This window comes from Vicia villosa, linkage group LG4 (genome assembly GCF_029867415.1).
Source record: "Vicia villosa cultivar HV-30 ecotype Madison, WI linkage group LG4, Vvil1.0, whole genome shotgun sequence".
Classification (NCBI taxonomy): domain Eukaryota; kingdom Viridiplantae; phylum Streptophyta; class Magnoliopsida; order Fabales; family Fabaceae; genus Vicia; species Vicia villosa.
Genome location: NC_081183.1, coordinates 154,785,444 through 154,857,532, shown reverse-complemented (window position 1 = coordinate 154,857,532; position 72,089 = coordinate 154,785,444). Strand labels below are relative to the sequence as shown.

The 72,089-nt window shown below is 35.7% G+C and overlaps 3 protein-coding genes and 1 pseudogene across 3 annotated transcripts in view; 2 read left to right on the top strand and 2 right to left on the bottom strand.

Moving 5' to 3' along the window:
* Positions 1 to 38,563: 38,563 nt before the first annotated feature.
* On the top strand, positions 38,564 to 39,547 carry LOC131600011 (glutathione S-transferase T3-like; annotated as a pseudogene).
* Positions 39,548 to 43,072: 3,525 nt separating this feature from the next.
* On the bottom strand, positions 43,073 to 47,971 carry LOC131595597 (transcription initiation factor IIB). The gene is made up of 7 exons (XM_058867989.1): positions 47,510 to 47,971; positions 47,097 to 47,121; positions 44,905 to 45,034; positions 44,682 to 44,812; positions 44,461 to 44,549; positions 43,554 to 43,630; positions 43,073 to 43,313 (listed from the first exon to the last, which is right to left on the bottom strand). Exons 1-7 carry the CDS (start codon positions 47,860 to 47,862, stop codon positions 43,180 to 43,182), a joined length of 939 nt encoding a protein of 312 aa, XP_058723972.1. The 5' UTR covers positions 47,863 to 47,971; the 3' UTR covers positions 43,073 to 43,179.
* Positions 47,972 to 64,578: 16,607 nt separating this feature from the next.
* LOC131598127 (MADS-box transcription factor 23-like) lies at positions 64,579 to 66,175 on the bottom strand. The gene is made up of 6 exons (XM_058870758.1): positions 66,172 to 66,175; positions 65,422 to 65,644; positions 65,179 to 65,269; positions 65,034 to 65,072; positions 64,831 to 64,923; positions 64,579 to 64,701 (listed from the first exon to the last, which is right to left on the bottom strand). The coding sequence occupies exons 1-6, from the start codon at positions 66,173 to 66,175 to the stop codon at positions 64,579 to 64,581; spliced, it is 573 nt and encodes a 190-aa protein (XP_058726741.1).
* Positions 66,176 to 71,514: 5,339 nt separating this feature from the next.
* LOC131600010 (agamous-like MADS-box protein AGL18) overlaps positions 71,515 to 72,089 on the top strand; it is a 1,653-nt gene continuing 1,078 nt past the window's right edge. Inside the window, exons 1-2 of the mRNA XM_058872245.1 lie at positions 71,515 to 71,700; positions 71,953 to 72,055. Of these exons, the coding sequence (XP_058728228.1) occupies positions 71,519 to 71,700; positions 71,953 to 72,055 (285 nt within the window). The 5' untranslated portion in view covers positions 71,515 to 71,518. The remainder of the gene's footprint in view (positions 71,701 to 71,952; positions 72,056 to 72,089) is intronic.

Genomic DNA, 72,089 nt, shown 5'->3' with positions numbered 1-72,089 from the left:
AAATACCTCATTCCAAGTCTTTCTTCAAAGACAATCCAGAAGCAACCAAAGAATTTCTTACCTCTCCAGGTAGTCTTGTCCAAGACAATTATCCTAATCTTTCCAAGCAGTCTTGTTTAAGACATATCCTAACCTTTCTAGGTAGTTTTGTTTAGAATATTACATAGCCTTTATAGGAACCTTTCTAGGTAGTTTTGTTTAAAATGCTCCGTATCCTCTATAGGAATCTTTCTAGATAGTTTTGTTTAAAACGTATCGTATCCTTTATAGGGACCTTTCTAGGTAGTTTTGTTTAAAACGTATTGTATCCTTTATAGGAACCTTTCTAGGTAGTTTTGTTTAAAACATGTCGCTTCCTTTATAGGAACCTTTCTAGGTAGTTTTGTTTAAAACATGTCGCGTCCTTTATAGGAACCTCTATAGGTAGTTTTGTTTAAAACACGCCATATCCTTTATAGGAACCTTTATAGGTAGTTTTGTTTAAAACGTATCATTCCCGTTATAGGAACCTCTATAGGTAGTTTTGTTTAAAACGTTTCATATCCTTTATAGGAACCTTTCTAGGCAGTTTTGTTTAAAATATCTCACATCCTCTATAGGAACCTTTCTAGGTAGTTTTGTTTAAAACGCTTTCAAATCCTTTATAGAAACCTTTTTAGATAGTTTTGTTTAAAACATACTAGGTCCTTTCTAGGAACCTTCCTAGGCAATCTTGTTTAAGACGTATCATAATCTTTCTAGGCAATCTTGTTTAAGACGTGTTATAACCTGTATAGGTAATCTTGTTCGAAACGTTTTCATATCCTCTCTAAAAAACCCTCCTCAGGTAGTCTTCTTCAAGACATTCCTTTTTCTAAAGCCCCTTTTCAGGTAGCCTTCTTCGAGACATTCTTGTTTTAAGTACCTTTTGAGGTAGTCTTCTTCGAGACATTCCTGTTCTAAGTACCTTTTCAGGTAATTTTTTTTAAAAACAATTTGGCATCCTTCTCAGTCTTCTTTAAGACATTTTACGAACCTTTCTGGGTGGTCTTCTCTAAGACATTCATTATCCTCTCCAAGAACCTCTTTAGGTAGTCTTTGTAAAACATTTTCAGCCTCTTCAGGTAGTCTTCTTCAAGAATAATTCTCATATCCATTCCAGAAACCTCTTCAGGTAGTCTTATGTAAGACATTACTTCTTCTCTCCTCAAATACAATCAAATGATCAAGGTCAGAAAAGCATATGCTTTAGACAAGTATCCTGCCAGACAAATGGGTGGCATCCATAAGCCCATCTCCCACAGAGCTCTTTCCCTACGCAAGCAAATTTCAGGGCATTTCAGTGTCCAATCATCTTCTACCTCTTCAGGTTTAAGAAGATTGAACAGGGGCAGCTGTCATACCCCAAAATTTGCCTTCCATATTCCATTTACAATGATTCAAAGTTCAAGATTCAATCCCAAAGGTTACCTGCTCAAACAATCCCAAGATCCACAGTCAACTGATTCAAATCCAAAGTCAAGGCATGGTCCAAACTTCTAACCATTGATCACACAACAAGTATGGGGATGTATGTCCATCATTTGATCAAAGCTTGATCATGATTTCATTAATAGAAACTCAGAGATGAACAAATACAAAAAGGTTCAAATTAGGGTTTCTTAGGAGAAAGTCAACCCAACTTTGACTGGGCATAGCTTTCATATGGAGCACCAAAAATTCCCCACTCAAAGCCTAGTTTGAAGGAAATTGGATTCTCTACAACTTTGTCTCTCACAAGCCAGGGCTAGAAATGATTCATTTGAGAGATACAGTGCAAAAGATTACAGGTCATTTTCAGGCACCCTTCAAAAGCAGTTTTTTGTCAGAGAAGATATGATCAAGATAAAAGCTCCAAAATTTAAAATATGTTCCAAAGTGGCTTGTAGAGGACACTTTGAGGTTTCCAAAAAGTCTTAGAACTCCCTCATAGCTTAAAAATTGAGTGAGATATGATTGATCAAAGTTGGGTGATTTTGGAGGACTAAATGTGAAAAGAGAAGGTTCAAATTGAGAAATTTTGCAAATGGGCCTATGGTTTTATGATACAAACTTGATCCACAAGCTATCCAAACAACATGCCACGAATTTCACCCTTTATTTAATTTATATATAATTTTATTTCATTTTTTAAATGATTTAAAATAGTTTAATTAAAGAGAAAATCAAATTTTCTATTAAAGAGGTGCATATGGATTGATTTTAATCAGCATTTATGGGAAAATACAATTCAATTTCGTGCATATTGATTAGAGAAAAAAATCAACACAAAATAGGGCCAAAATAGAAGGTTTATATTTGAAAACAAAATCAATTTTCACAAGAATGGCAAGATTGGATGCAAAGGCTTTGGGCTCTTTTTGTTGACCTAATTTTGTTCCCTATAAGTAGTAAACACAAGCCAATGGAATAGGGGACGAAGTTCTGGACAGAGGAAGATATACAAGAACACAAAAAAAAGTCATCAAGAACTTGAATACGATTTTGGAGATTCAGGAAGATTCAAAGGAGTCCAAGGCTTGCTACGTGTTCCTGGGAAGATTCTAAAGCTATCTGGATCATCAAGCTGCATCAATAACCCCAGAACGACCTCCAATCGGCCAAGGTACGCGCTTCCGAAATTTGGTTCGATTGGGTTGATTCATGCATCTCCATAGGTTTTTTATTGTATAATATGATTGCCCTTGGTGCTGTGAATGTTTGTGATGCGTTAATCTAATTCCTGGTTGTGTTTGATGCTATTCACCATTGATGGCCGAGTTAGTTTTTTAGGGTTTTAATTGGGGCTTTTTGTTAAGATCAAAATTAGATCAAATCGATTACAAGGATGAGTTCGTATGATTCAAACAAGTAGGGTGAAGGTATCGCGAAACATTTATACGCATCAGGGTGCTATTCGTTATTATTCAAGTTAATTTGCTACGAATAAAACTGTAGCAATTTCGTAGCAAGTGTTGCAGGGTCCATTGGAGAAGATGAATGCGTGGCAACGTGATATTGGGCCATTTGAATCTCCGCGCGCATTTTAATGTGTGGTCTTTCTGTTTGTTTTTTGTTATCATGAGTGCATCCTCTTAACGCGTTCAGTGTTTGGTTGGGATGGTAAGCGAAGGTGCTGTTAAGGGAGAGGGCGTGGGTTCAACACCCAACTCCCACATATTTTTTTCTGAAATTCTTTTCCCTGATCCCATGTTGCGCCTGCCACATAAGACCACCATATACTTCAAAAAAACCAACCATTAGATCATCACTCAGCCAAATCCAAAGGCCTTAGAATGAATCCCTATAATATGCACCCTCAAAGCTGCCACACTGAATCTAAATCCTAATTAGCCTAAATAATTTTAATTATTTATTTTGTTTTAATTAAAATATCTTTTAATATATATTAATTGTATAATAATTATTTTTTATAAATAAATTATTATATGATATTTATATTAAAATGCCAATTTATTGTTCGTGCCGATTAAATCGATTAATTGCTATGGGCAATAATAATTTTAATTAAAATGTTATTTAATTAAAATGCAATTAATTTCTATTCGGTTAAATGGTTTCGACTATCTTATTAGTCGCGATGATTAACCTTTCTATTTTCCACACTTCAATTCATTACTCTTTTTAATCGAATCAATCGATTGCGAGGGGTAATGATACAAATTAATTATTTAAAATTTATAAAAAATATCCTAATTCGTTATCAGTAATAATCAAATCAATTGATTAAAATTGGTAACGGTGCAATTTCAAATCTGTTAACTATGGCGATCGAATCTATTGATCGTTGCGGTTAATAGTGCTAAATCAAACCAGGGTTGTACGCCCAAATCCTAAAACACTCAAAATACACTAAACCACGATACTACGGTGTTTCAACACTGCAATGTTCACAACTACGATAAGGTAACTCAAAATACCTTCGAACATTCGCATTTCAAAACAACTTCAAAACAAATTCAAATACATTCAATTCAACTCTAAGGCGTACAACCCTTCCCCGAACTACGTGGACTCTGATCCTCCATAAGGAGGTACGTAGGCACTTGGCAACAAGGCGAGTCCCCCTCTTCCAAACTCTAATCATGTTCAATATAATTAGCCTTTTAACTCTATTTACTGTCTGTCATCTTTCTTTATCTTTTGCCACAAACCCTGATCATTAAAATGCAAACCATAGGAAAGGGTTGAGGGTGCCTAACACCTTCCCTCGACCTGAATATAGTATCTTACCCTGATCTCTATACTGCGTAGGGTTTCCTATTCGCCCTTCAGAATAGGTGGCGACTCTAAGTTATAATTTTTAGGCAGGTTGCTACAGCAGAATTTTGTCCAAATTTTTGTTTTTCACTTAGTGGGCCCCAATCATTTTAAAATCCCACCTCTTAAATCACCCAATTAACCATCATATTTTACTCTCTTTCTCCACTATTATTCACTTTCTCTCTCACTCTTCCTTCTTCTTCTTCATCTCCAACCCTAGTCTCCATTAAAACCCACATACAAAACCTCCAAGTTCACCCTCAAATCTTCATCTTTTTGCAATCCGTCTTCACGAAAGTTCATCCTCTCATCATCCCAATCATTAATCTCTAATTTATTTTTGCTTTCACCGTCGGTTTGTGTTGTTGAATTTTTGTAGGTTGCAAGGATGCCTCCAAGGAAAGTTGTGCCAAGAAGAGACACTGCTGGGACATCTAGACCCGCACAAAGAGCCCGAAGAGAGGGGAACCATCATGGAATAACTTTCCGAAAGGACACTCAAAGAGAGAAGTATAATGCTCTTCTTCGTAGGAAGATTTTGCCGACAAGGTATGTTTGCGACACCACTACTGAAAGTTTAGGCATAAGAACTGAGATCCATCGTATGTTCCATGCTTTGGGTTTATTAAGATTGATTCAGTTTGAGGCTCCTACTTTTGAACGATTAACATATGAATTTCTGAGCACTCTTGAATTTGAGATGAAATTGAGAACGAACAGGTTAGAACCCGAGCATTACGGGACGCTAAAATTTCGTATGTTTGACATTGATCACGAATTAAGCATGGAGGATTTTGGGCAGGCATTAAGAGTACCAAGTTCAGGTGCGGGGCGAGCACCGAACTCTTTTAACCCCGAAACATTTTGGATAGCTATAACAGGTAGAGAGTCTTATTGTCCTAAAGGGCCAAAAGCAACAAGCATCCAAAACCCGTGTTTCCACTATGCCTAGAAGGCTCTGGCATGCACGCTCTTTGGTAGAGGAGATAGCCCGGGTGTAGCTTCCATTCGGGAGTTATATTTCTTATACTGTATGGATGAACAAACTCCGCCAAATGCGGCCGCCTTCATAGCAGATCATTTGAAAAAGGTAAGTAGGGCTAAAACAGGTGTTATTTCTGTTGGTGGCATTATTACCGCTTTAGCGGACGGCTTGGGTTATGGTGCTGAGCTGCAGAATCTTCCAGAGGTAAATCCGCGAACTTTAAAAATTTATACGGCTGCTTTAATTAAGCAAGGTATGATCTCTGTGCAGCCCCAGACTTACTCTTTAATGATTCATGGGGCTCACATTTTAGAATTGCCTAATCCTAGCCGTGTATCCATTTATGATCGAACTAACTGGTTGTATACTATCACCACCCCTATGGGGGAAGGTGACATGGATTTGGAATTTTTGGATGCATGTGATGAAGAGGATGACCCGCAGTACCATGAGGAAGCTGAACAAACAGATCCACCCCCTAGCGGATTTAATGAGAGAACATCTCAAATGCCACAGGACAATTGGGGATGGATGCATTCTGAAATAGAGTACCTGAGGGCGGAACAAACCCGCCAGGGCGAGGAACTATTAAGGCAAGGCCTAGAGCAAACTCGCCAAGGAGAGGAGCAGACACGACAAGGGGCTGCCATTTATAACATTCAGGAAATGATGCAACGCATGATGTTGTAATTTCCATATCCTCCACCGCCGCCTCAGTGAGCTCTGTAAGTTTCCCTCATGCTTGTGTATCCATTGAGGACAATGTCAAATCCAAGTGTGGGGGGAAGTTCTTTTATGTTATTTCTATTCTATTTTCTTGTTTTATGTGTGTTTTGAGTTTTTGTTAACCAGGATGAGTGTAATTCCAAAGAAAAGAATTGTGAGAATATAGGTGAAAAAGGAGGAAGATGCGCCTTATATTGGCTTTCGGGACACCTATGAAAGTTGGCACAACTGGAAAAAAAAGTGCGAGACACAACTTGATGGTGCCGAGTGAAGGAGTCTAGAGCAAACTGAACCGGACACGAAGTTGTACAAGATGGAGACCATTTTTGAACCTATATGCAATGCCAAACCTGCGAGGATATATAAAGCCAAACACTTCAATTCATCATGAGAGAACATCGGGTATGGCATCATCACTCTAATTTTGCATTTGTTCTTCATATAGTACACACATCGATCACACACACCGAGGCATTTATATTTTTTTTTCTTTAACCCTGAGCCTTTCGCACCCAACCTTGTTGTTTATCATCCTTTGTAACCATCTTAAACCATCATCCATGTTTTTATTTTTCTTATTCATAATCCCTTTTGTTTCCTTTATTTTCGGTGTTAACTATAAGTCCAGTCCGATAGTAAAAGTTAAGTTTGGGGTAACCAAGTCCGGTGACAAAAGAATGAGGCAAGTGTGAAAAAGAAAAGAAAAAAAAAAGAGAACACATGAAAAGAAATGTGTTGTGAAAAAAAAAAAGAGTAAAAAGAAAAAAAAGAGAAAAAAAATGATTTTGATACACACTTGCTATCATGTAAAGAAGTTAAGAGTCCGAAAAGCGGAAATATCGCTAAACACCCCAAACACGATGTAATGTGCAAAAGATATCGGACTAATGAGTTAATACCGAACCATAAACCATAGTACCCTCTTTCTTTGTTTATCCTACCTACCCTAAGCCCCGTTACAACCCTTAAGTCCTCTAAACGTGTGTGTTGTTGATATTGTGGAATTATGTTAGAATGTTTACAAAACAAAGAGTAGATATGTATGCTTTGCTGAGCGAGTGAAACACTTAACCCCGAGAGAAGTTGTGAGAGTGTGATTGAGCTTGCAGGTAAAAGAATGAGTCAAAATTGAAGTACAACGGAAAAGTTCGGGGAGGGGGATCGAACACTTTGACACGAAGTAATTATCAAGTGTGGAAGCATCAGTTGTGTTGTGGAGAATAAGAAAGATTCATAGGTGCCCGCTTGTTTTTCTCGTCCATCACTTGAGGACAAGTAATGAGCTAAGTTTGGGGTTGTGATCGGCCACCAATTTCACCTTGTTTCTATGTTCTGGTCAATGGAAAAACACTTCATCCGGTGGTAATTTAAGTTATTTTAGTCTGGTTATTGTTAGTTTTGCTTAGTTTTATGTTTGAGTTGGTTGTGTTATCTTTTCTAGTTTTTGTTGTTTTTCCTCTTGCTTTTGATCTTGTACTGGTAGTGTTTAAGTATTGCAGGAATAGGGCACGATTCAAGTCAAGGAAAGGCGGTTTTTGGCAAGCCAGAGGTCTGACACGGCCACCCGTGTCATGTGACACGGCCGTGTCACACTGGCTGAACGGAGGCATTGGAAAATCTTGGAAGCATCAAGTCAGAGATCTGACACGGCCACCCGTGTCCCATGACACGGCCGTGTCAGACATGCTGAAGAGAAAAAGTTGAGAAATCTTGGAACCAAGAAGTCAGGGGTCTGACACGGCCACCCGTGTCCCATGACACGGCCGTGTCAGACATGTGCGCAGAAAAATTCTGATTTTTAACTTATGAAATCTGTCACTTAAGTAATGGTATGATGGACTTTTCGTATGAGAATATTTGCTGTGAGGTATTTAGTCACTGTTTGGAAAGAAGAAAATCACTTTTTGACGGTCGGAGAACGTGAAAATAGAGATTGAGAGCACTAGGGCTTGGAGCGAAGAAATCTTCAAGAGCATCCGCGATTGAAGATCAATTCCGATTCAAACAATTGTAATGTCTTCATCTTTAATCATTGTTATCTTGATAATTGCCATGAGTAGCTAAGCTCTTTACTTGTTAGGATTGATGTCCCTGGATCATGTGATGTAATGAATATTATTTACCGTTAATTTTCGGATTATCTTTATGAAATTCATTTTATGATTAAAAGTTCTTATTGCTTCAATATATTGGAAAATATATGTGTTGATTTACGGTTGGGGTTTTGTCGGAAAACTACCTCAAGGCATTTTTAATCATAACGCTATAATTAAGAATCACTTAGGAATAAGGGTTTGATGCGTAGCGATCAAATTATCCGGATTATGTCTTTTAGAATCTTGAGATATAATTATCTTGTTAAGGAATTAAGAGAGGGTTTTTGTATCAAGAGGTTTTCAATAAGGAATTAGGGAAATCAATGTTCGGTGTCGATAGTTGAGAATTTCTAAAGTAAATCTGTTAATCGGTAGTTATTTCATTACAGAGCAATTCATACATCCATCCTAACTAGTTTCATACTCTTTCATTAGTCAAAACATTTAAGCACTTTATTCTATTTAAGCTGTTGTTTCAATTAAATAACCAAATTCAAACACCCCGATGACTTTTTATTCCATTGCACTATTCTTAAACGTATAATTCCTACGCAGTCCGCGAGTTCGATACTTGGGAAAATTAATCCACTTATTACTACATCGGTAAAAATAGTACACTTGCTATTTTACCGGTCAGCAACCTTCAATTTACAACTGCTCACTTAATCCCTACCCAATGCAACTTATACCTAAGAACTTTCTAGATAAGAGAAACCCATCTCACTTCTAATCACCACAGTGATGTCTCACAATAACTACCTTAGTCACTAATATTGACGATCCTTTACCATAATCTTCAATTACAAATAATACATAATTAAGACTCCCTTAATCAACAAATACTTGATCTTGCTTAAAAGCTTTGATAAAGAACAATAGCTTGAAATACAAGCAACACATACTTAGATAACTGTATCAATGATACATAAGGGACATACATACATTCAATACTTAACAGGTTATGAATGTATGACACGACTTACAACTCCATAAACAATCATACTCTTCTATCTACATGTTATTAGAGAGGCTCACAATAAAAGGACAAACCCTAACCTAATCCCGGAAGTTCTGCTCTAGACTTAGGCTTCAAACCCCAGTAGGGAGACTACTAGAAATCTGCAAAATATTCTCCGAGAAAATAGGTCTCCAAACATTAGTTTCCTAAATATTCTCCATATTTTGAAACCAATCAAATCTCTTGAACACAGATAAAATCTTTTATCCTTAGATTCAGTGTTATATTGGATTGCATAATATTCTTCAAATATTCTGCATCTATAATAATTAAGACAGAATCCAAAAGCCCAACTTAACACTTAGTCACGATGTTGAATGATTCAGCATAGGACATATTGTTCGACATGTTACACCAGATGCAGTAAATAGAACATCTTGTTCAACATATTGATCATCATATATTTTCTGCAATATTAAAATATTCTATCTAACATGTTGTTGTCTAATTTGTTTTACTAAAATTAATGCAATCATAAAATTAGAGAATTAACAATCTCCCCCTTTGGCAAATTTTGGCTAAAACAAATTTACATGTTAGAATCAGATCTCAGCAACAACAAAAAATTTAAATGTCCAATCAGTGTTCCAGAGTCCTCATGCACTCCTTAAGTATACCTTCTCAACTTGAGACTTTTAGTAGAAGATCTACATGCCAAAGAGTTAGTCTTCTTTTTATTCATATGAAGGTTGTCAGAGTTTCATGTTTGATAACTTTGCACAACACTTTGAATAATCTCCATGTACCCACACACCACAGACCAACAACATCGGGAAAGGAGTAGAAAGTCCATAAGTCATTTGGTGTACATGATGAAGAAGATAACCGACACTCCCCCTCAATGTGGAAACCAACTCTTGCCACTAATGAAAGTATCCAATTTTCCCTACTGATGGATAACACTTCTAGAGGGCATAAGCGACCCATTAAGTGGCATAAGAGACCCCTTAAGAAGCATAAGAGGAAACTTAAGAAGCATGCACCAATCAACCTGTGTAACTCAGAACACAGGACACAATTGTGTTCATAACTCATATTACAAGAAAAAAAACCAACAAGACGCATGATGAAACATCTTAATTGACATCTTTGTAACTTTATAAATTCAGACACAAGACGGAAAGCATTCCTAAAACCAAACATCTGACCATATTTTCTCTCCCCCTTTTTAGCCAAAAACTGGCAAAGAATGTCGTCACATATCCATACCCAGACAATACCCATACCCGAACAAACACCATAATCCTATTTAGAAAGCGAATGATACAAAATGATTAGAGATAGGGAGTGACCTGTTTAAATAGTTGGGCAATTACATAGGAAATAACGATCCTTGATAGTAACTATGGTCTTAGTCAAATAGAACGTTAATTATTTGAGGAAGATAACATCATGCAAATAACTATACACCGTCCAAGTCAGTTTTGAATGCTTTATTGACTCTGGACCTGTTTTCATGAAATGTTGGTTCCAAAAATGTGCATGCACACACACGTTTTACACACTTCTGACGTATTTTTTGATTGCACCGTCCATAATATTCCTTTGCTGGCATTGAGAGAAACAAGTCATTAACAATGTCCTGGCATCTTTTCAGACATTGTCTCTTTTCTCAAGCCATATTCAGTCAAGTAGTAAGTGGTTTACAAAGCCATTAGATGACCTGGAGTAAAATATAGTGCCTTATATTGATCACTATTCTATACTCAGTCAGAATCTGTGACATAGCCCAAAGGAATAAGATATCGTGTGTGAGTTTTCTCATGCTACAAGCTGACCTTTACTTATTCATGCCTCAAGTAGGAGATAAAAATAAACTCTCTTCTGCATAATGTTGTCCCTCAAAGTGTTCCACAGAGACAGGTGCACTTATGATTCAATCAACCAGCTTCTTATGACTAGAATCATACATGTCCTTCTAAGATCACAACAATAACAAGTACACAAACCTTGGTAGTCCTGATGTCAAGACATGTAGTCTGACATTATAATCTTACATGAGATACATCATGTCCACAAGCTTGACCAGCACACAAGACTTCAAGGACAAAAATATTGAGGCAATAATCCATGTACAGGACTTAACTCCCCATGTCTTGGATAAACAAAGCTCCTACTGACGATGAACTCTAGAATACAAGTAGAAATCACATGAAGTAGACTTTACACACTTCTCAGACAAATACTCAGATCCCGTCAAATTATTTACAATCAGTCATATGCATATCTTCATCAGAGGAATATTTTCTCAAGTTCCTATCTTCACAGCTTCTTTGAGAGATACAGTCAGCTAATAATACTACCTCCTCACACTAGATGGAGCGTTAGGTCTGACAATCTTCTTCTGCATATTACTTAGCACAATTGGATTCTTCATCATTCCAAATAGTCATGATAGTCAATCATACTACGGATCATGCCATATTAGGATAGTGACTAGATTTCATACTCCACCATGATCTTCAGAACAACCTCCTTTTCTAAAGAAACAAACTCTTGATATGATGTTCCACCATTAGCTCAGACATTAATCTCGAACATATATATTTTATCATTCATTATGGCTTTGAAGATAATACCCATAGTAATCCAGACACATCTCTTGAAGGGAATGCAAGAGACCTATACACCAACAGCTGATCAACCTTCCGGACCAGATCATAAATACCTGCAGCAGCATGCATATTATGCACCTCAATAAACCTCAAATCAAAAGCACCGTGTTTATATCTTCTATCTGACTTTGAGATGTTGAACGCCATCCTTATGCACATGAAGGGGAGATTCCCTCTAACAGGTATCTGGAACAGACTACAACAACCAGAGTATTGAGTGATCATCATACCATAAACAGACTGTCCAAGATAACTTTGATTTTCCTAAAATCTTCAAGACCCAAGGATGTTCTTCGATCCTTTTTTAAGAACCATAATCCTTTGGTCCCTAATAGGATTATCAACTCCTTCTTGCTCCAAAATAACTTCTAAAATGCTCATCCTATGTGATTTGGATGAAACTTCAGCAAAATACCGATCAACCACTTAGGTTGATATATCTCCATAGCACACAACCTCTTTGATTGTCTCTTTCACTACACCAGAACAAGAGTTCCATGTTCTCTTATATTTGAGAATAGTACCAAGTTTGATTAAACAACCTCCATCTTGTTATGAGACACAGTACCAGATATATTGAAAAAATAAATTCTCAACACCACCTAAAATTAAACACTTTGCAAGATGTACTCTAAAGCCTATGGAGTTTGAAAAAACCATAAACGCATTAATCATGACCTAAACTTATTCGAGATCACTCCTTAAAAACAACAATAGATCATCCGTGAAGCACAAATTCGTGATGTTCTGTTTTTCAAAATTTGAATGAAAGTTAAAGTTTAGATTATCTTTCAAACGCTTGAGGCATCTATTTAAATATTCCATCATTATGACTAGATATGACACAGACCCCGTTTAGCCTCCATAACAGTGGTATAATTTCCAATAATGTTGAACCGATATGACACAGAGGTCACAACCAACATGACTAGAGTTGTCAATATGGGCTACCCGACCCTAAACGGGTCGGCCCTAGAGGGCCCTGGGCTTTTCAGGGTTGGGACAAAAAGGCCCTGTATAATATGGGCTCGAGATTTACTACCCGAGCCCGGCCCTAGATGAGCTTCGGGCTACTCGGCCCTAAATGGGCTTTTTTATTTTAAAAAATTAAAATAAAAACTCCATAATATTTATTATAAATAAAATTAAAAATTATGTTATTTTAAACATAATACATTTTAAGTACTATATTATCTCTTATAAATACTATAATGTGTTTCTAAATACAATATATGTCTAAATTGTATAAAATAATACTTGAATATTTATTATAAGAGAAAAACTAATATAATATGATGAAAAAATGTTGATTATATTAATGTATAATATTTAAAAGAGAAAGATTGAATAAAATAAAGATAAAATTTAGTGAAGTGAGAAAAATCAATATGCTATTTTGGAGTAAGATAATATAAATATTAATATATATTTTTAAAATTTATAATTATGCGGGCCTGATGGGCTACCCACAGCCCTAATGGGTAGCGGGCTTTTCAGGGCTGGGCTAAAAAGGCCCTGAAAAATACGGGCTCTAATTTTAAGACCCAAGCCCTATGATTTTTCGGGCCTGGCGGGCCGACCCATATGGACTAGCCCATTTTGACAGCTCTAAACATGACCCAGCTAACAAAATTTTGAGGGAAACCGATCTCCATGAGGACTTTCTCCATGGCCATCCAATCGATAGTATCACACGTTTTTTGAATATCCATTTGAACCATGCATCTTGGAGTTCCCCCACGCTAACTATACCCCTTTATTAGCTCATAAGTGAGGAGAATGTGGTTGTGTATACTCTACACAGGAACGAAAGCGGCTTGATTCCTATCTACTATGCAATTCAACACTTGTCCCGTCCTTTTTGTGATAATTGTTTATATGACTTTTTATATGATGTTGCAGCACGAGATGGGTCGGTAGTCTTTGATCATTTATCCTTCTTTGCTTTTAGGAATCAAGATAACCAGGGTACAGTTGGATGCTTTAAAAAGATTTCCATTCACACAGAAATCTTCAACTGCCTTTAGAGCATCTCCTTTAAAAATATTCCAAGATTTTTTGAAAAAATATGATCTGTAGCCATCTACCCTAGGGGATTTTGTGTCATCTATATTGTTCAAGGCAGCAACAACCTCTTTTTCAGTGACAGTGGAAATTAAGGTGTCTTTTTGCTCACTGTTGAGTTTAGGCCCTTTCCTCATTACTGAAATATCTACATCATCCATGTTATTACCTGCAGTGACCATCAATTTCTGAAAGAAACCAATAACCTCTGCCTCAATATCAACTTGATTCCTTATTACAGTCCCATCCTCCTTCTGAAGTGCATGTATGTCATTCGAACTTTGTCTAGCTTTAATTGAAGCATGGAAATACTTGTTGTTTCCATCGCCCAACCTAAGCCAGTTTAGAATAGATCTTTGCCTCAAGTTTTTCTTCTGACTTTGATAATTGTAACTGGGTTCATCCTATCTTGCTAAAGAGTCGCATGGGCACGACTAAGTTCCTCTCTAGTTTGTGAAATTGTATTGTGAATATCTGATAGGGGTTGTGTCATCTTCCTAATAACAAGACGCGTCGTGCTTAATTTCTTCCAAATAACAGCCATCGATTTACCATAATAGGGGTCCCTACAGCTTTTGTTCACCTTTTACACAAAATCATCCTTGTCTATTCGAGATGTTAGAAGGTGCAAAATCAATAGGTGCCGGAGCTGCTACAATTACTTTAGCGGGAGCTGCTGTAGGTATTGGAAACGTATTCAGTTCATTAATTCATTATGTGGCAAGAAATCCATCATTAGCAAAACAGTTATTCGGATATGCAATCCTGGGCTTTGCTCTAACCGATGCTGGTAAGAAACTTGAAATTCTTCCTCCTTATACTTCTATCATAAAAATTTTGTTTTAAACAAAGGAGGGCATGGTCAGAAACACTTGGTTGCATTACAGTGAGTGTACAGGCCATGTGTTGCTAAAGCCAATCTATGTTCTCAATCAACCTGTCTATTCTAAAATAGATTGCACTTTCACTCTGATGGTTTGACCAAGTGAAGTGTTCACCCATACTATCCATCTCATGTAAGCCTGCTTCATCCATCAAATTATTAAGATATTTGTATTCATTTCTGTAACATTCTTGCCTCCTATTATGCCAGTACACCTCAACACATTGTTGAAATCACCCATCAAAAACCATGATCCTTATTGCTGCCTGTGAATATCTGCCAACTGTTTCCATAATCTCCTCCTGTTATCAAGTTGGTTTTGCGCCTAAATCGCTGTCATCCAATATAGCCAAGTTCCATTAAAATCACAGACACTACAATGCCCCATATGATCTGTACATTTAATCATCTGCACCTTAACCACATTTGGGTTCCAAAAAATCCAAAGCATTCCATTTGCATGTTTTTCGTAGTTGTCAATGTAGTTACCACACAATTTAAGTTTGTTTATGATTTTTCCATCTTTGCTCACTTTCACCCCAATTTCAATTAGGATGACAATAAATGTGTTTAGGTCTAAGAGACGTGAGCTTATCTATCTTACCTTCCCCATTTTGTTAAGCCCCTTCACATTTCAAACTAGAATCATGGGATATTCTCCTGAAACACTATGGCTCTTAATGTATTATTGAACATCCTCATAAAAAAATACTATGCAATTGACAACTAAAAATAAACACAAATCAAAAAATAATTACGAATTCATCTGCCTTTATTTTCATATATTATATTTTAAAATAAGGAAATGCTAACCAATGGTTAAGACTTTAAAATAGTAAATTTATCTCGGTAATCTGCGTATTTAATGTCTTGAAAATTAACATATTAAATTTTCTATAAAATATTTTCTTTTTTCGGAATGCTTAACCATTACTCTGAAAGCACTGGTTAGCAAGACCCTTTAAAATAATATGGATTGGCTTGTGCCCTAACATAAGTGTTAACAAATTTTAAAAAAAAAATGTGAAAAATCTTTTTCAAATAAAAAATATGTGGATTTAAAAACAAAGTCTAAGCTTTTGTTAATAAAATCAATTAAGGTATAATCTTCAAAACAAAATTTCTATATTAAATTCTTTGTATATTTACGACCCAAATTAGCATTGTCCCTGGTATATTATAGTCCAAATTTTGGTGTTAAATGTGTCTATTGTCTATCCACATTAGTGCCTATTATATAGCTCGAACATTGAACTAGATAAAATCCATGTTTTTAAACCTATGAGACAGAAGAAATTTAAATATTCATTGTTGACTTTTGGTAAGTGATTCAGCAAAAACCTTTTCAAGAGTTTTTGAGGCTCAAGACAAGACAGTTTAACCATATCAAAATAATTAAAAAAAATTATTTTATTATATTTTAATATTTTAATTGTTATAAATATCTTATAAGTTCTTATTTACCCAGTATTTTAAACAGAGTGGTAAAACAATTTAGAAATAATAATTTTTAATGGTAAAATAAAATTGGTTAATAAAATATAAAAAGTTAATCAATAGACTCAGGAAGTTAATAAATAAATATTAAGATATTAAAAATAATTTAATAGTAAAATAAAATTGATTAATGAAATGTAAAATGTTAATTAATGAAATGATTAGGTTAGTTAATAAATATCGATATATTAAAAATAATTTTTAATATACAATATAAATATTGATTAATGAAATTGATTAATAAATGTTTTAACTAAAAAACATTAAAATAAATTTAAAAAATATTTAATCAAATAATTGTCATTATACTACTCATATCAAACTGAGTGCAATATGGTGAATGAAACAACTTAAAGGTTTTTCAGAAAATGACTTGCTAAATAATAGAGATAATTTTAAGAACCAACTTTTTTGATAATGAGAGTTGTTTAGTCTTGGAAGTGATGTCTACATCAATCTCTTGGAGAAGTAATAGAACGATAACTTGGGACTTCTTGCCTTGTCCTATCTTTTTTTTTGAAAAAAATTGTTCAATATGTCTTGGTTTAAACAAAATATGCCCTACTCTTTAGTATCCTATGCCAACTATTGGACCAGGGTGTCCTTAGCAGTTGACTCTCATCAATGGATGATCCAACTTTTTTTTTCTTCGTTTTTTTTATATTTAATTATTTTGATTAATATAGTAATAAAATTAATATTTTAATAATAAAATTATTAATTTAATTATGTTTAAATAAATAAAAAAATTATTATATTTTTTAGAGAATAATTATTCTAATTATTTAATTTTAAAATAATTAATCAAATTAAATGAATTATAGATAAAAAACACTAATGATAATAATGGTAAAATTTATATTTACAGATGAAATACAGATTAAGGATTAAAATGATTGTTTGTTCCACATTTGATATGTTTTTTTTACGTTTCCTTTTGCCTAATTCTTCAGGTTGGGGTTTTGGAGAAGATGAAGTAGATCGGAAGATAGATGTTGGCTTTGATGTGATGTGTTGTCCAATATATCCATACCTTCTAAATCATCAATGCAAAAGGTTTGTTGAATTGATAAGCAGGTCGTTCGTGAGGTCAAATTCATTTTACGAAGGTGTTGGTCGTGTGTTGCACCCCAAAATTTGCCCTCTTCACTGTGCTTTAAGTTACCAAATGACGTTTATTTCGTCTCTCAAAAATCAAGAAATATTAAAGAGTTTTTTATTGTTCCGAGATCATTAATTCAACTGAGAATCATTGGATTTCATGTCGAGATGTTCTTATGTGTCTCATTTCTTATCTTCATCAAAGGATTCCTTAGGGCATCACGTTAAAGCCATTTATTGAGGAAGATATTTTGTCGAGGCATGATATATGACTTGAAGATTCATTACAATTGAGACATCGTTGTTCTTTCAAATTGATCGGGTGATTGAGGTTCAAGTCACTTATGGTTTGAGAATTGAAGACAAGTTTTCATTAAATAAAAATTTCGTACTCATTAGTGATTACTTGATGTCACGAGCGCAAATTGTTCAGGAGCATATGTTTGTTCAAGATGGCTAAATTCGGTGCATACAAGATTGAAGGATAAGGTTTCGTTTGAGAAATAAGGTGTAGTTTGAGGCATTCATTCAAAGTTGAAAATTTGATCAAAGTTGTTTAAGTTGAGTGAGGTTTATAAGTGTGGAGAGAAAATACATTTGGATTTCAAAAAAGAGCAGGTTCCAAGACGTATGCATAGCACAGTTTTAATTTGGATATCTTTCACGGTTCTAAGTTCAATTCAAAAATATCCCAAATGTCTCCATTACAAGAGTTTATACTATCCATTACAAAAATATTACAGTAATCCAAAAAATAAGAAAATCACTAATAGCAAAAGAGAAAAAATGGACAACAGAGAGGTAACAAAACTCCCGCTCTTGAATTGGCTCTCTCGGATGGATTCTTCAAGACTCAGAACCGAAAATCTCTTGACAATTTTTCCAATCTTTCTCTCTGAATTCATCATCATAACCATCTTCAATCATCACTGCTTCCATATACCTTGGCTTCAACATTTCTCCAAGATTCTGCATAAAAGCCGAGAGAATAACCAACTTAGAAAAAAAAAAGTCAGTAACAGAATGGGAACTCACCAGAAAGCGTAACAAACTTTCAACTCTCCAAGAACCTCTGAATTTTCACAACCAACGCTTCAATCTTCAAACACGCCTTGAATCTCTTTCATCTTTCTCATCTTCCTTCAATCACCTTCACAACAATAACAAAAGAATCAGAACAAGAAACTGAGAAAAAAATTCTAGAAATGTAACAAACTTTGAGTCTCTAAAACTCTCTCTCGAAATTCACCTCCTTCATCATCTTCATCATCGCGTCGTTCATCATCATCATCTGGTAATCACAAACTTCTTCTACAAACCTTCAATCATTTACCGAACCTTCATTCGTCAATCTCCTCTCACGATTCAATCATCACACGGCTTCCTCTGATTCTCCAATCACCTTACGATTATGCAAAAAACCAGAAATTCAGAAGAGAACAAAAAGAACTCATACACTCTTCAATTCTCTCTCTCTTGATTCAACCGGATAACAGAAAGATGTAACAAACCGTAACAAACTTTGGAATCTCTTCTATCATCTTCTTCAAACTCCATCGATCTTCTTCCCTCTCCACGGATTCAGACTTCAACATTTCAATCTCTTTTCTTCATCGATCAAATTCTGAAAACCTGCATAACAACAATCTCAACGCGCATCAACAACAACGCTTTATCTCGCACAAGAGCAACGACGTCGTGTCAAGAACATGTTACAAAAAACGTGAAATACAAATTGAAGACGAGACGAGATTGGGAAGGATAGGGATTCACGGCGGCGCGTGGCATCGTTGAGGTCGGAGAAGCGTCGGAGACGGAAGGAAGCTTGAAACGAGAGGGATATGAGAGACGAGATCAGAGAGAACTGAGAGAAGAGATGAGTGAGATGAGCGACGGAGTTGCATCGGAGAAGAGAGGAGAGAATCGCCGCCGTTTCGATCGGAGAAATGAAGACTCTCCGCGGCGCCGTTTATTCATGAGCGAGGGAGGGAGATGAGAAGCTGCTGAGTTCAACAAGTTCAAGGGTCACACGTAAACCCTAATCCCTTTCCCTGTTTTAACTATTAATCTTTTGTTAATTGAGATTAGACGGATAATGACATGATTAATTGGCATAAATCTGGATTAACATTGTGATTAGGATTAGTTGAATCATAAAATTCTGATGCAATTGGATCAAGCAAAAATTGAATATAGAATGCATTGGGCCTGCCACGAATTGCTGGCTACACCTCCTCATAAGCCCAGCACCTCACGCCATTTTTGGCTGAGAAATTTGTACAAAAAAAACACTCAGGGCCAGTGGCCTTTGGGCCTGCATCTTGCACTAGGCTCACCATTATTTTCAATACTGCACCCTGATTTCACAATACACCTCCCTGATTCAATCCAATTCATGTTATATTTAGTTTTTTTACTAGTTTTGTTTCCTATTATTTTTTTTTAGCATGCTAAGTCATTGTAGTTTTGTTTAATTTTCTTTTGACATGATAAAAATAAAAAAACATGTAATATTTTGCTTGTTAGACTTTAATTGTTTTGTACATAGTTTTGTTCTTTTACTTTGAGATAAAAATGTCACAAAAAACAATTTAATTTTGTTAGATTTTTGTTTTAGGATTTACTTAGAATTTAATTCCTATTATTTTCTATGGCGGTGCGTGCCTCCTTGTTATTACTGATTTGGTTGTTGAGATGTGCGAGGTACTTCAAGAGAGCTTTCGATTGCGATTCGACTTGCTTCGTGTTCCACTTTATTTGTGGGACACGATTTCGCTTCTGGTGCGATTGATTTGCGTCGTGTTCCACTTTATTTGTGGGACACGAACCTATTTCCAGTGCGAGTCACCTGATCTCTCATTCATTGAGATGTATATTCCTGTATTGTCTGGATTGTGTTTCTCTTGCAGGTTGCTTATGTGGTTGTGTTTGATACGCACTACATAGCGGTTGTGATTTATTTTCACACCGCATCGCTTTGACGCTTATGCTGGACTCCTGGCTTTGATGGATGTTAGATTACGTGAAGTTTCTTCTCTGCTTACGCTTGCTAGCTCATTGCGGATTTGCTATCCGTTCGGTATTGTCTCCCGTTTCATTTTATTTCTCTTGCACTCTATCGCTTTCTCGCATCATCCTATAACATGAGAAGTAGGACTTAGACATGCATCTGGCCAAGCCCTCGAAAGAGGCTCTGTTTTTGTTGGTGTGTTTATATTTGTGCTTTGCGGCAGGGAGTCACGGTGTAATAAGTCCTATATGGCACTCCGTTAAGTCCTCATGGAAGGCATGCGGTCAAGGGTTCGTAATCAACCCCCGCCTAGTCTCATCGAGTCTGTTCAGTATGCGCACGCCTCGCGTTGCTTGCTTCCGAACGTGCAAAAGATCTTGTTATCGAGTATGTCAGGAAAAGGGTTCATGTAGCCGGACCCCCGCTTTTTCTATAGCTCGCGTCGCTCGACGTTGATGCTCGGTGTACGCACGCACCGTTTTCCTTTACGATCCGTGACGGCTTGGTTGCTGAGAGGGGTCCGCCCTCTTGTCTATGGCCCGATCATTTTCACGAGGTCTGATGCTTGGTTGACTTGGGTTGAGCTGCTCCCCTTGGCTATGGCGGGACCGCCTTTCTACCACTTGGCCAGTGCCTTTGGTTTGTTTGCTTCACGAGTGGATGCTCGTTTGTGTGCTATATTGTTTGCATTCGCTTTTCCCCGTAGGTTGTTTAGTTTAGTTTAGACTGGTACCCTTTGTATGATAACATTAGGTAGCAAGCTTTCCCCCCTTAGCTTAGGTCTTCCTCATGCATCTTTTAAAACACAAACCACACTCTTTGATTTTCTTTTCTTAAGAGCTTGTTATTTCCGCTCCATTCCCAAGCATAAGTCTCCAAAGGTCGAGCAGCGGAGTGTGAATGTAACTCGTTCACCTAAAAAACACAAAACAAACAGAAATTAGTTAGCCGAGCTACGGTAGCTCTGATTCTGCAAAACAGATACGTAGGCAGCGGGGTAGGGCCCGTGCGAGCACAACACTTTCTTTTCCCTACATTCTGCATTCATTTTAGTCCAGATTAGCGTAGATTTGTTACACACCCATAGATTTAGACACTAGCGTGGATACCATCGAGTACGATGGGCGCGAGGGGTGCTAGCACCTTCCCCTCGCGTAACCGACTCCCTTACCCTTTTTCTCTGGTCGTGAGACCGTTGTTTTGTTTTGTGGTTTGCTGGCATTCCCTTCCTTTTCAGGATAAATATGTTAGTGGCGACTCTGTTAATTTTCGCGGTAGCGACAGCTGGCGACTCTGCTGGGGACGTCTCGACCTGTTGCTGGTCCGGACCTAGCGAGTCGATCCTAGCGCTTGTGTGTTTATCATTGGGTGTTTTTATTGCTTTGCATATTTATCTGTTTGCATTGCATTCTATGTGCGCTTTTACTTTTCTGCATCATATTCTGGACTGTCTGGATTTCTATCTGTGGGTGGGTGTTTCAAGAGGTAAAAGGCCCAATACCCAGGCTATGAGTGATACCATAGGAACTAGGAATAGAGTGGCCGTGACGGACAGAAGGCGTATGCCTGATTGATCTGATCACGTATCCACGGGCAGAGCTTGGTGGAATGAGGCAATATCGTATGATAACGCCTACATTCGATCCTCTGTTGGCTTTTTTGACCTACCTTGGCCTAGATTCACCCGTGAGTGGGGCGGGAATCAATGATCATTTAACAGGTACATTGTTGGTGACCGCTGTTCTTGTTCGTGGGTTACCGATGTTCTTGTTCGTGGGTTACCGCTGTTCTTGTTCGAGTGTACTATTGGTTCCTGTTCGTGGGGTACTATGGTTCTTGTTCGAGTGGTAATCTATGTTCTACTTCAGTGTGTTGGTGACTATATGTTCTGGTTCCGATAGAAACTTGTTCCGTTGGTGACTTGTGGTTCGTGTGGTGGTCCGAACCTATGCCGAACCTTTGATCTTGTGCCGTGTGATCTCTCGGCATCCCAGATATATCCAGTATTGTGGTTCCCACCACTTTGCATCATTGCATATTTACTTTCCAAAAAATGATGTACAAAAAAATAACTAGCATACATGTTCCTTCCATTTTCAAGGAATCATATCTTTAAGCCTCGTGTCAAGCTCTTTCATCTCTTGCTAAAAATCAAAACATGAGGATTCCTTGGAAATCGAATGAACATGGCATTTCACGCATATCATGCATCTCATATATTTCATGCATAACAGGTGTTCAGGATTGAGGATTTCTTATTCAGACTTGGTACTCTCACCATACTCAGAGACTTGATTTGTTCTTATTGTGTGTTCAAAGATGAGTCATGAAGCAACTTTGTGGGGTGACCAAGAGGAAAGCTTAGTTGAGATTCTATGCTTGATGATGATGACATTAGGTGTGAGTTCTATTCTGGGGCACCTGGTTATGATGTTAGTATCTACAAGTCTCTGAAGTTGCTTGGGGCTCCCGCACGAGGGATAAGCAAGACATTGTCTATCTTGAGTATTGCACCATTTGCATTGCTCGAATCCCTAAAGCATTACAAATTCCGTGTGACTTCGCCAGAATCTTCTGCAAGATAATAATCAAAAGAGTTCTGCAGAGACACCTCTCATTCTCAAGGTTCTGTTTCATATCCTAGGTCACCTCCTCCTGGAGTTTCCTATTCAGTATCCTTTGCTTGTCAACAGAGACGGAAAGAGTAAGAGAAACAATCTGATGAGAATCGTAATGCCTTATGTCCAATGGCTTCCCTGCTTGATGGAATTTCAGTTGGTTAAGGTTCATTGCTTTGGATCTTTCCCACCACAGATAACTCTCCTGATTTCGATGACAATACTCGGTGTTTTCCATTCTCGGGGAACCTTATCATAATGTCAAGCTTTACAAGGTGTTGAGGTACAAGGAATCCAGACATGATTGATGCAGAGGTGTTTGAGTTTATTCATATTGGTTTCTACTGGTCAATCCCGTTTCATTTGCTGCAAGTAGAATGTTTGTTCTTCCTCGAGGAAGTAACTCATGAGAATCACTTGCAATTGGTACTGCCAGAGGTTTCCTTCACAACAGCTATTGTGTGTTCCAAGTAATGACTTTGATAGCCAAGCGTCAGAGGTTATTGTTGTTCGCTGATAGTAATACAAGTTTCCTCCATTCATGATGGTGTTTTCTGTTTCAGCAGCTATATTTAGGGCTCCCGACCGAGGGATAAGCAAGACTCCATGTTCTTGAGTTCGCACCATTGGCAGCTCAAATCCCTAAAGCATTCACAAACTTCTGTCATTGTTGTTTGGGGCTCCCAACCGAGGGATAAGCAAGACTCCGTGTTCTTGAGTTCGCATCACTGGCAGCTCAAATCCCTAAAGCATTCACAAACTCCATTCGCTGTTATTTGGGGCTCCCGACCGAGGGATAAGCAAGACGCCTTGTATCTTGAGTTTGTGCACCACTGGCACAACTCAAATCCCAAAAGTTGAGCACTTACAACTTTCATATGGCCTCGCCAAAATCTTATTCCAAGAAGTGATCTAAAGTGTTCTGACCTAATGCTTGGTGCGTTTTCCACTCTAGGGTACTTGGTTATCTGATTGAAGGTTTTCATCCATTCAAAGAAAAGGTACAAGACCTGATGGACTCAAATGTTATCACATTCGCGCTTGAAGGCCATAATTGAAGTTCTCCTTTGACTCAGCGGATCTTCTGAAGCAACAAGTCCATACGGAGAGGATCTCCTCAACATTGGCAATTCCTAATTCATCATGCATGTTCATGTCTAAGCTTTCTTGTTTTGTTCAATATTGTTTGTATGTAAAACTTGTTTGTTTTTGAACTATAATCATAATGCATTGGATATGTTTGTCTTGAAAAAATCCATTCGCTTTTGCTTATATATGTTTTTCTATGTTTTTTGTGATATTCAACTCTTGTTAACAAAGCATGATAACTCCGTAGGGAGAATGATGAACATAATACCAAGAACCTCAAATGGTATGCTTTTGAGTAGAACCCTGTTGATGATGTGCAGGCATTGTTTCAAATTCCCAAACACTGGAGATATAAGGGAGTGAAACCTTTGTTAACCCCTCTGAGCCTTCGAAGTAGGAGTTTCTTTTCTATACGAAAAAACCCTCGCATTTAACCCAGGGGCGGGTAGTATTCAGTTAACCTGATTGAGCATTCAAAATTCACCGGGAACACACATCTAAAGATACAACAATGGCTATCTTTCAAAAGATTGAGGAAAATCAAATCCACAACAGTTATCCCTCACCTCAGGAGGTCGAGACATCAAAATTATCCCTCACATCAGGAGGTCAAGACCAACATCCAAGCCGTTGTGGTTTATCCCTCACACCAGGAGGTCAAAATATGACGATACCACAATGGTAATTCTTCATCAATCAATGACTCAGGCAGTCACAATCACATCCAACAAATCTGAGATTCAGGATCACACGACTTGTCAAAAAAAAAAGGGAAAGAAAGAAAGAAAAAAAAAGAAAAGAAAAAGAGAAAGAAAAAAAAAGAAAAAAAGGAAATGATAATGAAATTGTTAATCAAGGACAAAGTCGTGTGATCAGACACCAAAAATGAAAGGTAAAGTGACTGCCGTGTCCGAACGCCTCATTGATTCCTCAATCATCTCAAATTCCTCTTGGAAGATGAGTGCTCATGTCGAGTTAACTGAACTTAGAAATGGAGAACATCACGAAGGGGGTGGGCACCAAATAATTTTGAGCCTAAAAATCTTTTTTTCTCAAACCGTGAACCTGGCCACGTTACAACCCTTAAAAGTCCTAATTGAAGCAGGGTTAATTCGAAAGCAGACTATACACGAGAATACGGTAAGCTGACTCCTAGGAGATCCGCTAAGCGCTTGAGTTGGTATCACACCATATTTCTTTCATAAAAACTCGATGTTACGACATCCTTTTTTAAAAAAAAAAGTTTCTTTAAACTTCAGGACAAACATACTCTTTGCATTAGAATTATATTTCTCATAATAAACATTCTTTGCAAGTGAACAAGTGTTTAACATCAAGAAAGTTTCCATCATGAACTTTAGATGAAAAGTTTATTCCTCCCGAAGGGCAAGTTGTCTTCAGAACTCCGTTGAGTTGATGCAAGAATATTTCAAAGTTTGATCACCCTCAGGGGCACAAGAAGCGTTTGAATACTCTATCGAGTAAGTTTTCAATCAATCTGAGGCAATCAGGTCAAGATTCGAAGAATCTCTCAAAATGTTGAGTAATCAGGGGCATTCACCCGTGCAGTTGAAGCTACCTACAACTCTGGTCAATCAGGGGCATGGTTCCAAAGTTCGTGATACTGGGGCAAGTCAGTTTGATATGAACGGATATCAGAAGGTCCTTACGAGACCAATTTCTTTAAAGTCCCTACAGGCTGGGGCAAGACACTATGCATTGGCATTCTTTCCTCATCAGGAGGTGTTCAATTGAAAGTTCAGGTGTTAGCTAAACAACTTATGAACTCGAAGGCTGTTGAAAGTCAGGATCGTCATCCTTAACATTGATCTGAAAGCCCAATATTTGTTGGCATCCTTACAATCAATACGAATATGCAGAAACATTATGAAAGCCAATGCCTGTTTGGTCCCTTTGAAGTCAACACTTGCTTGACCCATAAAGCCCACTTCCTGGTGGCACTCCCTTGAAGAACTAATGTCTGTTTGATGCTCCGGCCGATACTTGTTTGGTGTTCTAATCATTGCTTGCCTATCAGCTCGTGAATCCATTGCTTGTTTGGAAAGTTTCAAGCTCAGATGTCTGACAATCTGTTTGCTCTTGCATTTTCCCATTGTGGGTGAGCATCACTATTCTCTATCATGTGAGGAAACCCCGTGAAGATGTTATGCTATATCCTGGGGCATTTTCATCGGTTTATCTCGCGGGTACATCCTTTCGAGTACACCCTCAGTGTGTTGGCGAATTTATCCAAGTGAGAGATTCTCATTCCCCAGCTGAGTACATCCAGATGAGGCTTTCTTTGTTCCAAGATTCTCATATCCTCAGTAAAGCGCATCTCAATGCAATCTCCGTGCTTCAGAAATCTTACTCCCCGGTGGAATGTCTTCTCCCCAGTTGAATCATGATTGAATGGTATCTGATTCCCCAGCAAGCTCTTAATGAGGTTCCTTGCCCGAATTCCTCATTCTCCCCAGTAGAGGTTTTCTCTCCTCAACAGATTGACCTGTTGTCCCCAGGAGAGTCATCTTATTCCCCAGTGGAGTTACCTTAACAAGAGGTTCTTATGCCAAGTCCCTTATCCCCAGCGGATCTCTCATCTCCCTAGTGGATCGCTATGTAGAAGTATTCATCTTCCCCACTGAATTCTTTCCTCAGCAAAGATTCATATGCATCCTCAGCAGAATCTGTGTCCTTCAAGGATTTTCCCAGCGGAATGCGTCATACGCAAGCTAGTTGGTTACTCCCCATCAGAGTTGTCTTCATGACTTGCTCTTATCTCCGCATCCCCAGAATGTCGAGAATTTGCTTCTCCAATGAAGTTGCCAGGGTCTTCCCCAAGCATTCAAGTGGGACGTTCTTATCTCCAAGCAGGATTTGTTCCCCAAACAGAGCTCGCATCCAGATTTGATCGTCTCCAGCAGATTTTTGATCCATCTTTGCTAGCTCGCAGTTTGTGTCCCTTGGTCACTCATCTTGTCCTTCCCGCAAAGTTCTATACTCTCTCCAGGACTTCTTCAGCAATTCAGTGCTCATCTGTTGCCTCCCTAAGCAACGTTCGGATCATGCATCATTTGCATAGCATTCTCAAAAGCGTGTAGCGTCTTCCTTCTCGGGAACGTTATTCCATAAACATTCATACATGCATCATGCATTAATCATATCATATCTGTTTCTTTCTGCAGGAAAGTTATCCAGATACGAATGCTCCCCTAGAGAGCAATGTTCGCCTAATCATTACAGGCGCTATCCTGATATTGAGATCAGAAGAGGATTGTCAATTTATTCGTTGAAGACATTCCGTTCCCGGCGCACACAGTTCGGATGAGATATCTGTCCTTATTCTTGATATTCAGATCAGTTGAAGGGACCGCCTCCGGATCTCCCCAAGATCTTCCTAAGGAGCCAGCCACTGATATCTAGATCAGATGGAGATGTCTGCCTGGTTGACTTTTTCATTCAGAAGAGGATTGTTCTACTTATTTTCTGGCGCCGTTCAGATCAGTTCAAAGACATTCCTATTCCCGATGCCCCCAGATCGGTGGAAGATATTTGTTCCTATTCCTGATAAATCAGACTTTCAGTTGAAGGAACCGCCTCCGGATCTCCCAAGATCTTCCGAAGGAGCAAGCCCTCTGATACATCAGATCAGTTGGAAATATCTACTCCCTGACGATTTAGTTCGTTCAGAAGAAGAAACTCGCCTGCCCAGTCCTGATGCCTAACCATCAGTTGAAGACGTTTTCTTTACCCGGCGTACACAGTTCGGAAGAAACATCTGTTCCTATCCTAATATCCAGTTTCAGATTAGTCGAAGGAACCGCCTCCGGATCTCCCAAGATCTTCCGAAGGAGCAAGCCACTGATATCATCAGATCAGATGGAGATGTTTGCCTGATCGACTTTGTCTTTCAGATGAAGATTGTCCTACTTATTTTCTAGCATCATGTCTAGATCAGTTTAAAGGCATTCTTTCCCCGGCGTACACAGTTCGGAAGAGATATTGTTCCTATCCTGATTTCCAGTTCAGTTGAAGGAACCGCCTCCGGATCCCCGTGGTCTTACGAAGGAGCTAGCCGCTAATTCCCAGATTAGTAGGAATATCTACCTGATGATTTAATTGCATCAGAAGAGATGTCTGCCCAGATTCCCAGATCATGATTCCCAGATCAGAGATACCTTTTACCCGTTGATGTTCAGATCAACCGATGTATCTCCTTCGATTCCCAGATCGACCTAAGACATCTATCCCGATGCATGTTCGGAGACATCTGCTACGTCTGATACTCAGATCAGTCGAGATGTTCCTTCTCTTGATGCCCAGATCATTTGAAGTGTTTTCCCCTGCCTGTGGGTGCCCGTTCCTTCTTATCACAAGTTGGAGCTTATTTATTATCCAGATCAATTGAAGTTTTTTCCCCCTGCCTATGGGGTGGTATATTCTTTCTTATTACAAGATGGAATCTTCTATTGATCAAGAGTGCAAATTTTCGAGTTCATTCTGGTATTCAATCTCCTTCCACCTCAACGGTTCGGAACTTTCGTTTCTCACTCGTCAGGTTCAAGAAGTTTGAATAGGGGCAGCTGTTGCACCCCAAAATTTGCCCTCTTCACTGTGCTTTAAGTTACCAAATGACGTTTATTTCGTCTCTCAAAAATCAAGAAATATTAAAGAGTTTTTTATTGTTCCGAGATCATTAATTCAACTGAGAATCATTGGATTTCATGTCGAGATGTTCTTATGTGTCTCATTTCTTATCTTCATCAAAGGATTCCTTAGGGCATCACGTTAAAGCCATTTATTGAGGAAGATATTTTGTCGAGGCATGATATATGACTTGAAGATTCATTACAATTGAGACATCGTTGTTCTTTCAAATTGATCGGGTGATTGAGGTTCAAGTCACTTATGGTTTGAGAATTGAAGACAAGTTTTCATTAAATAAAAATTTCGTACTCATTAGTGATTACTTGATGTCACGAGCGCAAATTGTTCAGGAGCATATGTTTGTTCAAGATGGCTAAATTCGGTGCATACAAGATTGAAGGATAAGGTTTCGTTTGAGAAATAAGGTGTAGTTTGAGGCATTCATTCAAAGTTGAAAATTTGATCAAAGTTGTTTAAGTTGAGTGAGGTTTATAAGTGTGGAGAGAAAATACATTTGGATTTCAAAAAAGAGCAGGTTCCAAGACGTATGCATAGCACAGTTTTAATTTGGATATCTTTCACGGTTCTAAGTTCAATTCAAAAATATCCCAAATGTCTCCATTACAAGAGTTTATACTATCCATTACAAAAATATTACAGTAATCCAAAAAATAAGAAAATCACTAATAGCAAAAGAGAAAAAATGGACAACAGAGAGGTAACAAAACTCCCGCTCTTGAATTGGCTCTCTCGGATGGATTCTTCAAGACTCAGAACCGAAAATCTCTTGACAATTTTTCCAATCTTTCTCTCTGAATTCATCATCATAACCATCTTCAATCATCACTGCTTCCATATACCTTGGCTTCAACATTTCTCCAAGATTCTGCATAAAAGCCGAGAGAATAACCAACTTAGAAAAAAAAAAGTCAGTAACAGAATGGGAACTCACCAGAAAGCGTAACAAACTTTCAACTCTCCAAGAACCTCTGAATTTTCACAACCAACGCTTCAATCTTCAAACACGCCTTGAATCTCTTTCATCTTTCTCATCTTCCTTCAATCACCTTCACAACAATAACAAAAGAATCAGAACAAGAAACTGAGAAAAAAATTCTAGAAATGTAACAAACTTTGAGTCTCTAAAACTCTCTCTCGAAATTCACCTCCTTCATCATCTTCATCATCGCGTCGTTCATCATCATCATCTGGTAATCACAAACTTCTTCTACAAACCTTCAATCATTTACCGAACCTTCATTCGTCAATCTCCTCTCACGATTCAATCATCACACGGCTTCCTCTGATTCTCCAATCACCTTACGATTATGCAAAAAACCAGAAATTCAGAAGAGAACAAAAAGAACTCATACACTCTTCAATTCTCTCTCTCTTGATTCAACCGGATAACAGAAAGATGTAACAAACCGTAACAAACTTTGGAATCTCTTCTATCATCTTCTTCAAACTCCATCGATCTTCTTCCCTCTCCACGGATTCAGACTTCAACATTTCAATCTCTTTTCTTCATCGATCAAATTCTGAAAACCTGCATAACAACAATCTCAACGCGCATCAACAACAACGCTTTATCTCGCACAAGAGCAACGACGTCGTGTCAAGAACATGTTACAAAAAACGTGAAATACAAATTGAAGACGAGACGAGATTGGGAAGGATAGGGATTCACGGCGGCGCGTGGCATCGTTGAGGTCGGAGAAGCGTCGGAGACGGAAGGAAGCTTGAAACGAGAGGGATATGAGAGACGAGATCAGAGAGAACTGAGAGAAGAGATGAGTGAGATGAGCGACGGAGTTGCATCGGAGAAGAGAGGAGAGAATCGCCGCCGTTTCGATCGGAGAAATGAAGACTCTCCGCGGCGCCGTTTATTCATGAGCGAGGGAGGGAGATGAGAAGCTGCTGAGTTCAACAAGTTCAAGGGTCACACGTAAACCCTAATCCCTTTCCCTGTTTTAACTATTAATCTTTTGTTAATTGAGATTAGACGGATAATGACATGATTAATTGGCATAAATCTGGATTAACATTGTGATTAGGATTAGTTGAATCATAAAATTCTGATGCAATTGGATCAAGCAAAAATTGAATATAGAATGCATTGGGCCTGCCACGAATTGCTGGCTACACCTCCTCATAAGCCCAGCACCTCACGCCATTTTTGGCTGAGAAATTTGTACAAAAAAAACACTCAGGGCCAGTGGCCTTTGGGCCTGCATCTTGCACTAGGCTCACCATTATTTTCAATACTGCACCCTGATTTCACAATACACCTCCCTGATTCAATCCAATTCATGTTATATTTAGTTTTTTTACTAGTTTTGTTTCCTATTATTTTTTTTTAGCATGCTAAGTCATTGTAGTTTTGTTTAATTTTCTTTTGACATGATAAAAATAAAAAAACATGTAATATTTTGCTTGTTAGACTTTAATTGTTTTGTACATAGTTTTGTTCTTTTACTTTGAGATAAAAATGTCACAAAAAACAATTTAATTTTGTTAGATTTTTGTTTTAGGATTTACTTAGAATTTAATTCCTATTATTTTCTATGGCGGTGCGTGCCTCCTTGTTATTACTGATTTGGTTGTTGAGATGTGCGAGGTACTTCAAGAGAGCTTTCGATTGCGATTCGACTTGCTTCGTGTTCCACTTTATTTGTGGGACACGATTTCGCTTCTGGTGCGATTGATTTGCGTCGTGTTCCACTTTATTTGTGGGACACGAACCTATTTCCAGTGCGAGTCACCTGATCTCTCATTCATTGAGATGTATATTCCTGTATTGTCTGGATTGTGTTTCTCTTGCAGGTTGCTTATGTGGTTGTGTTTGATACGCACTACATAGCGGTTGTGATTTATTTTCACACCGCATCGCTTTGACGCTTATGCTGGACTCCTGGCTTTGATGGATGTTAGATTACGTGAAGTTTCTTCTCTGCTTACGCTTGCTAGCTCATTGCGGATTTGCTATCCGTTCGGTATTGTCTCCCGTTTCATTTTATTTCTCTTGCACTCTATCGCTTTCTCGCATCATCCTATAACATGAGAAGTAGGACTTAGACATGCATCTGGCCAAGCCCTCGAAAGAGGCTCTGTTTTTGTTGGTGTGTTTATATTTGTGCTTTGCGGCAGGGAGTCACGGTGTAATAAGTCCTATATGGCACTCCGTTAAGTCCTCATGGAAGGCATGCGGTCAAGGGTTCGTAATCAACCCCCGCCTAGTCTCATCGAGTCTGTTCAGTATGCGCACGCCTCGCGTTGCTTGCTTCCGAACGTGCAAAAGATCTTGTTATCGAGTATGTCAGGAAAAGGGTTCATGTAGCCGGACCCCCGCTTTTTCTATAGCTCGCGTCGCTCGACGTTGATGCTCGGTGTACGCACGCACCGTTTTCCTTTACGATCCGTGACGGCTTGGTTGCTGAGAGGGGTCCGCCCTCTTGTCTATGGCCCGATCATTTTCACGAGGTCTGATGCTTGGTTGACTTGGGTTGAGCTGCTCCCCTTGGCTATGGCGGGACCGCCTTTCTACCACTTGGCCAGTGCCTTTGGTTTGTTTGCTTCACGAGTGGATGCTCGTTTGTGTGCTATATTGTTTGCATTCGCTTTTCCCCGTAGGTTGTTTAGTTTAGTTTAGACTGGTACCCTTTGTATGATAACATTAGGTAGCAAGCTTTCCCCCCTTAGCTTAGGTCTTCCTCATGCATCTTTTAAAACACAAACCACACTCTTTGATTTTCTTTTCTTAAGAGCTTGTTATTTCCGCTCCATTCCCAAGCATAAGTCTCCAAAGGTCGAGCAGCGGAGTGTGAATGTAACTCGTTCACCTAAAAAACACAAAACAAACAGAAATTAGTTAGCCGAGCTACGGTAGCTCTGATTCTGCAAAACAGATACGTAGGCAGCGGGGTAGGGCCCGTGCGAGCACAACACTTTCTTTTCCCTACATTCTGCATTCATTTTAGTCCAGATTAGCGTAGATTTGTTACACACCCATAGATTTAGACACTAGCGTGGATACCATCGAGTACGATGGGCGCGAGGGGTGCTAGCACCTTCCCCTCGCGTAACCGACTCCCTTACCCTTTTTCTCTGGTCGTGAGACCGTTGTTTTGTTTTGTGGTTTGCTGGCATTCCCTTCCTTTTCAGGATAAATATGTTAGTGGCGACTCTGTTAATTTTCGCGGTAGCGACATCGTGTTAAGGTGTTTGGTCTAGTTTGTTTAATTGAAGGGAAATAAAAGTTTTGCAAGGTTTAATGTTGGAGTATGAGAGAATGAAGTGTTAAAGTTTTGTTGTTGGGGTTGAGGATTTGAGTAGTCGAATTTAGGTTGAGGAATTAGAGTGTATTGAAAGGGGTGGTTGAAGTGAGGTTTGTTGTTGTGATTGTTGGTAGTAGTAGTTTGTTTGAGTAATTGGGGTGTAAGGAGTTTGTTGTTGAAACAGGATGGTATAGAATGTGTCTTGAAGAGTGGATTAGGTGTAATGATATGTTTGTTATGTGTTGGTGTGTGTTGCCATTTGCGGAATTTATTTGTGATAAGAGTGTTGTGATTGGGTCGGTTGAAGGTATGTGTCTGGATATGGACTGGTTGAACAAGAAGGTTATGATGGAAATTGTGATGGGTAGTTCTGGGGATTTTTTTTAAAGCATGGGTAGGACATGTTGTGTTGAATAAAGTCATGTTGACGTGGTGAAGGTTGAGAAAAACACAAGAAATGGGGGTTTGAATTGGGCTTTCAAAAACAAATTAGAGAAACTATTCACCAAATCAAATGAGATAAACACGATGAGAAAGAGAAAAGACATTTTTGGTTTATGCAAGTTCACCTTAGAAAAGGCTAATCTTGTCCACCTGCCAAGATGATTTTGCCTTAGATAAGGACTTAATCCACTAATCTTGAAAGATTACAACCAACCTCTAAGAGTCTAGAAAGACACCTTAGCCCTCTCAAGTATTCAGACTAACAACCTAGTCACTTGAGAAAAACAAATCTCAACAAATTATTATAGAAAGTGTTTTACAACAAATGCTTCTAAATAAGCAGGATGAAACAAATTATAAGAAAAAAATAACACAAATTATGAGCAGCAACTCTTGTGTTTCTAGAGAGTTTCTTATAATAGATTTCTCACAAACAATGGAGTGTTTAGAAAAATATAATCTCTCTAATTTCTTTCACTTGCTTTCACGTTGAAGTTGTAGTTGATGAAATAATATTTGAACAACAGCTTCAGTAACTTGAACAAATAACAGTGAATTAGCAGCTTTTCTTCAATGGTGAGTGTCACTATATATAGTCCTAAAAATTAGACCGTTGAGAAAGTCAAGACGTTGCTTTCCTTGCCAGCTGACATGAAGGCTCAAATATGATCGTTGGATACAAAGAGCATACAAAAATTGGGGTCGTACATACGTCCTTGCAGTAGTGGAGAAGATAGTGTACTATTGTACCGTTAAGCTTATAGCGCAAGTTTATGATCTTCCCTTCTAAGAGATATACTTTTGATCTGAGGTAGTGAGAGTACGGAAGAGATCAAGTAATGTGAACATCCCAAGAGAATTTGATTGTTCAGTGTCAGAATATAGTCTTCAGAGTTGAACGCGAAAGCTTATCTGAACGACACATCTTGAGCTTCAAAATCTTTACTTTTAATATGAAAGAGTAGCTTATCTTAGAAACACTTGATGATCCTTTTCTAATGAACATTCAACATTCTTCAGGACTGCTGATGTTACTTCAAAAATGGATGAATAGTTCTTCTGAGGTGTGTCAGCGTTGATTCTGATGATTTTTCAAATAGTAATCCATAGTCAATCAAAATAATGAATCTGCACACTCAAGAAACTACTAGAGTACAAAATTGTTTCATATAAAATATATGTATTGTTATCATCGAAACTATAGATTGAGTTCATAACCAAATCTTGTTCCAACACACGGGTCATTTAAAAATTGTATAGCGGAAACATATCTAAATGAAATTGGTATAAACCAAGCCATATATTCTTGGCTTGGCTTATGCTCACCTTCTAGCAAGTTTCCCTTCAAGATCAAATGTCTTCTTCTCTTTTACTCATTTTGATCCTTCTTGTTTAAATCGCGAAAATTTTGATTTCATGACTTGATCATAGTCATCTTGTGGTATTCTTTAAGACATGTTGGAAAAGAAAGAAATATCCTCCATCTTCACATGTTTACTGCATTAGACACATTACGCAAAATTTCATGTGTGAGATTAAAGTCAAGGAACTTCACAAATAATTGTTAACATGGGTAACAATCTATATTTACACTTACCACTAATAGTTATACCATTTTCTTTATCTACTAATCTTTGTTAATTTTTCCAGTGTAAGATATGTGTTAATCGACCGAAATTTAATTACTATTGTGACAAAATACGAAGAACAAACATAGAGGCTTTAAAGTGGATAGACAATATTACACGGGAAAAATAGGCAAGAGCGTATGATAGATGATAATGAAGGGGACACATGACAACCAACCTTGTCGAGCAATGAACTCAACGCTTAAGACCCCCTGTAAAATTCCTATCACTTATATGGTTCAATCAACATACTCATTTTCTTACTTATAGATGAAGGTTAACTGGTTTGATTAGTAGCATCATTGAGTTGGGTCTTCTCATTGATTTTTGGATAAGAACCTCGTATTTGGTGGTCTCTCATATTCAATATGCAGATAATACTCTTGTCTTAGCACATTCATCTATTGAGAACCTTTGGACTATAAACACTATTTTTAGGAGTTTTGAGCAACCTTTTAGTCTTTAGGTGAATTTTTCTAAGAGTAGCCTGATATGGGTTAATAAGGACACTGTCTTTTTGGATTCTGCTAGTGAGTTTCTTCATTGTAGATTTGAGACCCTTCCTTTTAAATACTCGAGGCTTTCTGTTAAGGGGTGTTTCGATCTGAGAAGTTTCTGGGATCCCCTTGTTAATTTTTTATCTAAGAGACTTAATTCTTGAAAACACATGTATGTTAGCTTAGGGGTGGGCGGTTCTACTTTATTTTGTGCTAAAATCTCTTAGATTAGTTGGGTCAATGTGTTTAAGCATAAGAGTAAAGGTAGCTTAGGGGTAAAATATCTCCTTCTGGTCAGCTTAGTTATCCTGGCTAAATGGAGACAACGTCTTATTTCGAATGCCTCTGATCCTTTTTACCTATTATGGTGCCTCTATTGTCTCTTCTTTAAGGGGTGGTAGAGATTCGGACTTTCACAATTCCTCTTCCTGGTGGAAAGGAGTTTCTCTTCTTGGATATAAGCAATAAGATCCTTTTGACTAGTTTGTGGGTCGTATTACTAAGAAGGTCGAATTATGGTTTCATACATCTTTTTAGAATGACCCTTGGAATTCAACTTTTAAGGATAGGTTTCCTAAATTATTTATTATCATTTATTATCCTAAGGGGAGTGTGGGAAAGATAGGTATGTGGATGGATGAGACCCTCGCTTGGAACTTTAGGTGGAAGTGGTCTTTCTTTGTTCATGAGGAACCTATTGTTGCTGAATTCCTCTCAATTATTCGAAGGAATATATTTTTCCTTGGATAGAGATACATGGATTTGGAAACTTACAAGGGATGATACTTTCTTGGTGACCTCTTCGTATCATTCTCTTTTGACTTCTTATAATTTTTCAATTTAACTCTCCTCCACTTGCAAACGGGTTTTCCCCTACATTTGAGGAAGTTAGGAACCTTCTAAGGTGATTGTTTTCTATTGGAAGCTCTTTCTTGATAGGTTATTTTTTATAGAGAATGTATTCAAGAGAAATGTGATTGTGGATACTGGTATTAGTTTTTGTCCTTTTTGTGGTGTTTTTGTTGAGTCGGCTTTTTACTTGTTTATCACTTGTGACTTAGCTAGCAATGTATGGTATAGAATTTTTTAGATGGTTGGGATGACATACACTTCTTCTAAAAGATCATAGTCTTCTCTTTAAAAGCTGACAGACAGTTCTTCTAAGAGATCATAGTCTTCTCTTTGAGAGATTTCTTTCTTTATGTTGCATGGAGGAGTCTAGTGGAAGTATTTTTTTTAATTGGCATGATGTGGCTTGGACTATTTGGAAGACTATAAATGAGATTGTTTCTTCTGGTTCTTCAACAAACATGAAATATATGGGGAAGAGTAGTATTTTGTTTGCTTGAAAATGAGTTTTTGGTAAAACAGTGGAGACTTCTTGCATCTTCATAGAATGACTTCAGAATCTATGGAGGTCTTTCATTTAGCGTTGGTGGTCCGGCCGCCTTGAGCTATCCTTGTAGCTTTTTCTTCTTATTTTTGTATCTCTTTGTGTTTGTTTTTTCTGTTGTTAATTTTGGTACATATTGTACTAATTGCTCGTGTATCTGAATTTTATTTGAGTTATTTACCTTTTATTATTAATATTTTATTTTACTTAAATAAAGCATCAACACAAGCAAAGAGGCTCAAAGGTGACATGGTCAAAAATAACCAATCTTTCGTTTTTATCATGGATGATAAAGAAGGTTTACTGTTTAATAAGCTGAAACTACAAACTAAACATAGATGTGATTAAGACACAAGCATATGTAAGATTAGAGGTGTCAATTTAAGGGGCCAATTAATTTAGGCCCCAGCCCCAATATTAAGAGGGCCTAAAAAAGTTTAACAATAGTAAACCCTCAAATACATAGGGCCTAAAGTTAGAAGGCCCTAAATTTCAAAAGGGGGCCATAAGGCCCAAATAAAATTAAAAAAACATAATTATGAAAAATAAAATTAAAAAAAATCAAAAAATAAAAAATAATTTTGTTTTTTAGTTTTAAAAACTAAAAAATAGAAAAGTTGTAAAACTTGTTTCCGTTTCCAGTTTCAGTTTTTTGTTTGAAAAAAATCTAAAAAATGTTTTACACTAAATTATAATTAATAAATTATTTTCATACACTAAGTAATGTGTCACTTTGGTAATTTTTTATTTCTAATTTTAATTGATTAATAATTAAGGTGTACTATTTTTTCTATAATATGGTAATAATTTCTACATGTAATGTTTTACACTAAATTATAATTAATAAATTATTTTCATACACTAAGTAATGTTTTACACTAAATTATAACTAATAAATTATTTTCATACATTCAAGTTTTCATTTTCTTTCTAAAGAGCCAAAACGCTACCCCCATTAAAAACTGAATTCAAAATTTACAATCTATTATTTATTAAGCACCAGACACAAGAAAATTTCCAAATCATGTTAATAGTAAAAGATTTAAATAGAGAATCTCAAATAACTAAGTAGGTTCTTTATTAACTTATTTTATCTAATTGATAAATTTGTAGCTTTGATTAATATTAGAGATGTTTTACTATAAAGTTTAAAATATTAGATTTTAGGTTTTTAAAAATGTTCATTGTTAAAATTTAGAATACGGAAACAATTTTTCCAAACAATTTTTCCAAACAAGTTTTTAATAAAATAGACCAACTTCAACGGTAACAAATTTAAATCACTGCAACTATTATAATTTTTAAACATGTATGTTAATTATTAATATAAATATCTAACTCTCATTATATTCAATTTCTCATTCACATCTAGTCTAAATTCAATCAATTTATTTTATCTCATTTTAGATTTTTGTCTACATATATTTCATTTGACAATGAATCCCAATCAACATAATACTTGGTCCAATTTTATACAAAATGATGGAAGTCCTCCTAGTATCCCAAATCAACAAAACAATCCATATTTTGGAAATCTACCTCTTATTCCAAATTCACACCATAATCCAAATTTTCAAAACTCTCTTTTTATCCCAAATCCACAAAATAATTCATCCATTAAAAATTACTCCTATCATACATCACCGTATTCATATCAATATCAAAAAAATTTATCTCAACCAACTAACCCCAATATGCCTTATGTTGTTCAAATGGGTAGTAGTGGTGTGCAATCAAATGATCAAGAACATGAAACACCGCAATTTTGCACTCAAGTTAGCTTGGAAAATACTACCTTTGGTGAAGAAGTTGCATCTGTACCAGTTGTGAATACGCCTAAACAAAGATTCCAACCAAAAGAAGATGAAATTCTAATTCAATCATCACTCAACGTTTCAAAGGATTCAATTATTGGGGTTGATAAAAAAGGAGATAGTTTCTGGAAGAGAATTGGTGAAGCATTTAACAAGCATCGTGACATGAATTACAAAGAGAGGAAATCGATGGAACTAAAACGTAGATGGCACAAAATTAATCCATATGTTCAAAAGTTTGTTGGATGCTACAAACAAGCATTATCTACACAAAAAAGTGGAGCTCTGAGTACAATATCATGCAAGTTGCATATAGAATTTATTTTCAAGATGAAGGTGAAAAGTTTACATTTGAGACTGCTTGGAGATTATTGAAAGATGAACCTAAATGGCTCGCAGGTTCATCAAAAGCTTTTGCAAAAAGAACAAAGAATTCAGCATCTAGAGCATATTCTTCGTCTTCTAACCCACTGACACCAACGAGCAACGAATACAATCCATCATCACCTACTCTGTTACGTCGTCCAATCGGTCAAAAGGCATCTAAAAGGAAGGAGAAAGAAAATATGGTGGAAATGTCTACTCCTAATGTTAAATATGATGAATTCAAAGATGAATTCAAAAAGAAAACTCATTTGATGTTAGTGTTTGCATTAGACTATGCACGTATTGAGAGTGAAAAACACGAGATTGAAAGAAAAAAAGGTTGAAGCAAAGATTAAGAAGGATGAGATGAAAGAGGAAAGATGGAAGATCGATGATCTACAAATTCTCTCAAAGGATACATCAACTATGAATTCAAGACAACTACAAACTCATTATTTATGGTGCGATGTGATTCAGAAAAAATATGGCCTTAATTAATATGATTATGTATTTTGAATATTTTTAGTATGATTATGTATTTTGAAACTAACTGTTATTCAAACTAACCGTTATTCAAACTAACCGTTATATGGTTATGTATTATGAAACTAACTGTTATTCAAACTAACCGTTATTCAAACTAGTCGTTATTTAAACTAGTCGTTATTCAAACTACGCCTATAAATAATCATTAGTAACACAATAAGTCTCACAATCATTCTCAACCTCTTTAACTTTCTACAAATTATTATCATCTTATTCAATATTAACTTTCTTTTCTCATGGATCTTTCTAATCCTTCCCACATCGCAAAAATGTTCATGGATTATATGAATGATGGCATGGATGAAGAACTCGTGAGACTTTTTTTAAAGTCAAAATCAAGAAGAAGCCTCAAGCTCTAGAAGGCCAAGACGTCAAAGAAGGAATATAGAGAGGAATCGTGAAGAGGGACATGATCGATTGTTCAATGATTATTTTTCAAAAACTGCAGTATACACAAATGAGCAATTTTGTCGAAGATACCGAATGCATAAACATGTGTTCCTTCGTATTGTGGAAGCTTTGGGTCAACAGGATGAGTATTTCTGAATGAGGGTTGATGCAACTGGAAGATCAAGTCTTTCACCGCTGCAAAAATGCACTATTGTTATTCGTATGTTGGCATATGGAACGTTTGCTGATAGTATGGATGACTATTTAAGAATCGGTGAAACTACAACACTAAAATGTGTTGATAAGGTTACAAGAGGCGTGATCAGTGTATTCGGAGCACAATATTTGCGAAGGCAAAACACTCAAGATATTGAACACTTACTACAGATTGGGGAGGCACAAGGTTTTCCCGGTATGTTAGGTAGCTTTGTTTGTATGCATTAGGAATGGAAATATTATCATGTTGCATTGAAAGGGCACTATGTTCGAGACGATCATGGAAAACCCACTGTTATGCTTGAAGTAGTAGCTTAACAAGACATATGGATTTGACATGCATTATTTGGGGTAGCGGGTTCAAATAATGATATTAATGTGTTGAACCAATTCAATGTCTTCAACGATGTTCTGCAAGGGAAAGCTCTCGAGGTTCATTATACAATCAATCATACTGAATACAACATGGGCGATTACTTATCAGATGACATTTATCCTGAATGAGCTACATTTTTTAAAAGTATCCCAATGCCGCAAAGGGATAAGAAAAAAGTGTTTGCCCAACATCAAGAAGGAGCAAGAAAGGATATTGAACGTGCATTTGGGGTTCTCCTATCGCGATTTGTAATCATATGTAACCCGACTCGATCTTGGCACTTAGATGCACTCCAACGTATTATGGATACATGTTCATATTACACAACATGATTGTTGAAGATGAATGTTCCACGTATGGTGGAAACTTTGATTTTTCTTATGATCATTTAGGCAATGATACGAAAACATTGTCGAATGATTCTAATATTGATTTTCAAGGGTTCCTATACGTAGAAGATTTGATGTTCGTGACAAACAAATTCATTGACACCTTCAACAAGACTTGATAGAACACATATGACAACATTTTGGAAATAAGAATAACAATAATTAAAAATTATCTTAAATTTATAAATGAGTTGTTTAAATAATTGAAAAGTGCAAAATAATATAAAAAATTAGACGAATCTCATTTAAAGAACTCAAATGGGTATGATAGACGTGGGTGTTTTAAGCAAATCACGTTTTAGTATCAACATAAAAATAAAGTTCGACACACTCAGAAAGAAAGAAAAAGCTCCATTTAATTCATTAAATACAAAAGACAAGACAATTAGACACGAAAACTTTGAGAAGAAATAGAAAGAGTACATAGTACAAATAAGCTATATAAAGGCAAGAGAAAAAACTTGCAAGAAAATGAATCGAAATTCAGAATCATCAAAATAATCGAGCAATACACACTCGAGTGGTGGATGCAGGTAAAGTGGTTTGGGGGCTCTTGCCCCCACAAAGCAAACAAAAAAGTTTTAAAATACATTAATAATTTTTCATTTTTTTTATAAAAACAATTATTGCCACCATAAACTAAATATTTTAAAGAAATAAAAAAAAGTTAAAAAGTATCATTTTGAATTAGTTACTTTTAACTTTTATTTCTTCTTTAACACTAATATTTAAACAAATTACACTCATATATATTTTGAAAAGTAAATATCATCATACATATTACATACTATTTTTAATAATTATGTTTATATAAATAAATATTTTTCTAATTAAAATATTTTATTAAAAGAATATAATTGATTATGTTTATGCATTCACATTTCGAATAAGTGTGTTCGTATAAATGGGTATTTTGTAAAAGTTAAAACATTTTATCAAAAAAATATCCTTAATTATTTTTTATGCATCTACTATGTAAAATTTTTAAATCTGTTAATAATTATATATTATTTTGGATTATTGAGTTTAAATAAATAAATATTTTGGACAAATAAAAAATAATTTAGTTAAAAAAATATTAGGGAATATTTTATGCCCCCACTATGTAAAGTTTCGGAATCCGCCACTATGGATACTACTACTTTGTATAGAGAAGATCCAAGTCCTCAAAAGCCAGTCGGGTCTGAAAATTTGCAAGATGATTTGACTTAATTTGTGATGGGAATGCAACTATCCAATAAGGGTATTACCTAAAATATTGAGGGTTTATGAAAAGAGTAAAAACGGGTATTACCTAAAATATAGAGGGTTTATGAAAAGAAGAGTAAAAAGACTAATTGTGATATTAAAAGTTTTAGGAATGTTGTTTTATTTTATTATAAATTTGTTATGAATAATATCTTATTAATAGCGATATGATTCAATAAGATCTTCTTAAATAAAGAATTTATGAAAATATTTTAAAACTATATAATTCAATAAAAAAATTATTTTTAGAAATATTTATGACTAATATCTTCTTTATAAAGATAAAATTCAATTTTAGTAGAATGTGCAGGTAGAAAGAACTAGAAAGGAACGACCAAGAGAGAGAAGCAATGGGGCTTTGGGAAATTCTTAAATTATCTCATCTGAGGAAAACTTTTAAAGCCCCTCATATTGGTCAATAGAAATAGAGAATACCCACTTACTAAAATCCCATCATTTTAACAATTTTCTTATTTTTATCCAAACAATAGTGTATGGAAAAATCATCTTAAATTCCCTCAAATTATTTTCCTTTTCTAAAAATGTTTCATTCACACTCTAAAAACATTAGCAAGTGTAATGGTGGGGAACCTGATATAATCAGTAGAATGCGCAATGTGGTACAATTGCTTCTTGAATAATGTCTTTTAAATTGATTGCTTGCATTTAACAATTGAACAAACGTATACAACAGAGTAGTTCTGCAACTAATAAATTTTGAAGCATAGTCAGGTTTCTTTTTTTGGTGAACAGAGTATGGTATATTTGTAGTAATATGCAACGAACAGGGAGAACTAGACAATTCAAATCAAGAGGTAAAAACAAAAACACACAGCAAAAGAGAGCTCAATCCATGTTAGTCGAGAATTCATTCATTATATGGTGTGCCTAGCTCAATGTAATTAACAGTTCAGTAAATCCAAACAGATTTAATGACACAGATTGGGATGATTTTTCTCAACAATTCAAGGGCTAGAAAGGTTTTTCAAATCCTCCTCCTTTGCATACCAATTTGGTATTATTTTTGAAACATGGGGATAGAGATCCTTGTAGGAGTTCCTAATAGTTCCTTCTGCAACTCCGGTGGCAATTGATATATCTGTATTAAGACAGCAAATCAGATAAATGTATGAATGAAATAGAATAGGAGTTAGCAGAATTGTGGTATCCATAATTTGGCTTCAGAAAGTCATTCTAAATTTTATAAAATTTCCAGCAGAAGCAATGACATTGATTGAAGAGACTACCTATAAAAAATTTTAAAAAATAATAATTATAGATTTGTCCTCAATGCCTTCAAATATCAAATCTCAACTACCCAGCAAGGAGAGTCACATACCTTTGAGAGGTTTTTTATCATCAGAAAGCTGAGTTATGATGTATATAACTGCAGCAGCAATTGATATAGGACTCCTCCTGACAGATTAAACAAGTTATTAGTATATTGATCATCCACATCAGAAGTGGATGTAGGACATGTCAAATGTGTAAACTATTATAATATATATTTTCTCCATTTTTAAATTGTTACTTTGTAAAAATAAAATAAAATAAAATATATGTTCATGTTTAGTTGTGGTTTTTAAAATTTAATGCAACATTTTATATTATTTTATAAATATCACTCTTAATGATTTATTGCAGACTAAGAAATAAGTAGATTCATGCAATAAATATCACTCTGAATGATCTATTGATTGTTTTAGTATATCTATACAAATTTAAAACCAAAATTAAAAAGAAACGGCAAAAGTAATATATACAAGAATCTATATCGGAGTTATTGAGGTTTTATGATGACTCTTGTTAACAACTCTCCTTAATAACTTTGTATAGTCCTTGAATATTTTTATACTATGTTAATGATCATGCACCCCTGTGAACACACCGTGTTGGATGGCCAATAACTGTGCCATTTTTATACTATGTTAATAATCCCCTGACCACTGTTTGCAGCACGACACGCCGGGTTGGACGGCCCATAACTGTGCCGGGGCGCGGCTATTGACAACTAGAATTTTCCATCTCATACACATGCGATTATGGGCACCTTGAGTGTTCCTACCCTACATGTAGGCACCTTGAGTGTTCCTACCCTACAATTCCACTTCTCAACTGGATGCAACGCATATATTGACCCCAGTGTGTTAATTCTCCAACCAATTTTCCCTCTAAAGACACTAATTTTAAGTTTTAGTTGTAACTACAAAAATATTTACATTAGTATCAAAATAAACCGAATATACCTTATATCAAATTCTTCTGATTTCTTAACAGCTTCCTGAGCAGCCTTAACAGCTTGATTATTCATACCAAGATTTGAACAGAATCTCCTCTAAAGTTTGAGATGAAAATTTGGTTAGTAACATCAAAGAAATCCAGTCAAATTTTAGAAGAGATATCTTCACTAGTAAACCACAACACTTACAAAAGCAAGATATGCTACAAATCAAGAAAGGAAACTCACCATAAAGTCGCCAGCATGTATTGTGCCCATCTCCACAGTCTGACCCTTCTCCAAACCAAGTTGCTTCACTATGTACTCTTTTGCTCGGCCAATTTCCTTCTTTGACGCCCCATTTGCAACAGAGCAAATTTCTATTTGAAATCCATAGGTTCAGGGAAGCTCATTTACATAGGGAAAGATAAACTGTGAAGCATCCAGATGTTAAAAGAATCATAGGATGTACCCTTTACAGTTCGTGGTATGTCTTCTTGTCGGCACGCAATGTAGATACAAGCAGCCAACAAAGCATCTTGATTTCTTCCTCGACTAGACTTTTGGTCTTCAACCCTCTTGTATATCTCATTTGCCCGATCCTTAAAATCAAACCACAAAAGCAACATAAGAATACAAAAAAATACTCTTTACAGAAACACTAAAAAGGCGTCTCGTACAAGTCACTGACTCACTGAATGAAGGTGTTAAGAGTTAAGACTATAAATAAATGAGAACATTTTGTCATATAAGTTAACTGCTATAGAATAACATTCAAAGTAAAATAAAACTTTGGTTTTGATACAAAATTAGTCCCTATAGTTTTTACACATTCGAGTTTAGCTGACTATTTTTCATCTTTACGGGGCTGAGGTGGAAGAGAGTGATAGGTCCCTTTATTTATGGACATTTGGATTTTGGTTGCTAATAATTAAGGTCTTACTGTCTTAGTCCCTATTGTCTATAAAGGTTCCAGCAGATACCACTCATAAATTAATGTACTGGTCTCAAGTAGTAGAAAAATATAGGGACCATTGTACAAAAACAACTCAAATAACTGAAAGAGATAAGGGACCAATGTTGTATCAAAACTTGTAACGTAACATGTTCATTTTACAAAGTAAAATAAGCTAAAGCATCCTAAAGACCAAGTAGTTTATTTATCCTTTTAAGTAATCAAAGTTAGCATGTTGCAGGATTGAGCTTTCGCGGCTTGTCATAGTTATCAATAAGTTGCTAAAAGTAAGCCTTGTCCAAACCAAAAAGGCGTGTCAAAAGTGCCGGTGTGGGATCAGCTCCAGTGAAGGGACAGCGCCTCAACCTGTAAGAGGTGCTAACCTCCATCTGATAGCTTACATAAGAACATTGACTACACTACATATTAATGTCTCTAAGGGATTTCAGAGGTCAAAACATACAAATCACATCGGGAGTGGTAATAAAGTGTTCTAATCAAACAACAATGTAACCAAAGCAAGTAATTCAGCAAAACATCTACATCAAAAGTTAGATACAGAAATCCAACGTTTCATAAAACTTTGCATTTATGTTTGGACTTCCAAGCTTAAGCGCAACTGGCAATTGTCATATATAGGCAGGCAGATAAAACATGCTCTTTAATAAAATCATGACAATAAAATAAGAAATGTGAATCAATGTCCTTATAATAAACAATGCAGTTAGTTTGGATACTACCGTAACTAGCCCTCAAAAACTTACAGACTCACAACTTATGGCAAAGTACATTCATTATGCATGGATTTCTCCAAATAGGAGTACAAAAATAACTGGTTTTATGGTTAAACCCACATCCAAAACCAAAACCATATTAAAAAACCCAGATTCATGTCAAAATGGTTTAAATTGGCTTATTTAAATGAATTTGGATCATATGATATTTTACAACCGGTTATAAAGTGGATGCCCAAATCCTTTTCATGACCAAACACTTTGATAATGCAAAAGGGAATTTCATAGTAAACCAAACAGATTTGAACATACAGGAAAAGGAAGGGAAATTTCAGAAGCTAAAGGGAATTTCAAATTAAAGCAAATTAGTACTCTTTGTTTCTTATATCTCTCTCTTCTAGAAGTTTCGAGCCATGTTTAGCCATATCTCAAAGGAAGGCGTGTTTAACTCCAGTGGATGTCGCTCCGACAGGACAGTTGGAAACAAACACAGCCCACGAAAACAGAAAAAGTTCTGCATGGTGGTTCACTGACAGAGATGGAAACACCAGCAGATATATGCACAAGGCGGCAGCAATGGATCCTCTACACATGATGGAGGTAGATCGCAGTTCTATATCCAAATATACACGTGCGACGGATGCATCAGCGAAACCTACGTGCAAGATCGCAGGTTTTTGTGTTTTTGCATTTTTTTTCTGGTAGTTTTAAATACTGGTTTAAATTTTGTTACCGGTTTTGACAATTTGGTTTTAAATCCAAGCAATTCATATGTGGATATGAATTGGACATCAATAGATTCAGACAAACTCGGCATGTTATTTATTAGAATGCAATGCAATTTCACTAATCAAACAATTAGGTCTAATTATTATGAGCACAAAAAAGTGAACTAAAAACAAAAGCCATTTTGTCACATTTATCTGAAACAATAGTGAAGAAAGAGAGTCTGCCCTGAATGAGAATATGTGATACCTTGATAGTTGCAACAAGTCCCAACCTGAAAATTTTCAACAACATCCGCTAAGTTGCCAATCATTTCAATCAATAGAAAATCAATTCACATAAAAAATTTAATGCAAGTCATCTACAATGATATTTCAGTATATGATGATACATACTTGGTGTGTGTTTGTTTCTGAAGTGAAGAATAATGATTTGGAGTGAATTCATTACTTAAAATTGATTCCGACTATACGTGAGTTGAAGGTAAAGTGATTAAATTCTAGCAAAATTGAGTTAAACAACAAATTTCTGTGTAATAATCACGTAAAGGCTCAAAAGCATAATCAATTTTATTCAAGAGCGAAATACAAAGCAAGAAGCCAAATATTGAGTTCTTTAGATAAAAAGAAACAAAAAAGAATAGTGAGGAAACCCTAGCGGACCTTTCGGACATGGTGGCAATAGTTTTGAAAGCAAGAATAAGTCCGCGGTCAGGGTTAGAGCCACGATTCTGCCAGCGACCGAGAGAAGAAGAGAGGAACTCGCCGGAAGAGCCGTTAGGTTTGGCGATGACGGTGGAGAGACCGCCGTCGGTTAGGAGAGGATTCGATGGACCTCCAACACGCACGGGGTCGTTATCGTTGGACTCGTTGGCGAAGGTACGCCACTCGGAAGTTTCATCGATGGAGTGGGATTCGAGTACGAGACCGCACTCCGAGCATACGGTGTCGCCGGCGGAGTGATCGAAAACTACCTCCGTCTCTCGCTTGCAATCGCTGCAAAAGGCGTCCGACATTTTCTACTTTGAAAGAGAGAGAGAGGGGTTGTTAGAGAGAGAGAGGGGGAAAAGCGGTTTTTAGAGAGAGACTGGGATTAGCGTTTGACTGTTTAGGAGAGTCATGCAATTTTAATTTGACTGAGTTATTAGATCTTTCGGAGAATCTGTATCTCGCTAACCTTTTATTTTCTTTAGGGTTTTTTCGGACCGATTTGGTTCCGTTTTGAGAGAATTCGATATTCAAATCAATTAAAATTATATAGATTGGTTTATATTGAAATTGCACATTTTCATTATAAAGTCTAAACTGAGCCGAATCAAAAAATAAAAGGTTGGTTTGAATTGGATTGATCAGGTAGATTAAAAAATAAAAAATTATTTGAAAAAAATAGTTTATTTACGAGAAATAATTTTTTACAACAATATAAAAAATATAGTATTAACAGTGTTTAATTGTAAAAATTAAACTAGCAATTTTTCCGTATTAAATTATCTAACATAAAGGATTTTAAATATATAATTAGTTACTTGAGTTAGAATGATAATGAATGTGTTTCATAGCTTTATGCTCAATTACCACGATACACTAACAATTTTCTAATAAGAAATTAAACTAACATAACTTGTTCATATACGAGATTTCACTTTTTTCTTGTTGAAATTGAATGTTTGGTAGTAATTTTCATGATAATTAATTATGGTTGGTTTGGGTTTGCACGTAGAAAATTGAAAATCTGATGTCCGACTCAATTAACAATGGATTCATTAGTTTGGTTCAGATCTTGCCCGAACTGAAAAAATATTCAACCCAAATACTAAGATTTGGTTCGAATTCTGATTTGGTTCGGATTTACCCGAATCAATGAGCACCCCTAATTTCTTTTAATTTGTTAGAACCGCGGATTTCATAAACTTATTATGAGAAAAGGGGGGTGATGCGCTTTCGACCAATGACATTCATATATCTCATTAAATTATTATTAATATATTATTATTATTATTATTATTATTATTATTATACTTTTATTATTATTAGTATATATTTACAATAAATTTCACAGAAGAATATTAATTTAGAAAGGATCAGATTGAAATATAACAAGTGTGAGGCATTCATTAAAATGGAGCGCGAACAATAAAGAAATAGATAATAAAGTTGAACCAGATGTTGACAATATGTTAGAGTTTATAATGCCGTTTTACAAGTTGTTGAGGAAAGAAGTACGATTCGAATGGATTCCAGAGTGCGAGCAAGCATTTGCATCCTTAAAGATGTCCTTGTTGACCCCACCAGTTTTATCACGACCAGTTGTTGGGAAAGTTTTATTCCTTTATTTTTTTCGTCTCGACTTAGGTATTTAGTGACGTCCTCATAAGAGAAGTGAATCTCGCTAAAGTCTAGTGTATTTTATCTCTAAGGTCTTAGTCGCGCCCAATATGCGTTACAAGAAGATAGAGAAGGTAGTATTGGTGCTCATTACCACATCTAAAAAATTATGGTGGTACTTTCTAGCACATGTCATTGTTGTCTGCACCGATCTGTCATTGAAGTAGGTATTGACCAAATTTAGTCGGACGATTAACCAAATGGTATGTCGAAATGTCTGGATTCGACATCTTTTTCAAACTAAGAAAAGCCTTAAAGGCATAAATGTTTGTAGATTTCATAACGAAAATGACTCTGAGAACATCATAACCAACTCATACTTGGATCGTGTTCATAAACAGCTCATCTAACAGTCGAGCAAGTAAGGTTGACCTAATATTTGAGAATGAAGTTGGCTTGGTGATTGAAGTGCCCCTACATTTTGAATTCTCTACCACCAATAACTAGAGGTGGCAAAATGGGTTCGGCCTGTTGGACAATGCCCGTTTTGCCCGCACTTTAGTGCGAGGCGGGCCAAGGATTTAAACCCTCACCCTCTAATGTGCCCGCCCTATAACACTCTTCTAAACCCTAAGAAAACTTTCGCGAATAAATAATAAATATTCAATTACAAATCACCGACAAGGGCGTCACATCTTCATGTAAACCATCATAATAAGACATCATGTTCCGTAACACGGGTTTTCAAAAACTGAAACATTTATCTTGTTGAAAATATCATCAAGAACTTCAAACATCGCAGCGGAAATTATAGTCTCAAAAATATCTTTATTTAATACTTCAAATAAAAATATTATCACACTTCAAAATTCATAAGTCATTCTTATTATATCTTAAAACAAAATAAAGCATCTCAATACATCATGCCAACAAAGAACATATAGTTTGAATTCAAACGATCCCAACCCCGATGTTACATATCAGAGAAAGACCCTCTTTATTGAAATAAATCAACTAAAAGACTTCATAAATCTATCCACGAGCTTTTGCGTCTATTCCTGATTACCTGCAAGTTACCCACGTATCGGGGTAACATTTCCAAGCAAAATGGTGAGAAATCACAATCATTATAAAAGATGCAAGGAATAAGTATAGTAGGTACAATACGATTCTCATGTGATCCACACAGCATCGCATATCACATATCATACCAATATCAACTCTATTACCTCATCATTATATTATTAAATTATTCACCTCAATTTAAAACAACATTCAATTCACAATACAAACACAAACATCACTTGAAATCACAACTTCATCAATCTGTTCGCTTATATCATCAAATATGCAATGTCACATATAATGAAATGTATCAACATAGACTCATGCATGTGGTACCAATACTTCACTGATGACTTAATCATCTTTCTCCAAAGATCCCCACCAATAGAATCGATTCCCGCTTGGAACCAGATTACTTCACAAATTACACTCAATCCACACTATAGGATTGAGCCATCATTGGACCAATGTCCTATAAATATCACTATACAGAAGTCCTATCAACATATGCTATGAATGCATGATGCGCAACAACACAAGAAATCAAGACCACGGCTAGTCAAAACGCATCATCATTCATATACTCATCATAACATCATCACATACTTCACAATACCTCATATTCTGTCGTAACAACATCAAACACTTCATACAACATCAAACACATCTTAATACTACATAATATCATTATAGTAACGTCAAACACTTCATAACACAATGCAATATGAACGTACAAGACTAATTTCATACAAAAGACATAAGCTTTATAAAATAATCATTTACCGTGTTCAAAATTATTTTTATAGTATAGAAAATGTTTTTAGCTTTTCGTAGGTTTAAACGACGCGTCAAATAGACACCCGAGTCAAAAGTTTTGAATCTTAAAGTTTACGAAAAATGTTATCAAATAGTAAGCAATTGATTGCACTCAAACATCAATCAATTGCACCCTGTACTAGAGGCCAAATTTCACAATTTTCACACAGTGTAATCAATTGCACCATCACAGCAATCGATTGCTTACTGAAATAGAAGTAAATATTCACCAAAATTTGACAGTGCAATCGATTGCTCATGCACTGCAATAGATTGCACCTTATAAAAAATAGTTTTACGAATTCTGAAAAGTAGCAGTACGAAAAACACTTTGTCCCAATTTCAAAAACTCAAACTTCATGAAATATTGCAAAATCAAACCTCAAATTATCATTGCTATTAACATATATCAATATCATCATGTTCATAACATCAAATTCACCATATTTATCATATTATCATCGACAATCACAAACCGCAAACACAAAACCCACGATTACCTAAACCGTATACCAATTATAATAACCATGATAACCCCCTTACCTCGAATCTCCTAGCAATTTGATCTCCTTCAAGCTCTACGGGATGAATTCCTTTTTTCTTCTCTATGTGTCCTAGCCGCTTCTCCCTTTTCTCCCAAAACTTCACGATCGTACAAAATAAATATTTATTTCTCTTTCTTCTCCTTTTACTTAGTTAACCTAGGACCCTTTCTATGATCTTCCTGTTAGACGCTGGCCTGAGGATCTAGAGGGGGGGTGAATAGATCTCACAGAGTTTTTCGGGATTATTTCGAACTAAAGCGAAAGCGGTTCTAAATCGACTTGCGTCTATTCCGGACCGTTATTGCAAGGGTCGTATATGTGACAAAACCACAAGATAATTGAGATTAACGATGAAGTGATATGTTATCGAATCAATACGTTTCACAGCTGAAAATTAATTAACTTCTAAATTGACAAACTTTGGTTTGCAATGCAGTAATAATGGAATAAGCAAAAAGACAAACACTTGGTGATAATGTTCAAATTGATGATGATTCAAGATGTGGTGAATTGTGATGTTTATGCAGAACCTTAATTCACAATTTTAACACTTGAATCGTTAATCAATTTTGCAATTATGACCAAATATGAACAGAACGTAAATGAAAGGATAAAAGCGACAAGAACACGATATTTGTTCAGGCAGTTCGTCGATCGTCCTCGCTACGACTACGTCTGCCCCCAATTCCAAATTGAAATTGGGAAATCTTCCATTAATGTTGAAAGCAGTTTATACAAAGAAGAAAACAAAGCGATAAACAATAAACCGAATTTGTCGATCCTTTGAATCTTTTTCCCCCTTAATCTTGAGCAAGATCAAGGTGATCCAAGAGCTTCACTTGATCCCTTTTCTGCAGTGTCTTGAATTGCCTTGAACCCTTGTTCTTCAATCTTCACACTCAGATGGATCCTCGATGAAACCTCTTGATAAAAACCCCCAAGAAACACCTATCTTGGAGGACAAAACCCTCGGATTTTATTCACCAAAAACCCCACAAATCTTCACCCACTAGGAATCTTCAATTCCGTTCCATGGACGTTATCGAACTCGATCACTAACCCTCAACGCAAGAATGATTATGTGTAATTGTGTTGGAGATGATGAAGAACGAAGATGAGAAGACTTTGTGTATCTTTCAGTCGTTGGTGTTGTTGTCAATAATTGAACCTTGGACAATATATATGAGAGCTTATCAGTTGGAGCAGAGAAAACCATAAATTTTGGCATTTTTGATCAGATAGGTCGACCTCTTGTGGTGCTTAGGTTGACCTAACAGAGCTGCATATCCTTTGGATGTCATTTGTTCCTAGTTAAGTCGACCTGTTAAAGAAGTAGGTCGACCAGAATCCACTTCAGATGCGTTTTGGGGACCTTTCCTCAGATTAGGTCGACCTAGTTGTTGTGTAGGTCGACCTAGCAGAATGATATGTAAATTTCTTCATTTTAGGTCGACCTGTGTTGGGAGTAGGTCGACCTGACTGCTGTTTTTCTGAGTTCCTCTTATTTTGCTTGTGTTGAGTCGACCTGTATGCATAGTAGGTCGACCTGCTCTGTTATGAGTGACCAATGCTTGCTTTTCTTTGAGTTCTTCTGCTTGTGCCTTATTGCTTGTATGCTTGTTGAGTTTGCCATGAATCAAAAACATCTTTGTGAGTGTGATCTTGTATTCACATACTCCCCCTTTTTGATGATGGCAAACAGATAGTAGAAGCTTTGGCAATAAGTGGTAAAATCTCCCCCGTACACTCAGCATCTATTCACTCAGCTGAGCTCCCCCGTACACTCAGCATCTATCTCCCCCTTTGACAACATCAAAAGGGATACAAGAAAAACAGAAGAGGAGAGTAACGAGAGAAACATAGATAAAACGCTAGCATTCATAGTATAGTAGATAAAAGGTAGATAGTGATAACATGAGAGTCAAACATGTTTAAAGGTACATTAAAGATGAAACACATACATGAGCAAGAGAGATATATGTATGAAGTCACTATAAGCATGTTAATTGATAGCATATTATAGTATCAATAATATTTTTGGAAGTGAACAACAGTTACGTTACCGCCTTCTCAATATGTAGGTGTCAACTTTAGTGGCAGCCTTTAGTCAATGTGGAATGATGCCTGGCTTGATAATGAACTACCTTTACGCTAAGAGAAATGTTAGCAAAAAAAATAATATAGATATAAAGTAAAGGAATAACATTAAGAGAAAACAAACGTAATTACCCCAAATTAGAGATATCGAGTATCCCTAATTCCCTACGAATGTTGAAGTATTGCTCCATTGCTAGAGGTTTGGTGAAGATGTCAGCTAGTTGCTTCTTGCTTTCTACATGTTCAAATGTAACATCTCCTTTCTCTACATGATCTCGTAGGAAGTGATGTCTTATTTCAATATGCTTGGTCCGTGAGTGTAAGACAGGATTTTTACTCAAGTTTATGGCACTTGTGTTGTCGCACATGATAGGTATACGATCAAGCTTAATACCAAAGTCAAGAAGTTGTTGCTTGAGCCATAATATTTGTGCACAGCAGCTTCCAGCAGCTACATATTTTGCCTCAGCAGTAGATAATGCAACCGATACTTGTTTCTTGCTATGCCAACTTATCAATGAATTTGAGAATAGATGACATGTTCCACTGGTACTTTTTCTATCGGATTTGCAGCCAGCAAAATCTGAATCAGAGAATCCTACCAAATAGCACTCATTTCCCTTTGGATACCATAGGCCATATGTAGTAGTTCCACGTAAGTATCGCAGAATTCTTTTGACAGCTTTTAAGTGAGATTCTTTTGGACAAGATTGATATCTTGCACACATACACACACTAAACATAATGTCTGGTCTTGAGGCAGTAAGATACAATAGTGAACCTATCATACCTCGGTACAATTTCACGTCAACCTCTTTACCTTTCTCATCTTTGTCTAGGTTAGTATTTGTTGCCATAGGTGTGTCAATTTCCTTCGCTTCACTCATTCCAAATCTTTTGAGCAGCTCCGTACAGTATTTAGTTTGACTCACAAACGTTCCATGACTGAGTTGCTTGATTTGTAGGCCAAGGAAGAAATTTAGCTCACCCATGAGACTCATCTCAAATTCACTCTGCATGAGCTTAGAAAAATCTTTGACAAGTTTTGCATTAGTCGACCCAAATATAATCTCATCCACATAAACTTGGACTAAGAGAACATCTTTATCTTTTCTTTTAATAAAGAGAGTAGTGTCAACTTTACCCCTAGAGTACCCTTGACTAAGAAGAAATTTGCTCAAACGTTCGTACCAAGCCCGAGGGGCTTGTTTAAGACCGTATAGAGAACGTTTCAGCTTATAAACATGAGTTGGATACATGTAATTCTCAAAGCCGGGTGGCTGAGCAACATAGACTTCTTCATTTATATAGCCATTTAGAAAGGCACTTTTAACATCCATTTGGAATAGTTTGAAGTCTTTAGAACACGCATAAGCAAGTAAGAGACGAATAGCTTCGAGACGTGCTACAGGAGCGTATGTCTCTTCATAATCAATACCTTCCTCTTGATTATAACCTTGGGCAACTAATCTAGCTTTGTTTCTAGTAATAACGCCGTTTTCATCAAGTTTGTTACGAAAAACCCATCTAGTGCCTATTACTTGATGATCTCCCGGATGAGGGACTAAGTCCCAAACATCATTCCGTTTAAATTGGTTTAATTCTTCTTGCATGGCCATTAGCCAATGCTCATCAAGTAATGCATCCTTAGCGTTTTTCGGCTCAACTTGTGAAACAAAAGCAAAATGATGACAGAAGTTACTTATCTTTGAGCGTGTTGTAACGCCCCTTGAGATGTCTCCTATTATATTGTCAATTGGATGGTATTTCACATTTGTCCAGGCCTTAGGAAGTTCTTCATTGTTTGAGATGCTTTCCTTTTCATTTTCATCATGAGACTCATCTTTCTCTTTCTCAGCATCTTTCTTTACAATACTTTCATTCTCGTCTTCCTTATCTTTGACAATGTCTTCAGTGGATGGACCTGCACCATTAAACGAAAGACCTACACTTCCTTTACCAAGTATGGCTCCCCGATTGTTATCTCCATAGGTGACATACCCCTTTTTCTTTGCTTGAAACTCAACGAAAAGAGATAGGTCTCCCGTCATGTGTCTTGAACACCCGCTATCAAGGAACCACAACCTTTCGGCAATGTCAAGACACTTTTCCTGCAAGATTAATTTAGAGAGGGAGGTCCCCAATTTTCATTGGGTCCTTGGTAGTGAGTACACAATTTGTTGCACTTAGGCAACCATTGAAATACTCCTTTAGGAACTAAAATTCTCCTAAATTTGCATTTTTCAATGGTATGACCCTTTTTGCAACAATAATGACAGGTAATATGATGAGAATATGCTGTTTTGCTAGTTGATACTTTTGGTACAAAAGTGTATTTACTATATAAAGGAGTATACGATCTTTTGAACTTATTTGGATCAACCGCAAAAGTCACTTTTGGTTGTAGAGCCTTGTCTAACTTGGCTTTTAGATCTCTTACTTCTTTTTGCCAAATGTGACATGTCTCACAACCAAACCATGATGTAGGATCTATTTCAACTTTATCCTTTTGAATGTCTAGCATAGATTGTTTTAAAGCTTCCATATCCTTTTCGGTTTTCTCAACTTTTGATTCAAGATATGAAAAGATTTTCTTATTTGAGACCAAAAGTTTGAAAGCTTTAATCGCATCTCTATGTAATTCTTCAAAAGCAAGTTTCAGTTGAGAATGAGATACCTTATCTACGAGTTCAGGTTTAAGATGACTTACAACTTTCTTTTTCTTGTGTTGATGAGCCATAAAACATAGGTTTGCTGATTCTTCTTCATCGCTTGATGAGGTTTCACTAGATGAGTCACTTTCCCATGCTATGTAGGCTCTCTTAGATTTGTTATGACCTTTGCTTTGGTTCTTCTCTTTTTCCTTCTTAAGGTATGGACAATCCGGTTTGTAGTGACCGACTTTCCCACAATTAAAGCAAGGGCCTTTGATTTTTCCTTTGTTGTTGTCATCTTGTTTGAACTTGTTTGATTGCTTTCTATAGTTGATCAAGCTTTTGTCAGAATGTTTTGCTCCATTTTTCTTTAGATATTTGTTGTATCTTCGCACAAACAGTCCCATTTCCTCATCATCGGAGTCTTCGTCATCACTTGTATCACTACCCTCTAGCTCTTGTCTTGAGGTCTTGGAACTTGAAGCCTTTAGAGCTATTGACTTCTTCTCTACCTCTTTCTCCATGTTCTTCTCTTTCTTTGCCCTTTTCTCATGCATGTCAAGGCATTTAAGGTGTTGTTCATGTTCCTCTAGTTTACCAAAGAGAGTGGTAATGTCTAAGGTGTTTAGATCATTTGCTTCCTTTATTGCTGTAACCTTGGGTTGCCATTCCCTGTTCAAGCATCTTAAGATTTTGTTAGTAGCAACTGCATTGGAAACAAGTCTATCAAGAGAATTTAACCGATTTTTCAGGTGAACGAATCTCTTCTGCATGTTTTCGATGGATTCACCATCTTCCATGTGGAACAGTTCGAACTCTTGAGTTAACGTATTGATCCTAGCTAGTTTGACATCATCCGTTCCCTCGTGGGCAACTTGCAATGTGTCCCACATAGCTTTAGCGGATCTACAATGGGAAACGCGATAGTATTCATCAACTCCTAGAGCTGAGATTAGAATGTTTCTCGCTTTCCAATCGTATGCATATCTCTTTTCATCTTCAGCATCCCAAGTATTTTCTGGTTTTGGAACAACTGCACCAGCTGCATTTGTCATGGTGATCTGAAAGGGACCATTGACAATAGCTGTCCAGATGTTCCTATCAATTGCATTGATGTGGACACTCATACAATCCTTCCAATAGCCATAGTTTTCACCGTTGAAAACTGGAGCTCTATTGTGAGCCCCTTTAGGTCCGGAAGCCATCTTTCCAATAAGTGTTTCACGTAGCACGGAATAAACCAGAGCTCTTGATGCCACTTGTTAGACGCTGGCCTGAGGATCTAGAGGGGGGGTGAATAGATCTCACAGAGTTTTTCGGAATTATTTCGAACTAAAGCGAAAGCAGTTCTGAATCGACTTGCGTCTATTCCGGACCGTTATTGCAAGGGTCGTATATGTGACAAAACCACAAGATAATTGAGATTAACGATGAAGTGATATGTTATCGAATCAATACGTTTCACAGCTGAAAATCAATTAACTTCTAAATTGACAAACTTTGGTTTGCAATGCAGTAATAATGGAATAAGCAAAAAGACAAACACTTGGTGATAATGTTCAAATTGATGATGATTCAAGATGTGGTGAATTGTGATGTTTATGCAGAACCTTAATTCACAATTTTAACACTTGAATCGTTAATCAATTTTGCAATTATGACCAAATATGAACGGAACGTAAATGAAAGGATAAAAGCGACAAGAACACGATATTTGTTCAGGCAGTTCGTCGATCGTCCTCGCTACGACTACGTCTGCCCCCAATTCCAAATTGAAATTGGGAAATCTTCCATTAATATTGAAAGCAGTTTATACAAAGAAGAAAACAAAGCGATAAACAATAAACCGAATTTGTCGATCCTTTGAATCTTCTTCCCCCTTAATCTTGAGCAAGATCAAGGTGATCCAAGAGCTTCACTTGATCCCTTTTTTGCAGTGTCTTGAATTGCCTTGAACCCTTGTTCTTCAATCTTCACACTCAGATGGATCCTCGATGAAACCTCTTGATAAAAACCCCTAAGAAACACCTATCTTGGAGGACAAAACCCTCGGATTTTATTCACCAAAAACCCCACAAATCTTCACCCACTAGGAATCTTCAATTCCGTTCCATGGAAGTTATCGAACTCGATCACTAACCCTCAACGCAAGAATGATTATGTGTAATTGTGTTGGAGATGATGAAGAACGAAGATGAGAAGACTTTGTGTATCTTTCAGTCGTTGGTGTTGTTGTCAATAATTGAACCTTGGACAATATATATGAGAGCTTATCAGTTGGAGCAGAGAAAACCATAAATTTTGGCATTTTTGATCAGATAGGTTGACCTCTTGTGGTGCTTAGGTCGACCTAACAGAGCTGCATATCCTTTGGATGTCATTTGTTCCCAGTTAGGTCGACCTGTTAAAGAAGTAGGTCGTCCAGAATCCACTTCAGATGCGTTTTGGGGACCTTTCCTCAGATTAGGTCGACCTAGTTGTTGTGTAGGTCGACCTAGCAGAATGATATGTAAATTTCTTCATTTTAGGTCGACCTGTGTTGGGAGTAGGTCGACCTGACTGCTGTTTTTCTGAGTTCCTCTTATTTTGCTTGTGTTGAGTCGACCTGTATGCATAGTAGGTCGACCTGCTCTGTTATGAGTGACCAATGCTTGCTTTTCTTTGAGTTCTTCTGCTTGTGCCTTATTGCTTGTATGCTTGTTGAGTTTGCCATGAATCAAAAACATCTTTGTGAGTGTGATCTTGTATTCACACTTCCTATTATGCCCTCACTCAATTCTCCTAATTATTTATTTCGTCATTATATTATTATTATTAATCTAAATAATGTAATTAAATTATTTAAATCAAGGTCAATCTAACTCATCCTAATTCAACTACCACACCACATACATCACACATCATACTTCACACAAATAATATAAATTCATCAATAACAAGCAAATAATCAAATAAACAATTAATTTCTAAATTTTGGGGTGTTACACACCTCGCCCCATTTTCTTCGCGGACTTTTGCGGGCAAGGTCATTTACATAAGTTTTTGTGTTTTTAGGCTTAAAAGATGCAGTGTCTGCAAGCTTTCCCTGCTCCGCCCTTACTTTTTTTGCAAAGTGAGCCTAAATTTTAGGCCCGCAACCTTAATTATGTTCGCCTCGCCCTGTTTTTTTGCGGGCTTTTGCAGGGCGGACCTAAACGGGACGAGCATGCCTGTTTGCCACCCCTACCAATAACCAGGAAGAATATGAAGCTTTCATCGTCAAACTCATGTTAGGCGTCAAGTTAGGGACATAAAACATTAGTTGTAAACAGATTCCCCGTTAGTAGTGTCACAAGTAAAAAAGATGCTCTAACCGAAGACCCTTTTTCTACATAGATCTGTATCCTTGAAACAAAAAAGTTAGAAATACTCAAGTCTAATGAAATCTTACACGTCTCATGCGAGTAGAGTTGATTTTGAGCCTATGCAACCTGGCCTGTTGCACCGAGCCTCTAAAAAAGAGAGGCCTATAATATTTAGGTTTAGGCTTTTTCAAAGGTTTGGGTGACTTTGACATTTGGTGACTTTGTCTCTATCTCTCTCTAAACCAAACATCATCTCTCATCAAAATAATTTATTTTAATAATTCATCTTTCAATTACACTAAAGTCACCAAAGTTACCAAATAGTAAAGTCACTCAATCTATCCTCAACAACAACAAGTTATACTTTGGGTCACAATTGAAATTCTACCCGCATCGTCTCAGTAACTCTTCAATTTAATTTTCTTTATTGCCTATAAATTTAGATAATATAAATTTTAGGATAAAATATAAAATATTATTATATATGAATTGATCTATTGTTTTTTATATAGAAAAAAATATTATTTTATTTTATTTTACGATAATTTTAAACTTTAGTAATATTTTATTATTTTAAAACTATTTCATTATGACTAATTAGATAGTAAAATGAACTAATTCTTTATTTTGTAATTTTATATAAACCAAGTACTTTTTTGTGGTTGTTTTATATCACGAGTTTTTGAAATTGACTACCTAAAAAGTTATCAATTCTAATTCTATCCGCCCTAGTAACTTTTTTCATTTTATTTTTTAAAATATAAATTTAGATAACATTAATTTTACATAAAATATAAAATATTCTTATATGTGAATTGATACGTTGTTTTTTATATATAAAAATATATTGTTTAATTAGGTCTGATAATAATATTTAAACTTTAGTAATATTAATATTACTTTAAAATTAATTATTTATAATTAAATAAATAAAAAATTTAATTAATTATTTATTTATATAATTTTCCATTAGTCGGGTATTTGTTTATATTGATTTTTTATGATGAAAATTTTAAAATTATTTGTTTAAAAGTTAACAATTCTTATTCTATTTGTATACGTTTCAATTTTATTTTCTTTTTTTAAATATAAAGTTTAGGTAATATTAATTTTATGATGAAATATAAAATATTTTTTATATCAACTGACCTATTTTAGATAATATTAATTTTATGATCAAATATTAAAAAAAAAATTATATAAAAAAAATACAAAAGTATGAATACAATTTTCGTTGAAATGTGTTTTTTTTTTTGGTTACAATGGTAATGAAAATAAAATCTACAATCTTAAAAAGTAAATGTGTGCAATATCAGCTGCAAGTATATGTTGCTTAAGTTTTGAGAAGCGGTGGTAAAATATTTATAGATGTTTTCTTTATAATTTTTTTTATGTTATTTACCATTTAAATAAGAGATTTTCTTTTTTAAATTTTTGTTTATTAGGGGCCAATATTTTAAATTGGAACATTGACCTCTAAATTGATTGAGATGACCCTGCAAGAGAGCATAATATCAGAAAAGATGTCCTCTCAAAGCTTGCAATAACTAAAGTCTCTAGAGTTAACCATTCCTTAATCTAGTAAATTTTAAGGAGTCCGAGCATCGAGACCTCCCGAAGTAACGATGGTAATTGTAGAAGGCACCTCACCATTTTTATGGATTTCATCCATTACAACATGTATTTGTTAAAGTACAAATGTGTGTGACAACTCCTAGTGATTAAGGGTTGTCAAAAAATTTAAAATTTGTTCCGACGTTAAGAGCAAGCATGTCTCAGATGAGAAGCTTTGTATGTGTATTTTTGCGTGTAAGTTAGATTTGATCATTCTCAACTCTAAGGTTGAAGTATTTATAGGGCTCTTGGGTACTGAACCAGAGAGGAAGTCAAACCCACTTCCTCCAACACGGACGGGTCGTTGTTGTTGGACTCGTTAGTGAAGGTACGCCGCTCAAAGGTTTCGTCAATGGAGTGGGATTTGAGTACAAGACTGCACTTTAAGCATATTGTGTCTTCAGGTGAGCGATTAAAAACTACGTACCTCCATTTTTGGCTTGAAATTGTTGCAAAACGTGTCTGACATTTTCTACTTTGAGAGAGAGAGAGAGGGGGGGGGGGGGGGGTTACGATTAGCCTTTGACGATTTAGGAGAGTCATGCGATTTTAATTTGCATAAGACTTTAGATCTCCAGAGAATTTATATCCAGGTAATCTTTTATTTTCTAAACTTAATAGAACCACAAATTTTATAAATTTATTATTACTATTATCTATCACTATATTTTGTTGCAAATTAAACAAAATCTAGTGGTGTAATTTGACTACAATGCATTTAAACGGAAGAATATTAATTTAGAAATGATGGAATTGAATTTAGAATGTAACTAAAAATGCATAATTATTATATTATACCAAAATTAACAAATTGTTTTAGATAAGTATTTTTTCAAAACAATGTTAATAAATGGATGCTAGTCTGAATCTTTCACACAAAGTTTGATGTTTGCAAAATAAACTAGAAAAAATAGAAAATTAAATTTTGTGAAATACTTAGAAGACATTCATTCATCATCATTACTTTCAAGAGTTTGGGATTGAATCAAATTCTATGGGTTAACGAGGAAATCATGAATTACAATATGCAAGCTATTCGAAAAACATTGGATCGTTTAAGTTGTTTTTCAAGAATAATTAAAATTTTCAGATTATTATGTTAAAAATCTATTTGAACTGTTGTATATGATTAATGAGGGGTAGGGAAAAATAAACAATCTCATATTTTATAATAAACTTTTACATATACCACAATGGTTTGAACAAATAACCATTGTGAAATGTAATTTTTTTAAGCACTTTAATTTTGGTTGTAGTTGGGGACTAAACCTATGGCCCTATATTTATGAAAACAGTTGTTTAAGTATACGTTGTGATATGTAGCGTGCTACATAGTTTATCACAACGGCCGCACAAGCTTGGTGAAAAGCATCATACATACAATCATGTAACGCCTGACCCCACAAACCAACACAGGTCTTTTCAGCATGCTTTGACCTCACTCGCACGCTTTCCGGGAAACTTTAACTGTGGAGTTCTTATGAAATGGGCTACCGAAAAGAAGATGCATCTTGTTGGTATAAGTAGTACCTATCAATGCTTATAAGCTTTCCTTCAACCATGCAGTCCCATACCTGCACGACCTTAGGATCCCTCTAATTCCGATGTGGCGACCACTCCTTGCCATATTCGGCATAGAGTGTTACATGCGGTGCAACCACCCCTCGCCTTCTTCGGCCTCGGGTGTTACATTATGGGGTCAGTCGATAATCCTGAAAGTTGTATGAGGCGTTACAAATCACACCTTACCTCACAACAGTTGGTGAGTCATTGTAGTAATCCTTCTCCAAACATTATGGTATCACTTTTTATGGTAGTGAAACCTAGAGTATTCTCTGTACCATAACTCACATTACTCATGATTCTTTTACTATTTTGAGAGTTGGAGTGTTAACCTTGAAGGTCCACCCCTATATAGGGGTGGTAAAACGGACCCAACCTACGAGACATGTCTGCGATTTCCCGTATTTTTTACACTGTGGGTCAAGGTTTTAGGTGGTTAACAAAATTAATATGTTTTTATGACGACAAAGGGATCAAAACAAGATAGCTTAAACATTATTAAATAAAAAAAAGCTTGAATTAAATCAAAAGAAAAAAATTTATGATGATTGGCTTAACAAAATCAAATGATAAAGAACAACATGAAGAAATAAATTTTTGTGCTAAAACCTCATCATCTGACTTATCTTTCTAGGATAAATAATTGTAATTTGAGTATGTTACTCTCAAAGTACTAGTGTCATACACATTCACAAAATTTCTTTTTCAAAAAAAAAATCATCTATTTTCAAAACCTTTTTTGAAAATCATTTTGGATTGGGCCAAATCATTTTAAATCGAACTATAATCGATTAGGAAGTCCTTATAATTGATTATGTAGAAAAACCCAGCCTTTAATCGATCATGGCACTTGTGTAATCAGTTAAGAGTCGAAATTTTTTTGAGAATCTATTATGGAGATCTAGTAACCTCCTAAATTTTGATCTAGCAATTATTTCGATATTTTCCAAATCGATTACGGACTTAATCCAAGCTTTCTAAAGTTTCTTTTTTGTCTAAATTATTGGTCTTGGGTTCATTTAAAACTACATAAAAAAATTCCAAAGCACTTTCTCTTATGTTCTCACCTTGCTCCAAAATTTTATACTCCCTTAAAATATAATTCTAGTGTAAAAAGAGTAACTACTAGGTATCTACTATGTGCTCTAGAGCAAATAGTTTGAGGTCTGTTGATGCTATGTGAACTGGGGCCATCATTAACATATCGCTCCACTATGCTTTCTCACTTTGGATCATTATTACTTTATGTCTTTTCGCGTTTTTCTTCTTGTTTGTGTACGGTATCTCATTCTGCGTTGCTCGTTGTTGAATAGATCACAATCTGGAATTTTTTTGTTGGTTAGTCATATATTATTGATTATTCTCATTGTTTACTCATAACGAATAATGTGTTGATCAACAATGAACTTGTATGCTTAAGGGAAATATATTTAACCAAAACAAAATCTCCTCGGTTGGCTTGGTATAACTGCATACAAAAGTTCTTTACTTTAACTACATGACGTGCCAAATCTTCTGAATGACATAAGGGTGTTTCCCTAACTCATCATATTAGGCATACCGTAATACATGGAAAATGCTTGGATAAACTAAATGATCACCATTTTTCAACATGCTGAATCCACAGCTACAAAACTTTCATCTAATAAACGCTAAACTAGTTTTATAACCTAAACTCTGAGTGACACTGAAGCCAATAAAATAAAAAGCTAACAAAGGGTTTCAATTTCAAATGGCAACTCCAAATATGTCACTGTGAAGCTACTTCTTGACTTCCCTATTGATTGCAAGCTCTCATCCTCAATGATCTGCGATGAACTGGTGACGACAACCTATAACAGCAACAAAATTTACAGTATTATTCAAATGTTTTCAATGGCTTAGACTTTTAGTACACATTCTTGGACTGATTATTCAGTATCAATTAAGCTCTTAAAGTTCATAAAATTTTGAATGAAAACATGAGTAATATACATAACATACCCTAGCTGCGAGGAAGTATCTGGAATCTCCTCATCCAACTCTGACTTTCTTTTATTATCTATCTCATCAACCTGTTTGAATTGAAGTACAAAAGATTAAAGATTTTCATCATATATACATATAATTTTGACTAAAGTTCAATTCCTACTTGTTTACGCGGAGCTTTAATTTCCCTCCTAACCTTTTTCTTCTGTGAAATGGTAGCATCAACCTCCACAACCTATTTTAAATTATGCAAAGATTAACAAAGATTAATCTTATATGATCAATGAGCAAAAACTGCATTAATCAATGCGTCTCTATTGAAATCAATGCTTTTACCATACTTGTGCTTGAGACTGGTCACTAGGCTGATGTTGCACTTCTCTATTCAAATCAATGCTTCTTCCACCATACCGTGAAAGAGTCTCTTCCATGCTTCATGAATATATTTGAATTTTGTAGCAAAACAAAATGTGAAAACAAATTTCTCAAAATAAATGATGAACATTTTCTTGTTATTAATCTAACATTGTTCTTTCAAATTCTTTTCTTCTAACAGAAGCAAATATGAAGGTGCCAAAACCTACCTTGTGCTTGAAAACTCGTAGAGGTTGTCAGTGTTAGAGAATATGATGACAGCAACTTCCGCATCACAAAGAATAGAGAGTTCTTTGGCTTTCTTGAACAACTCCTTTTGTCTCTTGGAGAAGGTTGCTTGTCTGCTAACCAAATTCTCAATCTTCTTGATCTCAATCTTTCTTCTCACCATGCTTTTCTTTTTCTTCTTCTTCTTCTTTTCCACACTAAGCACTAAAAACACGAACCAGAAATATAAAGCATAATTGAGATTTAACAAGGATGTATAACTCAGCTACTTTAACAGAAAAACAAAACTGAATAACAGAAAAAATAAACTACCTTTTTATCTAAAACTAACTAACTGACCAATCTAAGAAGATGCTAATGGTAAAGTCAAAGTTATATAGCAAGTCTGTCTAACACCCGCTCTCAACGTAGAGAGTATATATTGGAGGCATCTAGCATGGCAAAGAGATTATAGAAGGGAATAGGTTTATGAGGTTTGTTAAAAAAAAAAACGGTGAGCTATGGCTGGAAAAAAATAATCTGATGTAATTGACAAAGAACAATGTCATGTCAGCCAATTAAAGAGTCTCAAGCAATAATTACCAATACAAATAGTCCATATAGGGGTGTGCATTTAAACCGGTTCATGTGATCCATAACCATAAATTTGGTTTCCAAATTTAAAAAACCCAAACCATTTTAGTCATTAACTGATCCAATCCATTTAAAGAAAAACCAATAATATTGGATACCCATTTATTCAAATTTGGTTTCTATTCCTAATCCAATTTACTTAAACGTCAAAAAAATTTTCTCTTAATGTCCCTGCTGTTACATTTTGATTAACAAAATCACATTGTTAATTTTTTGGATCCCAACATTAAATACACCTTACTCATTACTAATTAATAAATATTATTCTTTTAATTTAAGATTTTATTTCAAAACACTTTAAATATTAATTAAGATTTATTTAGTAATTTAAAAGAGGATTTTAAATATTAGAATAATTTTTGTTATGGTGCTTAAATTTACTTGCTGACCTGTATGAAGTAATTGACATTAAATTTCGTCAAACACATGGATCATCATGCAAAATGAAAAAATTCAAAAATATGATAAGAACAAAACCAAAATTTAAATTATATATACAACATCCAACTTACTTAATAGAAAGAAACATATTCACATAGAGAAAATTATTAGAAAACAAATAAATAGTAAATTAGCATAAAATATGTCTGCACAGTACGTGTGTTCATCACAAGCAAAAAAATTTCAAAATTGGTTGAAGCAAAAAAAAATTGATGTAGTTGGTTTTAAGAAAAACCAATTCTTCATCAAAGGCTTTTGTTTTTAGCAGTATTGATGTGTTTGTTTAGTTGTATTATTTTGATCATCTTAGTAAATTCTTTATCAATTCTCTTGATTTATTGTTTCCTATTTGTCACATGTGAGGCCTACCGGAAAAACTCACCAAGATATTGAGAAAACAAGATTTTAAAAACTGATTTTTAAACTGGTTATTTTTAAAAACTGGTTTTTAAATTGGTTATTTTTAAAAATTGATTTTTAAACTGGTTATTTTTAAAAATTGGTTTTTAAACTGGTTATTTTTAAAAACTGGTTTTAAAACTGGTTTTTTAAAAGAAAATAAAACTGGTTTTGAGAGAACCGGTTTAAAACCGGTTTTTTTGTTAAAACTGGTTTTTGTGAAAAACCGGTTTAGAACCAAACCAAACCATATGTAAACCGGTTTTAAAAAATTAAACCGGTTTTAGTAAAATAGTTTTAAGATCCAAACCAAACCATATATATGGTTCAATTTGGTTTGGTTATTGATCCATGCACACCCCTAAGTCCATATATTTCCATAAACCCATTTACAATGCTAACGGTGTATGCTAAGTTTGATCTATTACAAACCATTTTATATATATGATGTTTTTAACTTTACTTGTATAGGGAGTATTCTTTATATCTTCTTCTTTTCATCCTTATTTGAAGAAATTGCATGACTCTAAATTTTGTGTGATGATCTAAATAAGTGTTGATGGTTTTAACATCAAATATTTTAAATTGCTCCACCACTTTCTTCAAGTAATGAGATTGATATAAGAATAATTCACCTATTTTCCAATTTCTCATTAAATTCATCCCTAAAATCTTTTTAGCCGATCTTTCATCTCAAGTTCTTCATTTAAAGTCTCATTGAGCTTACCACTCTTTTTCGTGCTAGAGATTGCCATCAAGACATCATAAATATATATATAAGTAAGTAAATAACGACTTCCTTGTTTCTCTACATCATATATACAAAATTATTATACTCGCTTCTCATAAAAACATTCATCAAAAGAAATTCATCAAAACGTTAATATCAATGCCCAAAGCTTTCTCTCAACCTAAATAAAGATTTCTTCAAAAGACACGTCATATACGTATACTATATAAATCCACCAGGTTCCTCCATTTAGATTGCCTCTTCAAGGTCTCCATATAAGAAAACAGTTTTACATTTATTTGTCCAATAATTGCCAAAAGAATCCTTATGGAACAATATTTTATCACATGTAAAAAGATTAATATTTTATCACATGTAAAAAGATTTCATTATATTCAATCTCATCCACTTGAGTAAAGCCCTTTTTCCATAAATCTTATTTTAAGCTTTAGTTCTTTAGTTCTCAAAATACCTTTCTTCGCCTTGAAGATCTACTTTAAAACCAACAATTGTTTGTCTAGCTTCATAAGTTCTCAAGTATAGCTCTTATCTAATCAAGGCATTTCCTCATTCACGGATTTTAACCATTTATGACTATCTTTGATTTCAAATTCCTTCTTGAAGGCCTTTCGAGTATTGCGATCATTCAGCTACATTTAAACACTACAAAATTTTTGTCATATATCAATGACAGTTTATTGTGACAACAAATAAAAAATGTAGGTATAAATAACATATACTTACATAACTTTAATAGACTGTTGGTATAGGTGTCATATATCGACTGCACATCGACACAACAAACTGGTGCGATGGACGTGGAGAAGAAGATGCTGCCAACGAAGTATGATATTGAGAAGTTCATTGGTGAGACTGATTTTGGTTTATGGCGCTTGAAGATGCAAGACGTTCTTGTTTAAATGGGTTTGCAAGAAGCATTGAAGGGAGCCACATCCATGGATGTTACGCTAAAGGATAAGGAAAAAACAATGATGGTAGAAAAAGCCCATAACGCCATCGTATCGAGCCTTGGTGATAAGGTTCTCCAATAGGTGTCGAAGGAGAAGACGACGGGTGTATGGTTGGAACTCAAAAGTTTGTACATGACTATATGGTTGGCCAATCGTGTCTACCTGAAGCAAGCTATGTATTTATTCAAGATGAATGAAGACAAAGTCTTGGCTGAGCAGTTGGATATGTTCAACAAGCTAATTCTTGATCTTGAAAATATCAATGTCAAGATTGATGATGAAGATCAAATGTTGTTGTTGTTGTGTGCTTTACCACGTTCTCATGCTCACTTAAAAAAAAAAACTCTCTTGTCTGGAAGAGATTCCTTGAATTTTGAAGAAGTTAAATCCGCCTTGTATTCAAAGGACTTGAACGAGCATAAATTATCGTTTGTTGGTAAAGGTTTGTCCGTTAAGGGGAAATTCTCGAAGAAAGCTGGTAAGTTTGAAAAGAAGAAGGGTAAAGGTCAACAGAAATCTTATGGTGGTGATAATTCTGTAATTATGTGTTATCTTTATAAGAATGAGGGTCATACAAGAAAAATGTGCCCTGATCGACAGAACAATCATGGTGTGAAGGACAATGGAAATGCAGCCATTGTGCAAGATGATTTTGAATCATCTGATGTTCTTGTAGTTTCGAGCAGAAACTCTTGCATGGAATGGATCATGGATTTAGGTTGCATTTGGCACATAGCTCCAAACAAATATGTGTTTGAGGAATTTTATGATCAAGATGGTGGATCAGTTATGCTAGGAAATAACAAAGCCTGCAAAATTACATGAATTAGATCTGTAAGATTCAAGCTCTGTGATGAGTCAAAAAGCTATTGACTGGTTTCAGGTATGAACCTGATCTGAAGACACATTTTATTTCTCTTGGTGAATTCGACTAGAAAGGATGGATTTGTTTTCAAAAGAGAGCAAGGTATCCTAAGGGTAATGAAGGGGTCGAAAGAAGTCTTGAGAGACATTAAAAGCCAAGACATGTATACCTTGAAGCTAAGGTTGTAAGTAGAACAACAGATGTGACGTCCATAAAACCTATGTCGAAGACTGAGTTATGGCACAAGAGAATTGGCCATGTCAATGAAAGAGGCTTGGTCAAATTGTCGAAACAAAATCTATTATGTGGTGACAAGGTCGAAAAGCTGGAGTTTTGCGAACCTTGTGTATTTGGTAAATCCTGTAGGGTGAAGTTTAACAAAGGTAAACAAAGAACACATGAATCCCTTAATTATATTCATGTTGATCTTTGAGGGGTTGCAAGGTGTCCTTCTTATTCAAGTGCAAGGTATTTTCAATCCATAGTTGATGATTATTCCAGAAAGTTACGAGTATTCTTTCAGAAAGCTAAGGGTGAAACTTTTGAAAATTTCAAAAGTTGGAAGACTATGGTCAAAAACCAAACTGGAAGGAAGGTCAAGAGGTTGAGGACTGACAATGGTCTTGAATTTTGCTATGAGGCTTTTGACAGCTATTAAGTTGTGTCTGGTATTGCAAGGCATAAAACTACTACAAGTACTCCCTAGCAAAATGGTTTAGCTGAAAGGTTTAATCGATTTTTTTTGAAAGAGTTAGATGCATGTTGGTTAGTGCCAGATTGAAGAAGGTGTTTTGGGCTGAGGCTGTTTCGACATCAGCATATTTGATAAATAGAAGTCCCTTGACTGCCTTGGGGATGAATACACCTGAAGAAGTCGGGTTGAGACATCCACATGATCTAATGAAGGATTCTCATTTCAAACTTAACTTGGCTTATGTGAAAATTATCCATGTCAAGATGATCAAAGACAAATTTGGAAATGGATTGCACAAAAGGAATCTTATCATACCGTGATGATCTTGCAATAGATACACTCATTCCTTCAGACTTCAAACCAAAATGCATAGTAAAGTCAGGATAATTAAACTTAATTATACGATCCTTAAACTTACTTTCAAGGCCAGTGGGAGCCAATTCAAGGTTGCAATAGAACGCTTTGACATGATATGGATTGAATCTCTTATTCAATCCAATTTACGAATGCATTTACTGAAATGAAGAAACCTAAAACACGAATGGAGAACATTGGAAAGGATGGTCGAAAACCCGAGCTGCCATCCGACGCTCGTCTGCCAACGACCTCGTTGATTTTTTATTATTGATTTTTGATGCCCACCGCCAACCACATCCATCGAACTGCCTCCCTGCTGTTATGACGCATTCTCAGTTACTTTTACGCCTTTTTTGATTTTAACAATCTCAAAATATATATTTTTTATCACTTAAGATTTTAAGACATATTTCAAGTGGTGTAAATAAAAATTTCAAAGATATTTTAATTAAAAATTAAATAGAACTATAGGTGTAATTATTTTAAGTCATGTTATATGAAATTTAAATAAAATTGCTTATATATAATTAAGAGAATACTTAAATCCAAAATAACAGGTAGAAATAAAGTTGTATTGTCGTGATTCTTAGAATAGAATGGTAAAAGCACCGTTTGAGTTAAAAAGCTTTACAGTAACTAGATAAATATAATGCTTCAAGTATATATAATCTCCCAACAAGACCTTGAAAAAAAAGAAAAGGAGTACCTCGGTTGGTTAGAAATAGAGAATCCTAGTACGATGGAAATATTGGCATTGATATAGATTATAGAAATGTTGCTAAACTTAGTATTTACCTACTTCCAAAAAGTAAATAGAATACCATATTAGGAATATTGCCACACATAGTAATCCATCTGTAACCTTTCCCTATACAACACTAATTTTGGTCACACTTTCCATCTTTGGTACTTTCAAGTTACAACAACAAAATCAAAACCTTTATCTTTTGTTCTATGTTGTTGTTTTTTGTTGGGTTTAAGGAAGAGGATGGGGAGAGGAAAAATTGAGATAAAGAAGATTGAGAATTTGAATAACAGACAGGTTACATTTTCAAAGAGACGCAATGGTTTGATTAAGAAGGCCAAAGAGTTGTCTGTTCTTTGTGATGCCGAGGTTGCTGTTTTGATTTATTCTGCCACTGGCAAACTCTACCAGTTTTCAAGCACAAGGTAAAATTATATTACTCTTTCAAATTTTTCATTACTCTTTTATCCTGTAAAGAAGTTTTATTAGAAAACAAAATCCAGGAAATAAAATTTTGTAGGGTTTATTTTAGACCGTAGATTCAGGCATTGTCGCTTCTATTCGTAAAAAGAGATTCAGTCATTGTTGATTTTATTCGTTAAATAAAATTAGGTTTATTTGATTAATCATTTATTTTTTTTCCATGTATTTTATAAAATTTAATTTTATTGATGAAGCATGGAGCACACCCTTTCAAGGTATGATGATACTAGAGGTCTTGATTTGAATAAAGAAGAACAACAGCAGCAACAGCAACCTACTGAACAACCTAGAGCACAAGTATGATTCATGAACTTAGTATTTTAAGGCATTA

Coding starts and splice junctions, on each gene's coding strand:
- LOC131598127 (XM_058870758.1), bottom strand. Junction 64,924..65,033: donor CCATTTCACAGAAGAAAAAG/GTTAGGAGGGAA, acceptor CAATTCAAACAG/GTTGATGAGATAGATAATAA. Junction 64,702..64,830: donor ATGTTATGTATATTACTCAT/GTTTTCATTCAA, acceptor TTGCTGTTATAG/GTTGTCGTCACCAGTTCATC.
- LOC131595597 (XM_058867989.1), bottom strand. CDS start 47,862: ATGTCGGACGCCTTTTGCAGCGATTGCAAGCGAGAGACGGAGGTAGTT. Junction 44,550..44,681: donor TACATGCTGGCGACTTTATG/GTGAGTTTCCTT, acceptor CTCAAACTTTAG/AGGAGATTCTGTTCAAATCT. Junction 43,314..43,553: donor TGATAAAAAACCTCTCAAAG/GTATGTGACTCT, acceptor GTCTTAATACAG/ATATATCAATTGCCACCGGA.